Source organism: Narcine bancroftii, chromosome 4 (assembly GCF_036971445.1).
Source record: "Narcine bancroftii isolate sNarBan1 chromosome 4, sNarBan1.hap1, whole genome shotgun sequence".
Lineage (NCBI taxonomy): Eukaryota > Metazoa > Chordata > Chondrichthyes > Torpediniformes > Narcinidae > Narcine > Narcine bancroftii.
Window position 1 is genome coordinate 160670316 of NC_091472.1, and position 71829 is coordinate 160742144.

Sequence of the window (71829 nt, forward strand, 5' to 3'; positions counted from 1 at the left end):
AGGCGGGGAATCAGAGGCAGGGAATCAGACACGGGGAATCAGAGGTGGGGAATCAGAGATGGGGAATCAGAGGCGGGGAATCAGAGGCAGGGAATCAGAGGCGGGGAATAAGAGCTGGGGAATCAGAGGTGGGGAATCAGAGTCGGGGAATCAGAGGCAGGGAATCGGATGTGCGGAATCAGAAATGGGGAATCAGAGGTGGGGAATCAGAGGCGGTGAATCAGAGATGGGGAATCAGAGGCGGGGAATCTGAGGCAGGAAATCAGACACGGGGATTCAGAGGCTGGGAATCAGACGGGGGGAATCAAAGGCGGGGAATCATAGCTGGTGAATCAGAGGCAGGGAATCAGAGTTGGGGATTCAGAGGCGGGGAATCAGATATGGGGAAACAGAGGCGGGGAATCAGAGGCGGGCAAACAGAGGCGGGGAATTAGATATGGGGAATCAGAGGTGGGGAATCAGAGGTGGTGAGTCAGAAATGGGGAATCAGAGCTGGGGAATCAGAGGGCGGGGAATCAGAGTTGGGGCATCAGAGGTGGGGAATTAGATATGGGGAAACAGAGGCGGGGAATTAGAGGCCGGGAATCAGAGGCAGGGAATCAGATGCTGGGAATAAGAGGCCGGGAATCAGAGGTGGGGAATCAGAGTCCGGGAATCAGAGATGGGGATTCAGAGGCGGGGAATGAGATATGGAGAATCAGAGGCGGGGAATCAGAGGCGGGGAAACAGAGGTGGGGAATCAGATATGGGGAATCAGAGGTGGCGAATCAAAGGCGGTGAATCAGAGATGGGGAAACAGAGGCGGGGAATCAGAGGCGGGTAAACAGAGGTGGGGAATGACATATGGGGAATCAGAGGCAGGGAAACAGAGGCAGGGAATCCGATATGGGGAATCAGAGGCGAGGAATCAGAGGTGGGGAATCATAGGCAGGGAATCGGATGTGCGGAATCAGAGATGGTGAATCAGAGGCCGGGAATCATAGGTGGTGAATCAGAGATGGGGAATCAGAGGCGGTGAATCAGAGGTGCACAATCAGAGGTGGGGAATCAGATATGGGGAATCAGAGGCGGGGAATCAGAGGCGGGGAAACAGAGGCGGGGAATCAGATATGGGGAATCAGAGGTGGGGCATCAGAGGTTGTGAATCACAGATGGGGAATCAGAGGCGGGGAATCAGAGGCAGGGAATCAGACGCGGGGAATCAGAGCCGGGGATTCAGAGCTGGGGAATCAGAGGCGGGGAATCAGAGTTGGGGAATCAAAGGCGGGGAATCAGATATGGGGAATCAGAGGCAGGGAATCAGAGGCGGGAAAACAGAGGCGGGGAATCAGATATGGGGAATCAGAGGTGGGGAATCAGGGGCAGGGAATCAGTGGCAGGGAATTAGACGCGGGGAATCAGAGGCGGGGAATCATAGGCAGGGAATCAGACACGGGGAATCAGAGGCGGGGAATCAGAGCTGGGGAATCAGAGGCGGGGAATCAGAGGCAGGGAATCGGATGCCGGGAATCAGAGGCGGGAAATCAGAGCTGGGGAATCAGAGGCGGGGAATCAGAGTTGGGCAATCAGAGGCGGCGAAGCAGATATGGGGAAATAGAGGCAGGGAATCAGATATGGGGAATCAGAGGCAGGTAATCAGATATGGGGAATCAGAGGCTGGGAATCAGAGGGGGGGAAAGAGGCGGGGAATAAGAAATGGGGAATCAGAGGTGGGGAATCAGGGGCGGGGAATCAGTTGCAGGGAATCAGAGGCGGGGAATTAGAGGCGGGGAATCAGAGGCAGGGAATCAGACACGGGGAATCAGAGGTGGGGAATCAGAGATGTGGAATCAGAGGAGGGGAATCAGAGGCAGGGAATCAGACGCGGGGAATCAGAGGCGGGGAATAAGAGCTGGGGAATCATAGGTGGGGAATCAGAGTCGGGGAATCAGAGGCAGGGAATCGGATGTGCGGAATCAGAAATGGGGAGTCAGAGGTGGGGAATCAGAGGCGGTGAATCAGAGATGGGGAATCAGAGGCGGGGAATCAGAGGCAGGAAATCAGACACGGGGATTCAGAGGCTGGGAATCAGACGGGGGGAATCAAAGGCGGGGAATCGGAGCTGGTGAATCAGAGGCAGGGAATCAGAGTTGGGGATTCAGAGGTGGGGAATCAGATATGTGGAAACAGAGGAGGGGAATCAGAGGCGGGCAAACAGAGGCGGGGAATTAGATATGGGGAATCAGAGGTGGGGAATCTGAGGTGGTGAATAAGAGATGGGGAATCACAGGCGGGGAATCAGAGGCAGGGAATGGAACGCGGGGAATCAGAGGCAGGGAATCAGAGCTGGGGAATCAGAGGCGGGGAATCAGATATGGGGAAACAGAGGCGGGGAATCAGAGGCGGGGAAACAGAGGCGGGGAATCAGACATGGGGAATCGGATGCAGGGAATCAGAGGTGGGGAATCAGAGCTGGGGATTCAGAGGCGGGGAATCAGAGTTGGGGCATCAGAGGTGGGGAATTAGATATGGGGAAACAGAGGCGGTGAATCAGAGGCGGGGAAACAGATATGGGGAAACAGATATGGGGAATCAGAGGTGGGGAATCAGAGTTGGGGCATTAGATATGGGGAATCAGAGGTGGGGAATCAGAGGTGGTGAATCAGAGATGGGGAATCACAGGCGAGGAATCAGAGGCAGGGAATAGAACGCGGGGAATCAGAGGCAGGGAATCAGAGCTGGGGAATCAGAGGCGGGGAATCAGAGTTGGGGCATCAGAGGTGGGGAATTAGATATGGGGAAACAGAGGCGGGGAATTAGAGGCCGGGAATCAGAGGCCGGGAATCAGATGCTGGGAATAAGAGGCCGGGAATCAGAGGTGGGGAATCAGAGTCCGGGAATCAGAGATGGGGATTCAGAGGCGGGGAATGAGATATGGAGAATCAGAGGCGGGGAATCAGAGGCGGGGAAACAGAGGTGGGGAATCAGATATGGGGAATCAGAGGTGGCGAATCAAAGGCGGTGAATCAGAGATGGGGAAACAGAGGTGGGGAATCAGAGGCGGGTAAACAGAGGTGGGGAATCACATATGGGGAATCAGAGGCAGGGAAACAGAGGCAGGGAATCCGATATGGGGAATCAGAGGCGGGGAATCAGAGGTGGGGAATCATAGGCAGGGAATCGGATGTGCGGAATCAGAGATGGGGAATCAGAGGCCGGGAATCATAGGTGGTGAATCAGAGATGGGGAATCAGAGGCGGTGAATCAGAGGTGCACAATCAGAGGCGGGGAATCAGATATGGGGAATCAGAGGCGGGGAAACAGAGGCGGGGAATCAGATATGGGGAATCAGAGGTGGGGCATCAGAGGTTGTGAATCACAGATGGGGAATCAGAGGCGGGGAATCAGAGGCAGGGAATCAGACGCGGGGAATCAGAGCCGGGGATTCAGAGCTGGGGAATCAGAGGCGGGGAATCAGAGTTGGGGAATCAGAGGCGGGGAATCAGATATGGGGAATCAGAGGCAGGGAATCAGAGGCGGGAAAACAGAGGCGGGGAATCAGATATGGGGAATCAGAGGTGGGGAATCAGGGGCAGGGAATCAGTGGCAGGGAATCAGACGCGGGGAATCAGAGTCGGGGAATCATAGGCAGGGAATCAGACACGGGGAATCAGAGGCGGGGAATCAGAGATGGGGAATCAGAGGCGGGGAATCAGAGGCAGGGAATCGGATGCCGGGAATCAGAGGCGGGAAATCAGAGCTGGGGAATCAGAGGCGGGGAATCAGATATGGGGAATCAGAGGCAGGGAATCAGATATGGGGAATCAGAGTCTGGGAATCAGAGGGGGGGAAACAGAGGCGGGGAATAAGATATGGGGAATCAGAGGTGGGGAATCAGGGGCGGGGAATCAGTTGCAGGGAATCAGAGGCGGGGAATCAGAGGCGGTGAATCAGAGGCAGGGAATCAGACACGGGGAATCAGAGGTGGGGAATCAGAGATGGGGAATCAGAGGTGGGGAATCAGAGTCGGGGAATCAGAGGCAGGGAATCGGATGTGCGGAATCAGAAATGGGGAGTCAGAGGTGGGGAATCAGAGGCGGTGAATCAGAGATGGGGAATCAGAGGCGGGGAATCAGAGGCAGGAAATCAGACACGGGGATTCAGAGGCTGGGAATCAGACGGGGGGAATCAAAGGCGGGGAATCAGAGCTGGTGAATCAGAGGCAGGGAATCAGAGTTGGGGATTCAGAGGCGGGGAATCAGATATGTGGAAACAGAGGAGGGGACTCAGAGGCGGGCAAACAGAGGCGGGGAATTAGATATGGGGAATCAGAGGTGGGGAATCAGAGGTGGTGAATAAGAGATGGGGAATCACAGGCGGGGAATCAGAGGCAGGGAATGGAACGCGGGGAATCAGAGGCAGGGAATAAGAGCTGGGGAATCAGAGGCGGGGAATCAGATATGGGGAAACAGAGGCGGGGAATCAGAGGCGGGGAAACAGAGGCGGGGAATCAGATATGGGGAATCAGAGGTGGGGAATCAGAGATGGGGAATCAGAGGCGGGGAATCAGAGGCAGGGAATCGGATGCCGGGAATCAGAGGCGGGAAATCAGAGCTGGGGAATCAGAGGCGGGGAATCAGAGTTGGGCAATCAGAGGCGGCGAAGCAGATATGGGGAAATAGAGGCGGAGAATCAGATATGGGGAATCAGAGGCAGGTAATCAGATATGGGGAATCAGAGGCTGGGAATCAGAGGGGGGGAAACAGAGGCGGGGAATAAGAAATGGGGAATCAGAGGTGGGGAATCAGGGGCGGGGAATCAGTTGCAGGGAATCAGAGGCGGGGAATCAGAGGCGGGGAATCAGAGGCAGGGAATCAGACACGGGGAATCAGAGGTGGGGAATCAGAGATGGGGAATCAGAGGCGGGGAATCAGAGGCAGGGAATCAGACGCGGGGAATCAGAGGCGGGGAATAAGAGCTGGGGAATCAGAGGTGGGGAATCAGAGTCGGGGAATCAGAGGCAGGGAATCGGATGTGCGGAATCAGAAATGGGGAGTCAGAGGTGGGGAATCAGAGGCGGTGAATCAGAGATGGGGAATCAGAGGCGGGGAATCAGAGGCAGGAAATCAGACACGGGGATTCAGAGGCTGGGAATCAGACGGGGGGAATCAAAGGCGGGGAATCAGAGCTGGTGAATCAGAGGCAGGGAATCAGAGTTGGGGATTCAGAGGCGGGGAATCAGATATGTGGAAACAGAGGAGGGGACTCAGAGGCGGGCAAACAGAGGCGGGGAATTAGATATGGGGAATCAGAGGTGGGGAATCAGAGGTGGTGAATAAGAGATGGGGAATCACAGGCGGGGAATCAGAGGCAGGGAATGGAACGCGGGGAATCAGAGGCAGGGAATCAGAGCTGGGGAATCAGAGGCGGGGAATCAGATATGGGGAAACAGAGGCGGCGAATCAGAGGCGGGGAAACAGAGGCGGGGAATCAGACATGGGGAATCGGATGCAGGGAATCAGAGGTGGGGAATCAGAGCTGGGGAATCAGAGGCGGGGAATCAGAGTTGGGGCATCAGAGGTGGGGAATTAGATATGGGGAAACAGAGGCGGGGAATCAGAGGCGGGGAAACAGAGGCGGGGAATCAGATATGGGGAATCAGAGGTGGGGAATCAGAGGCAGGGAATCAGATGTGCGGAATCAGAGATGGGGAATCAGAGGCAGGGAATCAGAATCAGAAGCGGGGAATCAGAGGCCGGGAATCAGAGGCCGGGAATCAAATGCTGGGAATAAGAGGCCGGGAATCAGAGGTGGGGAATCAGAGTCCGGGAATCAGAGATGGGGATTCAGAGGCGGGGAATGAGATATGGAGAATCAGAGGCGGGGAATCAGAGGCGGGGAAACAGAGGTGGGGAATCAGATATGGGGAATCAGAGGTGGCGAATCAAAGGCGGTGAATCAGAGATGGGGAATCAGAGGCGGGGAATCAGAGGCAGGGAATCAGATGTGGGGAATCAGAGGCGGGGAATCAGAGCTGGCGAATCAGAGGCGGGGAATCAGAGGTGGGCAATCAGAGCCGGGGAATCAGATATGGGGAATCAGAGGCGGGGAATCAGAGGCGGGGAAACAGAGGCGGGGAATCAGATATGGGGAATCAGAGGTGGGGAATCAGAGGTTGTAAATCAGAGATGGGAATTCAAGGCGGGGAATCAGAGGCAGGGAATCAGACGCGGGGAATCAGAGGCGGGGATTCAGAGCTGGGGAATCAGAGGCGGGGAATCAGAGTTTGGGAATCAGAGGCAGGGAATCAGATATGGGGAATCAGAGGCGGGGAATCAGAGGCGGGGAAACAGAGGCGGGGAATCAGATATGGGGAATCAGAAGTGGGGAATCAGGGGCAGGGAATCAGTGGCAGGGAATCAGAGGCGGGGAATCAGAGGCGGGGAATCAGAGGCAGGGAATCAGACGCGGGGAATCAGAGGCAGGGAATCAGAGATGGGGAATCAGAGTTGGGGAATCAGAGGCGGGGAATCAGATATGTGGAAATAGAGGCGGGGAATCATATATGGGGAATGAGAGGTGTGGAATCAGAGGTTGGGAATCAGAGGCAGGGAATCAGAGGCGGGGAAACAGAGGCGGGGAATCAGATATGGGGAATCAGAGGTGGCGAATCAAAGGCGGTGAAACAGAGATGGGGAATCAGGGCAGGGAATCAGAGGCAGGGAATCAGAGCTGGGGAAACAGAGGCGGGGTATCAGATATGGGGAATCAGAGGTGGGGAATCAGGGGCGGGGAATCAGTGGCAGGGAATCAGAGCTGGGGAATCAGAGGTGGGGAATCAGAGCTGGGGAAACAGAGGCGGGGAATCAGATATGGGGAATCAGAGGTGGGGAATCAGGGGCAGGGAATCAGTGGCAGGGAATTAGACGCGGGGAATCAGAGGCGGGGAATCATAGGCAGGGAATCAGACACGGGGAATCAGAGGCGGGGAATCAGAGATGGGGAATCAGAGGCGGGGAATCATAGGCAGGGAATCGGATGCCGGGAATCAGAGGCGGGAAATCAGAGCTGGGGAATCAGAGGCGGGGAATCAGAGTTGGGCAATCAGAGGCGGCGAAGCAGATATGGGGAAATAGAGGCGGGGAATCAGATATGGGGAATCAGAGGCAGGTAATCAGATATGGGGAATCAGAGGCTGGGAATCAGAGGGGGGGAAACAGAGGCGGGGAATAAGAAATGGGGAATCAGAGGTGGGGAATCAGGGGCGGGGAATCAGTTGCAGGGAATCAGAGGCGGGGAATCAGAGGCGGGGAATCAGAGGCGGGGAATTAGATATGGGGAATCAGAGGTGGGGAATCAGAGGCGGGGAATCAGAGGCAGGGAATCAGACGCGGGGAATCAGAGGCGGGGAATAAGAGCTGGGGAATCAGAGGTGGGGAATCAGAGTCGGGGAATCAGAGGCAGGGAATCGGATGTGCGGAATCAGAAATGGGGAGTCAGAGGTGGGGAATCAGAGGCGGTGAATCAGAGATGGGGAATCAGAGGCGGGGAATCAGAGGCAGGAAATCAGACACGGGGATTCAGAGGCTGGGAATCAGACGGGGGGAATCAAAGGCGGGGAATCAGAGCTGGTGAATCAGAGGCAGGGAATCAGAGTTGGGGATTCAGAGGCGGGGAATCAGATATGTGGAAACAGAGGAGGGGACTCAGAGGCGGGCAAACAGAGGCGGGGAATTAGATATGGGGAATCAGAGGTGGGGAATCAGAGGTGGTGAATAAGAGATGGGGAATCACAGGCGGGGAATCAGAGGCAGGGAATGGAACGCGGGGAATCAGAGGCAGGGAATAAGAGCTGGGGAATCAGAGGCGGGGAATCAGATATGGGGAAACAGAGGCGGGGAATCAGAGGCGGGGAAACAGAGGCGGGGAATCAGATATGGGGAATCAGAGGTGGGGAATCAGAGATGGGGAATCAGAGGCGGGGAATCAGAGGCAGGGAATCGGATGCCGGGAATCAGAGGCGGGAAATCAGAGCTGGGGAATCAGAGGCGGGGAATCAGAGTTGGGCAATCAGAGGCGGCGAAGCAGATATGGGGAAATAGAGGCGGAGAATCAGATATGGGGAATCAGAGGCAGGTAATCAGATATGGGGAATCAGAGGCTGGGAATCAGAGGGGGGGAAACAGAGGCGGGGAATAAGAAATGGGGAATCAGAGGTGGGGAATCAGGGGCGGGGAATCAGTTGCAGGGAATCAGAGGCGGGGAATCAGAGGCGGGGAATCAGAGGCAGGGAATCAGAGATGGGGAATCAGAGTTGGGGAATCAGAGGCGGGGAATCAGATATGGGGAAATAGAGGCGGGGAATCATATATGGGGAATGAGAGGTGTGGAATCAGAGGTTGGGAATCAGAGGCAGGGAATCAGAGGCGGGGAAACAGAGGCGGGGAATCAGATATGGGGAATCAGAGGTGGCGAATCAAAGGCGGTGAAACAGAGATGGGGAATCAGGGCAGGGAATCAGAGGCAGGGAATCAGAGCTGGGGAAACAGAGGCGGGGTATCAGATATGGGGAATCAGAGGTGGGGAATCAGGGGCGGGGAATCAGTGGCAGGGAATCAGAGCTGGGGAATCAGAGGTGGGGAATCAGAGCTGGGGAAACAGAGGCGGGGAATCAGATATGGGGAATCAGAGGTGGGGAATCAGGGGCAGGGAATCAGTGGCAGGGAATTAGACGCGGGGAATCAGAGGCGGGGAATCATAGGCAGGGAATCAGACACGGGGAATCAGAGGCGGGGAATCAGAGATGGGGAATCAGAGGCGGGGAATCAGAGGCAGGGAATCGGATGCCGGGAATCAGAGGCGGGAAATCAGAGCTGGGGAATCAGAGGCGGGGAATCAGAGTTGGGCAATCAGAGGCGGCGAAGCAGATATGGGGAAATAGAGGCGGGGAATCAGATATGGGGAATCAGAGGCAGGTAATCAGATATGGGGAATCAGAGGCTGGGAATCAGAGGGGGGGAAACAGAGGCGGGGAATAAGAAATGGGGAATCAGAGGTGGGGAATCAGGGGCGGGGAATCAGTTGCAGGGAATCAGAGGCGGGGAATCAGAGGCGGGGAATCAGAGGCGGGGAATTAGATATGGGGAATCAGAGGTGGGGAATCAGAGGCGGGGAATCAGAGGCAGGGAATCAGACGCGGGGAATCAGAGGCGGGGAATAAGAGCTGGGGAATCAGAGGTGGGGAATCAGAGTCGGGGAATCAGAGGCAGGGAATCGGATGTGCGGAATCAGAAATGGGGAGTCAGAGGTGGGGAATCAGAGGCGGTGAATCAGAGATGGGGAATCAGAGGCGGGGAATCAGAGGCAGGAAATCAGACACGGGGATTCAGAGGCTGGGAATCAGACGGGGGGAATCAAAGGCGGGGAATCAGAGCTGGTGAATCAGAGGCAGGGAATCAGAGTTGGGGATTCAGAGGCGGGGAATCAGATATGTGGAAACAGAGGAGGGGACTCAGAGGCGGGCAAACAGAGGCGGGGAATTAGATATGGGGAATCAGAGGTGGGGAATCAGAGGTGGTGAATAAGAGATGGGGAATCACAGGCGGGGAATCAGAGGCAGGGAATGGAACGCGGGGAATCAGAGGCAGGGAATAAGAGCTGGGGAATCAGAGGCGGGGAATCAGATATGGGGAAACAGAGGCGGGGAATCAGAGGCGGGGAAACAGAGGCGGGGAATCAGATATGGGGAATCAGAGGTGGGGAATCAGAGATGGGGAATCAGAGGCGGGGAATCAGAGGCAGGGAATCGGATGCCGGGAATCAGAGGCGGGAAATCAGAGCTGGGGAATCAGAGGCGGGGAATCAGAGTTGGGCAATCAGAGGCGGCGAAGCAGATATGGGGAAATAGAGGCGGAGAATCAGATATGGGGAATCAGAGGCAGGTAATCAGATATGGGGAATCAGAGGCTGGGAATCAGAGGGGGGGAAACAGAGGCGGGGAATAAGAAATGGGGAATCAGAGGTGGGGAATCAGGGGCGGGGAATCAGTTGCAGGGAATCAGAGGCGGGGAATCAGAGGCGGGGAATCAGAGGCAGGGAATCAGAGATGGGGAATCAGAGTTGGGGAATCAGAGGCGGGGAATCAGATATGGGGAAATAGAGGCGGGGAATCATATATGGGGAATGAGAGGTGTGGAATCAGAGGTTGGGAATCAGAGGCAGGGAATCAGAGGCGGGGAAACAGAGGCGGGGAATCAGATATGGGGAATCAGAGGTGGCGAATCAAAGGCGGTGAAACAGAGATGGGGAATCAGGGCAGGGAATCAGAGGCAGGGAATCAGAGCTGGGGAAACAGAGGCGGGGTATCAGATATGGGGAATCAGAGGTGGGGAATCAGGGGCAGGGAATCAGTGGCAGGGAATCAGAGCTGGGGAATCAGAGGTGGGGAATCAGAGCTGGGGAAACAGAGGCGGGGAATCAGATATGGGGAATCAGAGGTGGGGAATCAGGGGCAGGGAATCAGTGGCAGGGAATTAGACGCGGGGAATCAGAGGCGGGGAATCATAGGCAGGGAATCAGACACGGGGAATCAGAGGCGGGGAATCAGAGATGGGGAATCAGAGGCGGGGAATCAGAGGCAGGGAATCGGATGCCGGGAATCAGAGGCGGGAAATCAGAGCTGGGGAATCAGAGGCGGGGAATCAGAGTTGGGCAATCAGAGGCGGGGAATCAGATATGGGGAATCAGAGGCAGGTAATCAGATATGGGGAATCAGAGGCTGGGAATCAGAGGGGGGGAAACAGAGGCGGGGAATAAGAAATGGGGAATCAGAGGTGGGGAATCAGGGGCGGGGAATCAGTTGCAGGGAATCAGAGGCGGGGAATCAGAGGCGGGGAATCAGAGGCGGGGAATTAGATATGGGGAATCAGAGGTGGGGAATCAGAGGTGGTGAATAAGAGATGGGGAATCACAGGCGGGGAATCACAGGCGGGGAATCAGAGGCAGGGAATGGAACGCGGGGAATCAGAGGCAGGGAATCAGAGCTGGGGAATCAGAGGCGGGGAATCAGATATGGGGAAACAGAGGCGGGGAATCAGAGGCGGGGAAACAGAGGCGGGGAATCAGACATGGGGAATCGGATGCAGGGAATCAGAGGTGGGGAATCAGAGCTGGGGATTCAGAGGCGGGGAATCAGAGTTGGGGAATCAGAGGCGGCGAAGCAGATATGGGGAAATAGAGGTGGGGAATCAGAGTTGGGGAATCAGAGGCGGCGAAGCAGATATGGGGAAATAGAGGCGGGGAATCAGATATGGGGAATCAGAGGCAGGGAATCAGATATGGGGAATCAGAGGTGGGGAATCAGAGTTGGGGAATCAGAGGCGGCGAAGCAGATATGGGGAAATAGAGGCGGGGAATCAGATATGGGGAATCAGAGGCAGGGAATCAGATATGGGGAATCAGAGGCTGGGAATCAGAGGGGGGGAAACAGAGGCGGGGAATAAGATATGGGGAATCAGAGGTGGGGAATCAGGGGCGGGGAATCAGTGGCAGGGAATCAGAGGTGGGGAATCAGAGGCGGGGAATCAGAGGCAGGGAATCAGACACGGGGAATCAGAGGTGGGGAATCAGAGATTGGGAATCAGAGGCGGGGAATCAGAGGCAGGGAATCAGAGGCAGGGAATCAGACGCGGGGAATCAGAGGCGGGGAATCAGAGCTGGGGAATCAGAGGTGGGGAATCAGAGTCGGGGAATCAGAGGCAGGGAATCGGATGTGCGGAATCAGAAATGGGGAATCAGAGGTGGGGAATCAGAGGCGGTGAATCAGAGATGGGGAATCAGAGGCGGGGAATCTGAGGCAGGAAATCAGACACGGGGATTCAGAGGCTGGGAATCAGACGGGGGGAATCAAAGGCGGGGAATCAGAGCTGGCGAATCAGAGGCAGGGAATCAGAGTTGGGGATTCAAAGGCGGGGAAACAGATATGGGGAAACAGAGGCGGGGAATCAGAGGCGGGCAAACAGAGGCGGGGCATTAGATATGGGGAATCAGAGGTGGGGAATCAGAGGTGGTGAATCAGAGATGGGGAATCACAGGCGAGGAATCAGAGGCAGGGAATAGAACGCGGGGAATCAGAGGCAGGGAATCAGAGCTGGGGAATCAGAGGCGGGGAATCAGAGTTGGGGCATCAGAGGTGGGGAATTAGATATGGGGAAACAGAGGCGGGGAATTAGAGGCCGGGAATCAGAGGCCGGGAATCAGATGCTGGGAATAAGAGGCCGGGAATCAGAGGTGGGGAATCAGAGTCCGGGAATCAGAGATGGGGATTCAGAGGCGGGGAATGAGATATGGGGAATCAGAGGTGGGGAATCAGAGTTGGGGCATCAGAGGTGGGGAATTAGATATGGGGAAACAGAGGCGGGGAATTAGAGGCCGGGAATCAGAGGCCGGGAATCAGAGCTGGGGAATCAGAGGCGGGGAATCAGAGTTGGGGCATCAGAGGTGGGGAATTAGATATGGGGAAACAGAGGCGGGGAATTAGAGGCCGGGAATCAGAGGCCGGGAATCAGATGCTGGGAATAAGAGGCCGGGAATCAGAGGTGGGGAATCAGAGTCCGGGAATCAGAGATGGGGATTCAGAGGCGGGGAATGAGATATGGAGAATCAGAGGCGGTGAATCAGAGGTGGGAAACAGAGGTGGGGAATCAGATATGGGGAATCAGAGGTGGCGAATCAAAGGCGGTGAATCAGAGATGGGGAAACAGAGGCGGGGAATCAGAGGCGGGTAAACAGAGGTGGGGAATGACATATGGGGAATCAGATGCAGGGAAACAGAGGCAGGGAATCCGATATGGGGAATCAGAGGCGGGGAATCAGAGGTGGGGAATCATAGGCAGGGAATCGGATGTGCGGAATCAGAGATGGGGAATCAGAGGCCGGGAATCATAGGTGGTGAATCAGAGATGGGGAATCAGAGGCGGTGAATCAGAGGTGCACAATCAGAGGCGGGGAATCAGATATGGGGAATCAGAGGCGGGGAATCAGAGGCGGGGAAACAGAGGCGGGGAATCAGATATGGGGAATCAGAGGTGGGGCATCAGAGGTTGTGAATCACAGATGGGGAATCAGAGGCGGGGAATCAGAGGCAGGGAATCAGACGCGGGGAATCAGAGCCGGGGATTCAGAGCTGGGGAATCAGAGGCGGGGAATTAGAGGCCGGGAATCAGAGGCCGGGAATCAGATGCTGGGAATAAGAGGCCGGGAATCAGAGGTGGGGAATCAGAGTCCGGGAATCAGAGATGGGGATTCAGAGGCGGGGAATGAGATATGGAGAATCAGAGGCGGTGAATCAGAGGTGGGAAACAGAGGTGGGGAATCAGATATGGGGAATCAGAGGTGGCGAATCAAAGGCGGTGAATCAGAGATGGGGAAACAGAGGCGGGGAATCAGAGGCGGGTAAACAGAGGTGGGGAATGACATATGGGGAATCAGATGCAGGGAAACAGAGGCAGGGAATCCGATATGGGGAATCAGAGGCGGGGAATCAGAGGTGGGGAATCATGGGCAGGGAATCGGATGTGCGGAATCAGAGATGGGGAATCAGAGGCCGGGAATCATAGGTGGTGAATCAGAGATGGGGAATCAGAGGCGGTGAATCAGAGGTGCACAATCAGAGGCGGGGAATCAGATATGGGGAATCAGAGGCGGGGAATCAGAGGCGGGGAAACAGAGGCGGGGAATCAGATATGGGGAATCAGAGGTGGGGCATCAGAGGTTGTGAATCACAGATGGGGAATCAGAGGCGGGGAATCAGAGGCAGGGAATCAGACGCGGGGAATCAGAGCCGGGGATTCAGAGCTGGGGAATCAGAGGCGGGGAATCAGAGTTGGGGAATCAGAGGCGGGGAATCAGATATGGGGAATCAGAGGCAGGGAATCAGAGGCGGCAAAACAGAGGCGGGGAATCAGATATGGGGAATCAGAGGTGGGGAATCAGGGGCAGGGAATCAGTGGCAGGGAATCAGACGCGGGGAATCAGAGGCGGGGAATCATAGGCAGGGAATCAGACACGGGGAATCAGAGGCGGGGAATCAGAGATGGGGAATCAGAGGCGGGGAATCAGAGGCAGGGAATCGGATGCCGGGAATCAGAGGCGGGAAATCAGAGCTGGGGAATCAGAGGCGGGGAATCAGAGTTGGGGAATCAGAGGCGGCGAAGCAGATATGGGGAAATAGAGGCGGTGAATCAGATATGGGGAATCAGAGGCAGGGAATCAGATATGGGGAATCAGAGGCTGGGAATCAGAGGGGGGGAAACAGAGGCGGGGAATAAGATATGGGGAATCAGAGGTGGGGAATCAGGGGCGGGGAATCAGTTGCAGGGAATCAGAGGCGGGGAATCAGAGGCGGGGAATCAGAGGCAGGGAATCAGACTCGGGGAATCAGAGGTGGGGAATCAGAGATGGGGAATCAGAGGCGGGGAATCAGAGGCAGGGAATCAGAGGCGGGGAATAAGAGCTGGGGAATCAGAGGTGGGGAATCAGAGTCGGGGAATCAGAGGCAGGGAATCGGATGTGCGGAATCAGAAATGGGGAATCAGAGGTGGGGAATCAGAGGCGGTGAATCAGAGATGGGGAATCAGAGGCGGGGAATCTGAGGCAGGAAATCAGACACGGGGATTCAGAGGCTGGGAATCAGACGGGGGGAATCAAAGGCGGGGAATCAGAGCTGGTGAATCAGAGGCAGGGAATCAGAGTTGGGGATTCAGAGGCGGGGAATCAGATATGGGGAATCAGAGGCGGGGAATCAGAGGTGGGGAATCATAGGCAGGGAATCGGATGTGCGGAATCAGAGATGGTGAATCAGAGGCCGGGAATCAGAGGCCGGGAATCAGATGCTGGGAATAAGAGGCCGGGAATCAGAGGTGGGGAATCAGAGTCCGGGAATCAGAGATGGGGATTCAGAGGCGGGGAATGAGATATGGAGAATCAGAGGCGGTGAATCAGAGGTGGGAAACAGAGGTGGGGAATCAGATATGGGGAATCAGAGGTGGCGAATCAAAGGCGGTGAATCAGAGATGGGGAAACAGAGGCGGGGAATCAGAGGCGGGTAAACAGAGGTGGGGAATGACATATGGGGAATCAGATGCAGGGAAACAGAGGCAGGGAATCCGATATGGGGAATCAGAGGCGGGGAATCAGAGGTGGGGAATCATAGGCAGGGAATCGGATGTGCGGAATCAGAGATGGGGAATCAGAGGCCGGGAATCATAGGTGGTGAATCAGAGATGGGGAATCAGAGGCGGTGAATCAGAGGTGCACAATCAGAGGCGGGGAATCAGATATGGGGAATCAGAGGCGGGGAATCAGAGGCGGGGAAACAGAGGCGGGGAATCAGATATGGGGAATCAGAGGTGGGGCATCAGAGGTTGTGAATCACAGATGGGGAATCAGAGGCGGGGAATCAGAGGCAGGGAATCAGACGCGGGGAATCAGAGCCGGGGATTCAGAGCTGGGGAATCAGAGGCGGGGAATCAGAGTTGGGGAATCAGAGGCGGGGAATCAGATATGGGGAATCAGAGGCAGGGAATCAGAGGCGGCAAAACAGAGGCGGGGAATCAGATATGGGGAATCAGAGGTGGGGAATCAGGGGCAGGGAATCAGTGGCAGGGAATCAGACGCGGGGAATCAGAGGCGGGGAATCATAGGCAGGGAATCAGACACGGGGAATCAGAGGCGGGGAATCAGAGATGGGGAATCAGAGGCGGGGAATCAGAGGCAGGGAATCGGATGCCGGGAATCAGAGGCGGGAAATCAGAGCTGGGGAATCAGAGGCGGGGAATCAGAGTTGGGGAATCAGAGGCGGCGAAGCAGATATGGGGAAATAGAGGCGGTGAATCAGATATGGGGAATCAGAGGCAGGGAATCAGATATGGGGAATCAGAGGCTGGGAATCAGAGGGGGGGAAACAGAGGCGGGGAATAAGATATGGGGAATCAGAGGTGGGGAATCAGGGGCGGGGAATCAGTTGCAGGGAATCAGAGGCGGGGAATCAGAGGCGGGGAATCAGAGGCAGGGAATCAGACTCGGGGAATCAGAGGTGGGGAATCAGAGATGGGGAATCAGAGGCGGGGAATCAGAGGCAGGGAATCAGAGGCGGGGAATAAGAGCTGGGGAATCAGAGGTGGGGAATCAGAGTCGGGGAATCAGAGGCAGGGAATCGGATGTGCGGAATCAGAAATGGGGAATCAGAGGTGGGGAATCAGAGGCGGTGAATCAGAGATGGGGAATCAGAGGCGGGGAATCTGAGGCAGGAAATCAGACACGGGGATTCAGAGGCTGGGAATCAGACGGGGGGAATCAAAGGCGGGGAATCAGAGCTGGTGAATCAGAGGCAGGGAATCAGAGTTGGGGATTCAGAGGCGGGGAATCAGATATGGGGAAACAGAGGCGGGGAATCAGAGGCGGGCAAACAGAGGCGGGGAATAGAACGCGGGGAATCAGAGGCAGGGAATCAGAGCTGGGGAATCAGAGGCGGGGAATCAGAGTTGGGGCATCAGAGGTGGGGAATTAGATATGGGGAAACAGAGGCGGGGAATTAGAGGCCGGGAATCAGAGGCCGGGAATCAGATGCTGGGAATAAGAGGCCGGGAATCAGAGGTGGGGAATCAGAGTCCGGGAATCAGAGATGGGGATTCAGAGGCGGGGAATGAGATATGGAGAATCAGAGGCGGGGAATCAGAGGCGGGGAAACAGAGGTGGGGAATCAGATATGGGGAATCAGAGGTGGCGAATCAAAGGCGGTGAATCAGAGATGGGGAAACAGAGGCGGGGAATCAGAGGCGGGTAAACAGAGGTGGGGAATGACATATGGGGAATCAGAGGCAGGGAAACAGAGGCAGGGAATCCGATATGGGGAATCAGAGGCGGGGAATCAGAGGTGGGGAATCATAGGCAGGGAATCGGATGTGCGGAATCAGAGATGGTGAATCAGAGGCCGGGAATCATAGGTGGTGAATCAGAGATGGGGAATCAGAGGCGGTGAATCAGAGGTGCACAATCAGAGGTGGGGAATCAGATATGGGGAATCAGAGGCGGGGAATCAGAGGCGGGGAAACAGAGGCGGGGAAACAGATATGGGGAATCAGAGGTGGGGCATCAGAGGTTGTGAATCACAGATGGGGAATCAGAGGCGGGGAATCAGAGGCAGGGAATCAGACGCGGGGAATCAGAGCCGGGGAAACAGAGGCGGGGAAACAGATATGGGGAATCAGAGGTGGGGCATCAGAGGTTGTGAATCACAGATGGGGAATCAGAGGCGGGGAATCAGAGGCAGGGAATCAGACGCGGGGAATCAGAGCCGGGGATTCAGAGCTGGGGAATCAGAGGCGGGGAATCAGAGTTGGGGAATCAGAGGCGGGGAATCAGATATGGGGAATCAGAGGCAGGGAATCGGAGGCGGGAAAACAGAGGCGGGGAATCAGATATGGGGAATCATAGGTGGGGAATCAGGGGCAGGGAATCAGTGGCAGGGAATCAGACGCCGGGAATCAGAGGCGGGGAATCATAGGCAGGGAATCAGACACGGGGAATCAGAGGCGGGGAATCAGAGATGGGGAATCAGAGGCGGGGAATCAGAGGCAGGGAATCGGATGCCGGGAATCAGAGGCGGGAAATCAGAGCTGGGGAATCAGAGGCGGGGAATCAGAGTTGGGGAATCAGAGGCGGCGAAGCAGATATGGGGAAATAGAGGCGGTGAATCAGATATGGGGAATCAGAGGCAGGGAATCAGATATGGGGAATCAGAGGCTGGGAATCAGAGGGGGGGAAACAGAGGCGGGGAATAAGATATGGGGAATCAGAGGTGGGGAATCAGCGGCGGGGAATCAGTTGCAGGGAATCAGAGGCGGGGAATCAGAGGCGGGGAATCAGAGGCAGGGAATCAGACACGGGGAATCAGAGGTGGGGAATCAGAGATGGGGAATCAGAGGCGGGGAATCAGAGGCAGGGAATCAGAGGCGGGGAATAAGAGCTGGGGAATCAGAGGTGGGGAATCAGAGTCGGGGAATCAGAGGCAGGGAATCGGATGTGCGGAATCAGAAATGGGGAATCAGAGGTGGGGAATCAGAGGCGGTGAATCAGAGATGGGGAATCAGAGGCGGGGAATCTGAGGCAGGAAATCAGACACGGGGATTCAGAGGCGGGGAATCAGAGGCGGGCAAACAGAGGCGGGGAATTAGATATGGGGAATCAGAGGTGGGGAATCAGAGGTGGTGAGTCATAGATGGGGAATCACAGGCGGGGAATCAGAGGCAGGGAATAGAACGCGGGGAATCAGAGGCAGGGAATCAGAGCTGGGGAATCAGAGGCGGGGAATCAGAGTTGGGGCATCAGAGGTGGGGAATTAGATATGGGGAAACAGAGGCGGGGAATTAGAGGCCGGGAATCAGAGGCCGGGAATCAGATGCTGGGAATAAGAGGCCGGGAATCAGATGCTGGGAATAAGAGGCCGGGAATCAGAGGTGGGGAATCAGAGTCCGGGAATCAGAGATGGGGATTCAGAGGCGGGGAATGAGATATGGAGAATCAGAGGCGGGGAATCAGAGGCGGGGAAACAGAGGTGGGGAATCAGATATGGGGAATCAGAGGTGGCGAATCAAAGGCGGTGAATCAGAGATGGGGAAACAGTGGCGGGGAATCAGAGGCGGGTAAACAGAGGTGGGGAATGACATATGGGGAATCAGAGGCAGGGAAACAGAGGCAGGGAATCCGATATGGGGAATCAGAGGCGGGGAATCAGAGGTGGGGAATCATAGGCAGGGAATCGGATGTGCGGAATCAGAGATGGTGAATCAGAGGCCGGGAATCATAGGTGGTGAATCAGAGATGGGGAATCAGAGGCGGTGAATCAGAGGTGCACAATCAGAGGTGGGGAATCAGATATGGGGAATCAGAGGGGGGGAATCAGAGGCGGGGAAACAGAGGCGGGGAATCAGATATGGGGAATCAGAGGTGGGGAATCAGAGGTTGTGAATCACAGATGGGGAATCAGAGGCGGGGAATCAGAGGCAGGGAATCAGACGCGGGGAATCAGAGCCGGGGATTCAGAGCTGGGGAATCAGAGGCGGGGAATCAGAGTTGGGGAATCAGAGGCGGGGAATCAGATATGGGGAATCAGAGGCAGGGAATCCGAGGCGGGAAAACAGAGGCGGGGAATCAGATATGGGGAATCAGAGGTGGGGAATCAGGGGCAGGGAATCAGTGGCAGGGAATCAGACGCGGGGAATCAGAGGCGGGGAATCATAGGCAGGGAATCAGACACGGGGAATCAGAGGTGGGGAATCAGAGATGGGGAATCAGAGGCGGGGAATCAGAGGCAGGGAATCGGATGCCGGGAATCAGAGGCGGGAAATCAGAGCTGGGGAATCAGAGGCGGGGAATCAGAGTTGGGCAATCAGAGGCGGCGAAGCAGATATGGGGAAATAGAGGCGGGGAATCAGATATGGGGAATCAGAGGCAGGTAATCAGATATGGGGAATCAGAGGCTGGGAATCAGAGGGGGGGAAACAGAGGCGGGGAATAAGAAATGGGGAATCAGAGGTGGGGAATCAGGGGCGGGGAATCAGTTGCAGGGAATCAGAGGCGGGGAATCAGAGGCGGGGAATCAGAGGCAGGGAATCAGACACGGGGAATCAGATATGGGGAATCAGAGGTGGCGAATCAAAGGCGGTGAATCAGAGATGCGGAAACAGAGGCGGGGAATCAGAGGCGGGTAAACAGAGGTGGGGAATGATATATGGGGAATCAGAGGCAGGGAAACAGAGGCAGGGAATCCGATATGGGGAATCAGAGGCGGGGAATCAGAGGTGGGGAATCATAGGCAGGGAATCGGATGTGCGGAATCAGAGATGGTGAATCAGAGGCCGGGAATCATAGGTGGTGAATCAGAGATGGGGAATCAGAGGCGGTGAATCAGAGGTGCACAATCAGAGGTGGGGAATCAGATATGGGGAATCAGAGGCGGGGAATCAGAGGCGGGGAAACAGAGGCGGGGAAACAGATATGGGGAATCAGAGGTGGGGCATCAGAGGTTGTGAATCACAGATGGGGAATCAGAGGCGGGGAATCAGAGGCAGGGAATCAGACGCGGGGAATCAGAGCCGGGGATTCAGAGCTGGGGAATCAGAGGCGGGGAATCAGAGTTGGGGAATCAGAGGCGGGGAATCAGATATGGGGAATCAGAGGCAGGGAATCGGAGGCGGGAAAACAGAGGCGGGGAATCAGATATGGGGAATCAGAGGTGGGGAATCAGGGGCAGGGAATCAGTGGCAGGGAATCAGACGCGGGGAATCAGAGGCGGGGAATCATAGGCAGGGAATCAGACACGGGGAATCAGAGGCGGGGAATCAGAGATGGGGAATCAGAGGCGGGGAATCAGAGGCAGGGAATCGGATGCCGGGAATCAGAGGCGGGAAATCAGAGCTGGGGAATCAGAGGCGGGGAATCAGAGTTGGGGAATCAGAGGCGGCGAAGCAGATATGGGGAAATACAGGCGGTGAATCAGATATGGGGAATCAGAGGCAGGGAATCAGATATGGGGAATCAGAGGCTGGGAATCAGAGGGGGGGAAACAGAGGCGGGGAATAAGATATGGGGAATCAGAGGTGGGGAATCAGGGGCGGGGAATCAGTTGCAGGGAATCAGAGGCGGGGAATCAGAGGCGGGGAATCAGAGGCAGGGAATCAGACACGGGGAATCAGAGGTGGGGAATCAGAGATGGGGAATCAGAGGCGGGGAATCAGAGGCAGGGAATCAGAGGCGGGGAATAAGAGCTGGGGAATCAGAGGTGGGGAATCAGAGTCGGGGAATCAGAGGCAGGGAATCGGATGTGCGGAATCAGAAATGGGGAATCAGATGTGGGGAATCAGAGGCGGTGAATCAGAGATGGGGAATCAGAGGCGGGGAATCTAAGGCAGGAAATCAGACACGGGGATTCAGAGGCGGGGAATCAGATATGGGGAAACAGAGGCGGGGAATCAGAGGCGGGCAAACAGAGGCGGGGAATTAGATATGGGGAATCAGAGGTGGGGAATCAGAGGTGGTGAGTCATAGATGGGGAATCACAGGCGGGGAATCAGAGGCAGGGAATAGAACGCAGGGAATCAGAGGCAGGGAATCAGAGCTGGGGAATCAGAGGCGGGGAATCAGAGTTGGGGCATCAGAGGTGGGGAATTAGATATGGGGAAACAGAGGCGGGGAATTAGAGGCCGGGAATCAGAGGCCGGGAATCAGATGCTGGGAATAAGAGGCCGGGAATCAGAGGTGGGGAATCAGAGTCCGGGAATCAGAGATGGGGATTCAGAGGCGGGGAATGAGATATGGAGAATCAGAGGCGGGGAATCAGAGGCGGGGAAACAGAGGTGGGGAATCAGATATGGGGAATCAGAGGTGGCGAATCAAAGGCGGTGAATCAGAGATGGGGAAACAGAGGCGGGGAATCAGAGGCGGTAAACAGAGGTGGGGAATGACATATGGGGAATCAGAGGCAGGGAAACAGAGGCAGGGAATCCGATATGGGGAATCAGAGGCGGGGAATCAGAGGTGGGGAATCATAGGCAGGGAATCGGATGTGCGGAATCAGAGATGGTGAATCAGAGGCCGGGAATCATAGGTGGTGAATCAGAGATGGGGAATCAGAGGCGGTGAATCAGAGGTGCACAATCAGAGGTGGGGAATCAGATATGGGGAATCAGAGGCGGGGAATCAGAGGCGGGGAAACAGAGGCGGGGAATCAGATATGGGGAATCAGAGGTGGGGAATCAGAGGTTGTGAATCACAGATGGGGAATCAGAGGCGGGGAATCAGAGGCAGGGAATCAGACGCGGGGAATCAGAGCCGGGGATTCAGAGCTGGGGAATCAGAGGCGGGGAATCAGAGTTGGGGAATCAGAGGCGGGGAATCAGATATGGGGAATCAGAGGCAGGGAATCAGAGGCGGGAAAACAGAGGCGGGGAATCAGATATGGGGAATCAGAGGTGGGGAATCAGGGGCAGGGAATCAGTGGCAGGGAATCAGACGCGGGGAATCAGAGGCGGGGAATCATAGGCAGGGAATCAGACACGGGGAATCAGAGGCGGGGAATCAGAGATGGGGAATCAGAGGCGGGGAATCAGAGGCAGGGAATCGGATGCCGGGAATCAGAGGCGGGAAATCAGAGCTGGGGAATCAGAGGCGGGGAATCAGAGTTGGGCAATCAGAGGCGGCGAAGCAGATATGGGGAAATAGAGGCGGGGAATCAGATATGGGGAATCAGAGGCAGGTAATCAGATATGGGGAATCAGAGGCTGGGAATCAGAGGGGGGGAAACAGAGGCGGGGAATAAGAAATGGGGAATCAGAGGTGGGGAATCAGGGGCGGGGAATCAGTTGCAGGGAATCAGAGGCGGGGAATCAGAGGCGGGGAATCAGAGGCAGGGAATCAGACACGGGGAATCAGAGGTGGGGAATCAGAGATGGGGAATCAGAGGCGGGGAATCAGAGGCAGGGAATCAGATGCGGGGAATCAGAGGCGGGGAATAAGAGCTGGGGAATCAGAGGTGGGGAATCAGAGTCGGGGAATCAGAGGCAGGGAATCGGATGTGCGGAATCAGAAATGGGGAGTCAGAGGTGGGGAATCAGAGGCGGTGAATCAGAGATGGGGAATCAGAGGCGGGGAATCAGAGGCAGGAAATCAGACACGGGGATTCAGAGGCTGGGAATCAGAAGGGGGGAATCAAAGGCGGGGAATCAGAGCTGGTGAATCAGAGGCAGGGAATCAGAGTTGGGGATTCAGAGGCGGGGAATCAGATATGTGGAAACAGAGGAGGGGACTCAGAGGCGGGCAAACAGAGGCGGGGAATTAGATATGGGGAATCAGAGGTGGGGAATCAGAGGTGGTGAATAAGAGATGGGGAATCACAGGCGGGGAATCAGAGGCAGGGAATGGAACGTGGGGAATCAGAGGCAGGGAATCAGAGCTGGGGAATCAGAGGCGGGGAATCAGATATGGGGAAACAGAGGCGGGGAATCAGAGGCGGGGAAACAGAGGCGGGGAATCAGACATGGGGAATCGGATGCAGGGAATCAGAGGTGGGGAATCAGAGCTGGGGAATCAGAGGCGGGGAATCAGAGTTGGGGCATCAGAGGTGGGGAATTAGATATGGGGAAACAGAGGCGGGGAATCAGAGGCGGGGAAACAGAGGCGGGGAATCAGATATGGGGAATCAGAGGTGGGGAATCAGAGGCAGGGAATCAGATGTGCGGAATCAGAGATGGGGAATCAGAGGCAGGGAATCAGAATCAGAAGCGGGGAATCAGAGGCCGGGAATCAGAGGCCGGGAATCAAATGCTGGGAATAAGAGGCCGGGAATCAGAGGTGGGGAATCAGAGTCCGGGAATCAGAGATGGGGATTCAGAGGCGGGGAATGAGATATGGAGAATCAGAGGCGGGGAATCAGAGGCGGGGAAACAGAGGTGGGGAATCAGATATGGGGAATCAGAGGTGGCGAATCAAAGGCGGTGAATCAGAGATGGGGAATCAGAGGCGGGGAATCAGAGGCAGGGAATCAGATGCGGGGATTCAGAGGCGGGGAATCAGAGCTGGCGAATCAGAGGCGGGGAATCAGAGGTGGGCAATCAGAGCCGGGGAATAAGATATGGGGAATCAGAGGCGGGGAATCAGAGGCGGGGAAACAGAGGCTGGGAATCAGATATGGGGAATCAGAGGTGGGGAATCAGAGGTTGTAAATCAGAGATGGGGATTCAAGGCGGGGAATCAGAGGCAGGGAATCAGACGCGGGGAATCAGAGGCGGGGATTCAGAGCTGGGGAATCAGAGGCGGGGAATCAGAGTTGGGGAATCAGAGGCAGGGAATCAGATATGGGGAATCAGAGGCGGGGAATCAGAGGCGGGGAAACAGAGGCGGGGAATCAGATATGGGGAATCAGAAGTGGGGAATCAGGGGCAGGGAATCAGTGGCAGGGAATCAGAGGCGGGGAATCAGAGGCGGGGAATCAGAGGCAGGGCATCAGACGCGGGGAATCAGAGGCGGGGAATCAGAGATGGGGAATCAGAGGCGGGGAATCAGAGGCAGGGAATCGGACGCCGGGAATCAGAGGCGGGGAATCAGAGCTGGGGAATCAGAGGCCGGGAATCAAAGGCAGGGAAACAGAGGCGGGGAATCAGATATGGGGAATCAGAGGTGGGGATTTAGAGGTTGCGAATCAGAGGCAGGGAATCAGAGGCGGGGAATCAGAGGCGGGGAATCAGAGGCAGGGAATCGGATGTGCGGAATCAGAGATGGGGAATCAGAGGTGGGGATTCAGAGGTGGTGAATCAGAGAAGGGGAATCAGAGGCAGGGAATCAGACGCAGGGAATCAGAGGCGGGGAATCATAGCTGGCGAATTAGAGGAGGGGAATCAAAGTTGGGGAATCAGAGGCGGGGAATCAGATATGGGTAAACAGAGGCGGGGAATCAGAGGCGGGGAAACAGAGGCGGGGAATCATAGGCGGGGAATCAGAGATGGGGAATCAGAGGCGGGGAATCAGAGGCAGGGAATCGGATGCCGGAAATCAGAGGCGGGAAATCAGTGCTGGGGAATCAGAGGCGGGGAATCAGAGTTGGGGAATCAGAGGCGGCGAAGCAGATATGGGGAAAATGAGGCGGGGAATCAGATATGGGGAATCAGAGGCGGGGAATCAGATATGGGGAATCAGAGGCTGGGAATCAGAGCGGGGGAAGCAGAGGCGGGGAATAAGATATGGGGAATCAGAGGTGGGGAATCAGTGGTGGGGAATCAGTGGCAGGGAATCAGAGGTGGGGAATCAGAGGCGGGGATTCAGAGGCAGGGAATCAGACACGGGGAATCAGAGGTGGGGAATCAGAGATGGGGAATCAGAGGCGGGGAATCAGAGGCAGGGAATCAGACGCGGGGAATCAGAGGCGGGGAATCAGAGCTGGGGAATCAGAGGTGGGGAATCAGAGGCGGGGAATCAGAGGCAGGGAATCAGACACGGGGAATCAGAGGTGGGGAATCAGAGATGGGGAATCAGAGGCGGGGAATCAGAGGCAGGGAATCAGACGCGGGGAATCAGAGGCGGGGAATAAGAGCTGGGGAATCAGAGGTGGGGAATCAGAGTCGGGGAATCAGAGGCAGGGAATCGGATGTGCGGAATCAGAAATGGGGAGTCAGAGGTGGGGAATCAGAGGCGGTGAATCAGAGATGGGGAATCAGAGGCAGGGAATCGGATGTGCGGAATCAGAGATGGGGAATCAGAGCTGGGGAATCAGAGGCGGGGAATCAGAGTAGGGGAATCAGAGGCGGCGAAGCAGATATGGGGAAATAGAGGCGGGGAATCAGATATGGGGAATCAGAGGCAGGGAATCAGATATGGGGAATCAGAGGCTGGGAATCAGAGGGGGGGAAACAGAGGCGGGGAATAAGATATGGGGAATTAGAGGTGGGGAATCAGGGGCGGGGAATCAGTTGCAGGGAATCAGAGGCGGGGAATCAGAGGCGGGGAATCAGAGGCAGGGAATCAGACGGGGAATCAGAGGTGGGGAATCAGAGATGGGGAATCAGAGGCGGGGAATCAGAGGCAGGGAATCAGACGCGGGGAATCAGAGGCGGGGAATAAGAGCTGGGGAATCAGAGGTGGGCAATCAGTGTCGGGGAATCAGAGGCAGGGAATCGGATGTGCGGAATCAGAAATGGGGAGTCAGAGGTGGGGAATCAGAGGCGGTGAATCAGAGATGGGGAATCAGAGGCGGGGAATCAGAGGCAGGAAATCAGACACGGGGATTCAGAGGCTGGGAATCAGACGGGGGGAATCAAAGGCGGGGAATCAGAGCTGGTGAATCAGAGGTGGGGAATCAGAGTTGGGGATTCAGAGGCGGGGAATCAGATATGTGGAAACAGAGGAGGGGAATCAGAGGCGGGCAAACAGAGGCGGGGAATTTGATATGGGGAATCAGAGGTGGGGAATCAGAGGTGGTGAATAAGAGATGGGGAATCACAGGCGGGGAATCAGAGGCAGGGAATGGAACGCGTGGAATCAAAGGCAGAAAATCAGAGCTGGGGAATCAGAGGCGGGGAATCAGATATGGGGAAACAGAGGCGGGGAATCAGAGGCGGGGAAACAGAGGCGGGGAATCAGACATGGGGAATCGGATGAAGGGAATCAGAGGTGGGGAATCAGAGCTGGGGAATCAGAGGCGGGGAATCAGAGTTGGGGCATCAGAGGTGGGGAATTAGATATGGGGAAACAGAGGCGGGGAATCAGAGGCGGGGAAACAGAGGCGGGGAATCAGATATGGGGAATCAGAGGTGGGGAATCAGAGGCAGGGAATCAGATGTGCGGAATCAGAGATGGGGAATCAGAGGCAGGGAATCAGAATCAGAAGCGGGGAATCAGAGGCCGGGAATCAGAGGCCGGGAATCAGAGGTGGGGAATCAGAGTCCGGGAATCAGAGATGGGGATTCAGAGGCGGGGAATGAGATATGGAGAATCAGAAGCGGGGAATCAGAGGCGGGGAAACAGAGGTGGGGAATCAGATATGGGGAATCAGAGGTGGCGAATCAAAGGCGGTGAATCAGAGATGGGGAATCAGAGGCGGGGAATCAGAGGCAGGGAATCGGACGCCGGGAATCAGAGGCAGGGAATCAGAGTTGGGGAATCAGAGGCGGGGAATCAGAGTTGGGGAAAATGAGGCGGGGAATCAGATATGGGGAATCAGAGGCGGGGAATCAGATATGGGGAATCAGAGGCTGCGAATCAGAGGCAGGGAATCAGAGGCGGGGAATCAGAGGCGGGGAATCAGAGGCAGGGAATCGGATGTGCGGAATCAGAGATGGGGAATCAGAGGTGGGGATTCAGAGGTGGTGAATCAGAGAAGGGGAATCAGAGGCAGGGAATCAGACGGAGGGAATCAGAGGCGGGGAATCATAGCTGGCGAATTAGAGGAGGGGAATCAAAGTTGGGGAATCAGAGGCGGGGAATCAGATATGGGGAAACAGAGGCGGGGAATCAGAGGCGGGGAAACAGATGCGGGGAATCATAGGCGGGGAATCAGAGATGGGGAATCAGAGGCGGGGAATCAGAGGCAGGGAATCGGATGCCGGAAATCAGAGGCGGGAAATCAGTGCTGGGGAATCAGAGGCGGGGAATCAGAGTTGGGGAATCAGAGGCGGCGAAGCAGATATGGGGAAAATGAGGCGGGGAATCAGATATGGGGAATCAGAGGCGGGGAATCAGATATGGGGAATCAGAGGCTGGGAATCAGAGCGGGGGAAACAGAGGCGGGGAATAAGATATGGGGAATCAGAGGTGGGGAATCAGTGGTGGGGAATCAGTGGCAGGGAATCAGAGGCGGGGAATCAGAGGCGGGGATTCAGAGGCAGGCAATCAGACACGGGGAATCAGAGGTGGGGAATCAGAGATGGGGAATCAGAGGCGGGGAATCAGAGGCAGGGAATCAGACACGGGGAATCAGAGGCGGGGAATCAGAGCTGGGGAATCAGAGGTGGGGAATCAGAGGCGGGGAATCAGAGGCAGGGAATCAGACACGGGGAATCAGAGGTGGGGAATCAGAGATGGGGAATCAGAGGCGGGGAATCAGAGGCAGGGAATCAGACGCGGGGAATCAGAGGCGGGGAATAAGAGCTGGGGAATCAGAGGTGGGGAATCAGAGTCGGGGAATCAGAGGCAGGGAATCGGATGTGCGGAATCAGAAATGGGGAATCAGAGGTGGCGAATCAAAGGCGGTGAATCAGAGATGGGGAATCAGAGGCGGGGAATCAGAGGCAGGGAATCAGATGCGGGGAATCAGAGGCGGGGAATCAGAGCTGGCGAATCAGAGGCGGGGAATCAGAGGTGGGCAATCAGAGCCGGGGAATCAGATATGGGGAATCAGAGGCGGGGAATCAGAGGCGGGGAAACAGAGGCTGGGAATCAGATATGGGGAATCAGAGGTGGGGAATCAGAGGTTGTAAATCAGAGATGGGGAATCAAGGCGGGGAATCAGAGGCAGGGAATCAGACGCTTGGAATCAGAGGCGGGGATTCAGAGCTGGGGAATCAGAGGCGGGGAATCAGAGTTGGGGAATCAGAGGCAGGGAATCAGATATGGGGAATCAGAGGCGGGGAATCAGAGGCGGGGAAACAGAGGCGGGGAATCAGAGGCGGGGAAACAGAGGCGGGGAATCAGATATGGGGAATCAGAAGTGGGGAATCAGGGGCAGGGAATCAGTGGCAGGGAATCAGAGGCGGGGAATCAGAGGCGGGGAATCAGAGGCAGGGAATCAGACGCGGGGAATCAGAGGCGGGGAATCAGAGATGGGGAATCAGAGGCGGGGAATCAGAGGCAGGGAATCGGACGCCGGGAATCAGAGGCGGGGAATCAGAGCTGGGGAATCAGAGGCGGGGAATCAGAGTTGGGGAATCAGAGGCGGGGAATCAGATATGGGGAAATCGAGGCGGGGAATCATATATGGGGAATGAGAGGTGTGGAATCAGAGGTTGGGAATCAGAGGCTGGGAATCAGAGGCGGGGAAACAGAGGCGGGGAATCAGATATGGGGAATCAGAGGTGGCGAATCAAAGGCGGTGAAACAGAGATGGGGAATCAGGGCAGGGAATCAGAGGCAGGGAATCAGAGCTGGGGAAACAGAGGCGGGGAATCAGATATGGGGAATCAGAGGTGGGGAATCAGGGGCGGGGAATCAGTGGCAGGGAATCAGAGCTGGGGAATCAGAGGTGGGGAATCAGAGCTGGGGAAACAGAGGCGGGGAATCAGATATGGGGAATCAGAGGTGGGGAATCAGGGGCGGGGAATCAGTGGCAGGGAATCAGAGGCCGGGAATAAAAGGCGGGGAATCAGAGCTGGGGAATCAGAGGCCGGGAATCAGAGGCAGGGAAACAGAGGCGGGGAATCAGATATGGGGAATCAGAGGCCGGGAATCAGAGGCAGGGAAACAGAGGCGGGGAATCAGATATGGGGAATCAGAGATGGGGAATCAGAGGTGGGGATTCAGAGGTGGTGAATCAGAGAAGGGGAATCAGAGGCAGGGAATCAGACGCAGGGAATCAGAGGCGGGGAATCATAGCTGGCGAATTAGAGGTGGGGAATCAAAGTTGAGGAATCAGAGGCGGGGAATCAGATATGGGGTAACAGAGGCGGGGAATCAGAGGCGGGGAAACAGAGGCGGGGAATCATAGGCGGGGAATCAGAGATGGGGAATCAGAGGCGGGGAATCAGAGGCAGGGAATCGGATGCCGGAAATCAGAGGCGGGAAATCAGAGCTGGGGAATCAGAGGCGGGGAATCAGAGTTGGGGAATCAGAGGCGGCGAAGCAGATATGGGGAAAATGAGGCGGGGAATCTGATATGGGGAATCAGAGGCGGGGAATCAGATATGGGGAATCATAGGCTGGGAATCAGAGCGGGGGAAACAGAGGCGGGGAATAAGATATGGGGAATCAGAGGTGGGGAATCAGTGGTGGGGAATCAGTGGCAGGGAATCAGAGGCGGGGAATCAGAGGCGGAGATTCAGAGGCAGGGCATCAGACACGGGGAATCAGAGGTGGGGAATCAGAGATGGGGAATCAGAGGCGGGGAATCAGAGGCAGGGAATCAGACGCGGGGAATCAGAGGCGGGGAATCAGAGCTGGGGAATCAGAGGTGGGGAATCAGAGGCGGGGAATCAGAGGCAGGGAATCAGACACGGGGAATCAGAGGTGGGGAATCAGAGATGGGGAATCAGAGGCGGGGAATCAGAGGCAGGGAATCAGACGCGGGGAATCAGAGGCGGGGAATAAGAGCTGGGGAATCAGAGGTGGGGAATCAGAGTCGGGGAATCAGAGGCAGGGAATCGGATGTGCGGAATCAGAAATGGGGAGTCAGAGGTTGGGAATCAGATGCGGTGAATCAGAGATGGGGAATCAGAGGCGGGGAATCAGAGGCAGGGAATCGGATGTGCGGAATCAGAGATGGGGAATCAGAGCTGGGGAATCAGAGGCGGGGAATCAGAGTTGGGGAATCAGAGGTGGCGAAGCAGATATGGGGAAATAGAGCCAGGGAATCAGATATGGGGAATCAGAGGCAGGGAATCAGATATGGGGAATCAGAGGCTGGGAATCAGAGGGGGGGAAACAGAGGCGGGGAATAAGATATGGGGAATCAGAGGTGGGGAATCAGGGGCGGGGAATCAGTTGCAGGGAATCAGAGGCGGGGAATCAGAGGCAGGGAATCAGAGGCAGGGAATCAGACGGGGAATCAGAGGTGGGGAATCAGAGATGGGGAATCAGAGGCGGGGAATCAGAGGCAGGGAATCAGACGCGGGGAATCAGAGGCTGGGAATAAGAGCTGGGGAATCAGAGGTGGGGAATCAGATTCGCGAATCAGAGGCAGGGAATCGGATGTGCGGAATCAGAAATGGGGAGTCAGAGGTGGGGAATCAGAGGCGGTGAATCAGAGATGGGGAATCAGAGGCGGGGAATCAGAGGCAGGAAATCAAACACGGGGATTCAGAGGCTGGGAATCAGACGGGGGGAATCAAAGGCGGGGAATCAGAGCTGGTGAATCAGAGGCGGGGAATCAGAGTTGAGGATTCAGAGGCGGGGAATCAGATATGTGGAAACAGAGGAGGGGAATCAGAGGCGGGCAAACAGAGGCGGGGAATTAGATATGGGGAATCAGAGGTTGGGAATCAGAGGTGGTGAATAAGAGATGGGGAATCACAGGCGGGGAATCAGAGGCAGGGAATGGAACGCGGGGAATCAGAGGCAGGGAATCAGAGCTGGGGAATCAGAGGCGGGGAATCAGATATGGGGAAACAGAGGCTGGGAATCAGAGGCGGGGAAACAGAGGCGGGGAATCAGACATGGGGAATCGGATGCAGGGAATCAGAGGTGGGGAATCAGAGCTTGGGAATCAGAGGCGGGGAATCAGAGTTGGGGCATCAGAGGTGGGGAATTAGATATGGGGAAACAGAGGCGTGGAATCAGAGGCGGGGAAACAGAGGCGGGGAATCAGATATGTGAATCAGAGGTGGGGAATCAGAGGCAGGGAATCAGATGTGCGGAATCAGAGATGGGGAATCAGAGGCAGGGAATCGGAATCAGAAGCGGGGAATCAGAGGCCGGGAATCAGAGGCAGGGAATCAAATGCTGGGAATAAGAGTCCGGGAATCAGAGATGGGGATTCAGAGGCGGGGAATGAGATATGGAGAATCAGAGGCGGGGAATCAGAGGCGGGGAAACAGAGGTGGGGAATCAGATATGGGGAATCAGAGGTGGCGAATCAAAGGCGGTGAATCAGAGATGGGGAATCAGAGGCGGGGAATCAGAGGCAGGGAATCAGATGCGGGGAATCAGAGGCGGGGAATCAGAGCTGGCGAATCAGAAGCGGGGAATCAGAGGTGGGCAATCAGAGCCGGGGAATCAGATATGGGGAATCAGAGGCGGGGAATCAGAGGCGGGGAAACAGAGGCTGGGAATCAGATATGGGTAATCAGAGGTGGGGAATCAGAGGTTGTAAATCAGAGATGGGGAATCAAGGCGGGGAATCAGAGGCAGGGAATCAGAGGCAGGGAATCAGAGGCGGGGAATCAGAGGCGGGGAAACAGAGGCGGGGAATCAGATATGGGGAATCAGAAGTGGGGAATCAGGGGCAGGGAATCAGTGGCAGGGAATCAGAGGCGGGGAATCAGAGGCGGGGAATCAGAGGCAGGGAATAAGACACGGAGAATCAGAGGCGGGGAATCAGAGATGGGGAATCAGAGGCGGGGAATCAGAGGCAGGGAATCGGACGCCGGGAATCAGAGGCGGGGAATCAGAGCTGGGGAATCAGAGGCGGGGAATCAGAGTTGGGGAATCAGAGGCGGGGAATCAGATATGAGGAAATAGAGGCGGGGAATCATATATGGGGAATGAGAGGTGTGGAATCAGAGGTTGGGAATCAGAGGCAGGGAATCAGAGGCGGGGAAACAGAGGCGGGGAATCAGATATGGGGAATCAGAGGTGGCGAATCAAAGGCGGTGAAACAGAGATGGGGAATCAGGGCAGGGAATCAGAGGCAGGGAATCAGAGGCGGGGAAACAGAGGCGGGGAATCAGATATGGGGAATCAGAGGTGGCGAATCAAAGGCGGTGAAACAGAGATGGGGAATCAGGGCAGGGAATCAGAGGCAGGGAATCAGAGCTGGGGAAACAGAGGCGGGGAATCAGATATGGGGAATCAGAGGTGGGGAATCAGGGGCGGTGAATCAGTGGCAGGGAATCAGAGCTGGGGAATCAGAGGTGGGGAATCAGAGCTGGGGAAACAGAGGCGGGGAATCAGATATGGGGAATCAGAGGTGGGGAATCAGCGGCGGGGAATCAGTGGAAGGGAATCAGAGGCCGGGAATAAAAGGCGGGGAATCAGAGCTGGGGAATCAGAGGCCGGGAATCAGAGGCAGGGAAACAGAGGCGGGGAATCAGATACGGGGAATCAGAGGTGGGGAATTAGAGGTTGCGAATCAGAGGCAGGGAATCAGAGGCGGGGAATCAGAGGCGGGGAATCAGAGGCAGGGAATCGGATGTGCGGAATCAGAGATGGGGAATCAGAGGTGGGGATTCAGAGGTGGTGAATCAGAGAAGGGGAATCAGAGGCAGGGAATCAGACGCAGGGAATCAGAGGCGGGGAATCATAGCTGGCGAATTAGAGGAGGGGAATCAAAGTTTGGGAATCAGAGGCGGGGAATCAGATATGGGGAAACAGAGGCGGGGAATCAGAGGCGGGGAAACAGAGGCGGGGAATCATAGGCGGGGAATCAGAGATGGGGAATCAGAGGCGGGGAATCAGAGGCAGGGAATCGGATGCCGGAAATCAGAGGCGGGAAATCAGAGCTGGGGAATCAGAGGCGGGGAATCAGAGTTGGGGAATCAGAGGCGGCGAAGCAGATATGGGGAAAATGAGGCGGGGAATCAGATATGGGGAATCAGAGGCGGGGAATCAGATATGGGGAATCAGAGGCTGGGAATCAGAGCGGGGGAAACAGAGGCGGGGAATAAGATATGGGGAATCAGAGGTGGGGAATCAGTGGTGGGGAATCAGTGGCAGGGAATCAGAGGCGGGGAATCAGAGGCGGGGATTCAGAGGCAGGGAATCAGACACGGGGAATCAGAGGTGGGGAATCAGAGATGGGGAATCAGAGGCGGGGAATCAGAGGCAGGGAATCAGACGCGGGGAATCAGAGGCGGGGAATCAGAGCTGGGGAATCAGAGGTGGGGAATCAGAGTCGGGGAATCAGAGGCAGGGAATCGGATGTGCGGAATCAGAGATGGGGAATCAGAGGTGGGGAATCAGAGGTGGTGAATCAGAGATGGGGAATCAGAGGCGGGGAATCAGAGGCAGGAAATCAGACACGGGGATTCAGAGGCTGGGAATCAGATATGGGGAAACAGAGGCGGGGAATCAGAGGCGGGCAAACAGATGCGGGGAATTAGATATGGGGAATCACGGTGGGGAATCAGAGGTGGTGAATCAGAGATGGGGAATCACAGGCGGGGAATCAGAGGCAGGGAATAGAATGCGGGGAATCAGAGGCAGGGAATCAGAGCTGGGGAATCAGAGGCGGGGAATCAGATATGGGGAAACAGAGGCGGGGAATCAGAGGCGGGGAAACAGAGGCAGGGAATCAGACATGGGGAATCGGATGCGGGGAATCAGAGGTGGGGAATCAGAGCTGGGGAATCAGAGGCGGGGAATCAGAGTTGGGGCATCAGAGGTGGGGAATTAGATATGGGGAAACAGAGGCGGGGAATCAGAGGCGGGGAAACAGAGGCGGGGAATCAGATATGGGGAATCAGATGTGGGGAATCAGAGGCAGGGAATCAGATGTGCGGAATCAGAGATGGGGATTCAGAGGCAGGGAATCAGAATCAGAAGCGGGGAATTAGAGGCCGGGAATCAGAGGCCGGGAATCAGATGCTGGGAATAAGAGGCCGGGAATCAGAGGTGGGGAATCAGAGTTCGGGAATCAGAGATGGGGATTCAGAGGCGGGGAATGAGATATGGAGAATCAGAGGCGGGGAATCAGAGGCGGGGAAACAGAGGTGGGGAATCAGATATGGGGAATCAGAGGTGGCGAATCAAAGGCGGTGAATCACAGATGGGGAAACAGAGGCGGGGAATCAGAGGCGTGGAAACGGAGGTGGGGAATCACATATGGGGAATCAGAGGCGGGGAAACAGAGGCAGGGAATCAGATATGGGGAATCAGAGGCGGGGAATCAGAGGTGGGGAATCATAGGCAGGGAATCGGATGTGTGGAATCAGAGATGGGGAATCAGAGGCCGGGAATCAGAGGTGGTGAACCAGAGATGGGGAATCAGAGGCGGTGAATCAGAGGCAGGGAATCAGACGCGTGGAATCAGAGGTGGGCAATCAGAGGCGGGGAATCAGATATGGGGAATCAGAGGCGGGGAATCAGAGGCGGGGAAACAGAGGCGGGGAATCAGATATGGGGAATCAGAGGTGTGGCATCAGAGGTTGTGAATCACAGATGGGGAATCAGAGGCGGGGAATCAGAGGCAGGGAATCAGACGCGAGGAGTCAGAGGCTGGGATTCAGAGCTGGGGAATCAGAGGCGGGGAATCAGAGTTGGGGAATCAGAGGCGGGGAATCAGATATGGGGAATCAGAGGCAGGGAATCAGAGGCAGGAAAACAGAGGCGGGGAATCAGATATGGGGAATCAGAGGTGGGGAATCAGGGGCAGGGAATCAGTGGCAGGGAATCAGACGCGGGGAATCAGAGTCGGGGAATCAGAGGCAGGGAATCAGACACGGGGAATCAGAGGCGGGGAATCAGAGATTGGGAATAAGAGGTGGGGAATCAGAGGCAGGGAATCGGATGCCGGGAATCAGAGGCGGGAAATCAGAGCTGGGGAATCAGAGGCGGGGAATCAGAGTTGGGGAATCAGAGGCGGCGAAGCAGATATGGGGAAATAGAGGCGGGGAATCAGATATGGGGAATCAGAGGCAGGGAATCAGATATGGGGAATCAGAGGCTGGGAATCAGAGGGGGGGAAACAGAGGCGGGGAATAAGATATGGGGAATCAGAGGTGGGGAATCAGGGGCGGGGAATCAGTGGCAGGGAATCAGAGGCGGGGAATCAGAGGCGGGGAATCAGAGGCAGGGATTCAGACACGGGGAATCAGAGGTGGGGAATCAGAGATGGGGAATCAGAGGCGGGGAATCAGAGGCAGGGAATCAGACGCGGGGAATCAGAGGCGGGGAATCAGAGCTGGGGAATCAGAGGCGGGGAATCAGAGGCAGGGAATCAGACGCGGGGAATCAGAGATGGGGAATCAGAGGCGGGGAATCAGAGGCAGGGAATCAGACGCGGGGAATCAGAGGCGGGGAATCAGAGCTGGGGAATCAGAGGCGGGGAATCAGAGGCAGGGAATCAGACGCGGGGAATCAGAGGCGGGGAATCAGAGCTGGGGAATCAGAGGTGGGGAATCAGAGTCGGGGAATCAGAGGCAGGGAATCGGATGTGCGGAATCAGAAATGGGGAATCAGAGGTGGGGAATCAGAGGCGGTGAATCAGAGATGGGGAATCAGAGGCGGGGAATCTGAGGCAGGAAATCAGACACGGGGAATCAGAGGCAGGGAATCGGATGTGCGGAATCAGAAATGGGGAATCATAGGTGGGGAATCAGAGGTGGTGAATAAGAGATGGGGAATCACAGCCGGGGAATCAGAGGCAGGGAATGGAATGCGGGGAATCAGAGGCAGGGAATCAGAGCTGGGGAATCAGAGGCGGGGAATCAGATATGGGATAACAGAGGCGGGGAATCAGAGGCGGGGAAACAGAGGCGGGGAATCAGACATGGGGAATCGGATGCAGGGAATCAGAGGTGGGGAATCAGAGCTGGGGAATCAGAGGCGGGGAATCAGAGTTGGGGCATCAGAGGTGGGGAATTAGATATGGGGAAACAGAGGTGGGGAATCAGAGGCGGGGAAACAGAGGCGGGGAATCAGATATGGGGAATCAGAGGTGGGGAATCAGAGGCAGGGAATCAGATGTGCGGAATCAGAGATGGGGAATCAGAGGCAGGGAATCAGAATCAGAAGCGGGGAATCAGAGGCCGGGAATCAGAGGCCGGGAATCAAATGCTGGGAATAAGAGGCCGGGAATCAGAGGTGGGGAATCAGAGTCCGGGAATCAGAGATGGGGATTCAGAGGCGGGGAATGAGATATGGAGAATCAGAGGCGGGGAATCAGAGGCGGGGAAACAGAGGTGGGGAATCAGATATGGGGAATCAGAGGTGGCGAATCAAAGGCGGTGAATCAGAGATGGGGAATCAGACACGGGGAATCAGAGGCGTGGAATCAGAGCTGGGGAATCAGAGGTGGGGAATCAGAGGCGGGGAATCAGAGGCAGGGAATCAGACACGGGGAATCAGAGGTGGGGAATCAGAGATGGGGAATCAGAGGCGGGGAATCATAGCTGGCGAATTAGAGGAGGGGAATCAAAGTTTGGGAATCAGAGGCGGGGAATCAGATATGGGGAAACAGAGGCGGGGAATCAGAGGCGGGGAAACAGAGGCGGGGAATCATAGGCGGGGAATCAGAGATGGGGAATCAGAGGCGGGGAATCAGAGGCAGGGAATCGGATGCCGGAAATCAGAGGCGGGAAATCAGAGCTGGGGAATCAGAGGCGGGGAATCAGAGTTGGGGAATCAGAGGCGGCGAAGCAGATATGGGGAAAATGAGGCGGGGAATCAGATATGGGGAATCAGAGGCGGGGAATCAGATATGGGGAATCAGAGGCTGGGAATCAGAGCGGGGGAAACAGAGGCGGGGAATAAGATATGGGGAATCAGAGGTGGGGAATCAGTGGTGGGGAATCAGTGGCAGGGAATCAGAGGCGGGGAATCAGAGGCGGGGATTCAGAGGCAGGGAATCAGACACGGGGAATCAGAGGTGGGGAATCAGAGATGGGGAATCAGAGGCGGGGAATCAGAGGCAGGGAATCAGACGCGGGGAATCAGAGGCGGGGAATCAGAGCTGGGGAATCAGAGGTGGGGAATCAGAGTCGGGGAATCAGAGGCAGGGAATCGGATGTGCGGAATCAGAGATGGGGAATCAGAGGTGGGGAATCAGAGATGGTGAATCAGAGATGGGGAATCAGAGGCGGGGAATCAGAGGCAGGAAATCAGACACGGGGATTCAGAGGCTGGGAATCAGATATGGGGAAACAGAGGCGGGGAATCAGAGGCGGGCAAACAGATGCGGGGAATTAGATATGGGGAATCACGGTGGGGAATAAGAGGTGGTGAATCAGAGATGGGGAATCACAGGCGGGGAATCAGAGGCAGGGAATAGAATGCGGGGAATCAGAGGCAGGGAATCAGAGCTGGGGAATCAGAGGCGGGGAATCAGATATGGGGAAACAGAGGCGGGGAATCAGAGGCGGGGAAACAGAGGCAGGGAATCAGACATGGGGAATCGGATGCGGGGAATCAGAGGTGGGGAATCAGAGCTGGGGAATCAGAGGCGGGGAATCAGAGTTGGGGCATCAGAGGTGGGGAATTAGATATGGGGAAACAGAGGCGGGGAATCAGAGGCGGGGAAACAGAGGCGGGGAATCAGATATGGGGAATCAGATGTGGGGAATCAGAGGCAGGGAATCAGATGTGCGGAATCAGAGATGGGGATTCAGAGGCAGGGAATCAGAATCAGAAGCGGGGAATTAGAGGCCGAGAATCAGAGGCCGGGAATCAGATGCTGGGAATAAGAGGCCGGGAATCAGAGGTGGGGAATCAGAGTTCGGGAATCAGAGATGGGGATTCAGAGGCGGGGAATGAGATATGGAGAATCAGAGGCGGGGAATCAGAGGCGGGGAAACAGAGGTGGGGAATCAGATATGGGGAATCAGAGGTGGCGAATCAAAGGCGGTGAATCACAGATGGGGTAACAGAGGCGGGGAATCAGAGGCGTGGAAACGGAGGTGGGGAATCACATATGGGGAATCAGAGGCGGGGAAACAGAGGCAGGGAATCAGATATGGGGAATCAGAGGCGGGGAATCAGAGGTGGGGAATCATAGGCAGGGAATCGGATGTGTGGAATCAGAGATGGGGAATCAGAGGCCGGGAATCAGAGGTGGTGAACCAGAGATGGGGAATCAGAGGCGGTGAATCAGAGGCAGGGAATCAGACGCGTGGAATCAGAGGTGGGCAATCAGAGGCGGGGAATCAGATATGGGGAATCAGAGGCGGGGAATCAGAGGCGGGGAAACAGAGGCGGGGAATCAGATATGGGGAATCAGAGGTGGGGCATCAGAGGTTGTGAATCACAGATGGGGAATCAGAGGCGGGGAATCAAAGGCAGGGAATCAGACGCGAGGAGTCAGAGGCTGGGATTCAGAGCTGGGGAATCAGAGGCGGGGAATCAGAGTTGGGGAATCAGAGGCGGGGAATCAGATATGGGGAATCAGAGGCAGGGAATCAGAGGCAGGAAAACAGAGGCGGGGAATCAGATATGGGGAATCAGAGGTGGGGAATCAGGGGCAGGGAATCAGTGGCAGGGAATCAGACGCGGGGAATCAGAGTCGGGGAATCAGAGGCAGGGAATCAGACACGGGGAATCAGAGGCGGGGAATCAGAGATGGGGAATAAGAGGTGGGGAATCAGAGGCAGGGAATCGGATGCCGGGAATCAGAGGCGGGAAATCAGAGCTGGGGAATCAGAGGCGGGGAATCAGAGTTGGGGAATCAGAGGCGGCGAAGCAGATATGGGGAAATAGAGGCGGGGAATCAGATATGGGGAATCAGAGGCAGGGAATCAGATATGGGGAATCAGAGGCTGGGAATCAGAGGGGGGGAAACAGAGGCGGGGAATAAGATATGGGGAATCAGAGGTGGGGAATCAGGGGCGGGGAATCAGAGCTGGGGAATCAGAGGCGGGGAATCAGAGTTGAGGATTCAGAGGCGGGGAATCAGATATGTGGAAACAGAGGAGGGGAATCAGAGGCGGGCAAACAGAGGCGGGGAATTAGATATGGGGAATCAGAGGTTGGGAATCAGAGGTGGTGAATAAGAGATGGGGAATCACAGGCGGGGAATCAGAGGCAGGGAATGGAACGCGGGGAATCAGAGGCAGGGAATCAGAGCTGGGGAATCAGAGGCGGGGAATCAGATATGGGGAAACAGAGGCGGGGAATCAGAGGCGGGGAAACAGAGGCGGGGAATCAGACATGGGGAATCGGATGCAGGGAATCAGAGGTGGGGAATCAGAGCTGGGGAATCAGAGGCGGGGAATCAGAGTTGGGGCATCAGAGGTGGGGAATTAGATATGGGGAAACAGAGGCGTGGAATCAGATGCGGGGAAACAGAGGCGGGGAATCAGATATGTGAATCAGAGGTGGGGAATCAGAGGCAGGGAATCAGATGTGCGGAATCAGAGATGGGGAATCAGAGGCAGGGAATCAGAATCAGAAGCGGGGATCAGAGGCCGGGAATCAGAGGCCGGGAATCAAATGCTGGGAATAAGAGGCCGGGAATCAGAGGTGGGGAATCAGAGTCCGGGAATCAGAGATGGGGATTCAGAGGCGGGGAATGAGATATGGAGAATCAGAGGCGGGGAATCAGAGGCGGGGAAACAGAGGTGGGGAATCAGATATGGGGAATCAGAGGTGGCGAATCAAAGGCGGTGAATCAGAGATGGGGAATCAGAGGCGGGGAATCAGAGGCAGGGAATCAGATGCGGGGAATCAGAGGCGGGGAATCAGAGCTGGCGAATCAGAAGCGGGGAATCAGAGGTGGGCAATCAGAGCCGGGGAATCAGATATGGGGAATCAGAGGCGGGGAATCAGAGGCGGGGAAACAGAGGCTGGGAATCAGATATGGGTAATCAGAGGTGGGGAATCAGAGGTTGTAAATCAGAGATGGGGAATCAAGGCGGGGAATCAGAGGCAGGGAATCAGAGGAAGGGAATCAGAGGCGGGGAATCAGAGGCGGGGAAACAGAGGCGGGGAATCAGATATGGGGAATCAGAAGTGGGGAATCAGGGGCAGGGAATCAGTGGCAGGGAATCAGAGGCGGGGAATCAGAGGCGGGGAATCAGAGGCAGGGAATAAGACACGGAGAATCAGAGGCGGGGAATCAGAGATGGGGAATCAGAGGCGGGGTATCAGAGGCAGGGAATCGGACGCCGGGAATCAGAGGCGGGGAATCAGAGCTGGGGAATCAGAGGCGGGGAATCAGAGTTGGGGAATCAGAGGCGGGGAATCAGATATGAGGAAATAGAGGCGGGGAATCATATATGGGGAATGAGAGGTGTGGAATCAGAGGTTGGGAATCAGAGGCAGGGAATCAGAGGCGGGGAAACAGAGGCGGGGAATCAGATATGGGGAATCAGAGGTGGCGAATCAAAGGCGGTGAAACAGAGATGGGGAATCAGGGCAGGGAATCAGAGGCAGGGAATCAGAGCTGGGGAAACAGAGGCGGGGAATCAGATATGGGGAATCAGAGGTGGGGAATCAGGGGCGGTGAATCAGTGGCAGGGAATCAGAGCTGGGGAATCAGAGGTGGGGAATCAGAGCTGGGGAAACAGAGGCGGGGAATCAGATATGGGGAATCAGAGGTGGGGAATCAGCGGCGGGGAATCAGTGGAAGGGAATCAGAGGCCGGGAATAAAAGGCGGGGAATCAGAGCTGGGGAATCAGAGGCCGGGAATCAGAGGCAGGGAAACAGAGGCGGGGAATCAGATACGGGGAATCAGAGGTGGGGAATTAGAGGTTGCGAATCAGAGGCAGGGAATCAGAGGCGGGGAATCAGAGGCGGGGAATCAGAGGCAGGGAATCGGATGTGCGGAATCAGAGATGGGGAATCAGAGGTGGGGATTCAGAGGTGGTGAATCAGAGAAGGGGAATCAGAGGCAGGGAATCAGACGCAGGGAATCAGAGGCGGGGAATCATAGCTGGCGAATTAGAGGAGGGGAATCAAAGTTTGGGAATCAGAGGCGGGGAATCAGATATGGGGAAACAGAGGCGGGGAATCAGAGGCGGGGAAACAGAGGCGGGGAATCATAGGCGGGGAATCAGAGATGGGGAATCAGAGGCGGGGAATCAGAGGCAGGGAATTGGATGCCGGAAATCAGAGGCGGGAAATCAGAGCTGGGGAATCAGAGGCGGGGAATCAGAGTTGGGGAATCAGAGGCGGCGAAGCAGATATGGTGAAAATGAGGCGGGGAATCAGATATGGGGAATCAGAGGCGGGGAATCAGATATGGGGAATCAGAGGCTGGGAATCAGAGCGGGGGAAACAGAGGCGGGGAATAAGATATGGGGAATCAGAGGTGGGGAATCAGTGGTGGGGAATCAGTGGCAGGGAATCAGAGGCGGGGAATCAGAGGCGGGGATTCAGAGGCAGGGAATCAGACACGGGGAATCAGAGGTGGGGAATCAGAGATGGGGAATCAGAGGCGGGGAATCAGAGGCAGGGAATCAGACGCGGGGAATCAGAGGCGGGGAATCAGAGCTGGGGAATCAGAGGTGGGGAATCAGAGTCGGGGAATCAGAGGCAGGGAATCGGATGTGCAGAATCAGAGATGGGGAATCAGAGGTGGGGAATCAGAGGTGGTGAATCAGAGATGGGGAATCAGAGGCGGGGAATCAGAGGCAGGAAATCAGACACGGGGATTCAGAGGCTGGGAATCAGATATGGGGAAACAGAGGCGGGGAATCAGAGGCGGGCAAACAGATGCGGGGAATTAGATATGGGGAATCACGGTGGGGAATCAGAGGTGGTGAATCAGAGATGGGGAATCACAGGCGGGGAATCAGAGGCAGGGAATAGAATGCGGGGAATCAGAGGCAGGGAATTAGAGCTGGGGAATCAGAGGCGGGGAATCAGATATGGGGAAACAGAGGCGGGGAATCAGAGGCGGGGAAACAGAGGCAGGGAATCAGACATGGGGAATCGGATGCGGGGAATCAGAGGTGGGGAATCAGAGCTGGGGAATCAGAGGCGGGGAATCAGAGTTGGGGCATCAGAGGTGGGGAATTAGATATGGGGAAACAGAGGCGGGGAATCAGAGGCGGGGAAACAGAGGCGGGGAATCAGATATGGGGAATCAGATGTGGGGAATCAGAGGCAGGGAATCAGATGTGCGGAATCAGAGATGGGGATTCAGAGGCAGGGAATCAGAATCAGAAGCGGGGAATTAGAGGCCGGGAATCAGAGGCCGGGAATCAGATGCCGGGAATCAGAGGTGGCGAATCAGAGTTCGGGAATCAGAGATGGGGATTCAGAGGCGGGGAATGAGATATGGAGAATCAGAGGCGGGGAATCAGAGGCGGGGAAACAGAGGTGGGGAATCAGATATGGGGAATCAGAGGTGGCGAATCAAAGGCGGTGAATCACAGATGGGGAAACAGAGGCGGGGAATCAGAGGCGTGGAAACGGAGGTGGGGAATCACATATGGGGAATCAGAGGCGGGGAAACAGAGGCAGGGAATCAGATATGGGGAATCAGAGGCGGGGAATCAGAGGTGGGGAATCATAGGCAGGGAATCGGATGTGTGGAATCAGAGATGGGGAATCAGAGGCCGGGAATCAGAGGTGGTGAACCAGAGATGGGGAATCAGAGGCGGTGAATCAGAGGCAGGGAATCAGACACGTGGAATCAGAGGTGGGCAATCAGAGGCGGGGAATCAGATATGGGGAATCAGAGGCGGGGAATCAGAGGCGGGGAAACAGAGGCGGGGAATCAGATATGGGGAATCAGAGGTGGGGCATCAGAGGTTGTGAATCACAGATGGGGAATCAGAGGCGGGGAATCAGAGGCAGGGAATCAGAGGCGAGGAGTCAGAGGCTGGGATTCAGAGCTGGGGAATCAGAGGCGGGGAATCAGAGTTGGGGAATCAGAGGCGGGGAATCAGATATGGGGAATCAGAGGCAGGGAATCAGAGGCAGGAAAACAGAGGCGGGGAATCAGATATGGGGAATCAGAGGTGGGGAATCAGGGGCAGGGAATCAGTGGCAGGGAATCAGACGCGGGGAATCAGAGTCGGGGAATCAGAGGCAGGGAATCAGACACGGGGAATCAGAGGCGGGGAATCAGAGATGGGGAATAAGAGGTGGGGAATCAGAGGCAGGGAATCGGATGCCGGGAATCAGAGGCGGGAAATCAGAGCTGGGGAATCAGAGGCGGGGAATCAGAGTTGGGGAATCAGAGGCGGCGAAGCAGATATGGGGAAATAGAGGCGGGGAATCAGATATGGGGAATCAGAGGCAGGGAATCAGATATGGGGAATCAGAGGCTGGGAATCAGAGGGGGGGAAACAGAGGCGGGGAATAAGATATGGGGAATCAGAGGTGGGGAATCAGGGGCGGGGAATCAGTGGCAGGGAATCAGAGGCGGGGAATCAGAGGCGGGGAATCAGAGGCAGGGAATCAGACACGGGGAATCAGAGGTGGGGAATCAGAGATGGGGAATCAGAGGCGGGGAATCAGAGGCAGGGAATCAGACGCGGGGAATCAGAGGCGGGGAATCAGAGCTGGGGAATCAGAGGCGGGGAATCAGAGGCAGGGAATCAGACGCGGGGAATCAGAGATGGGGAATCAGAGGCGGGGAATCAGAGGCAGGGAATCAGAAGCGGGGAATCAGAGGCGGGGAATCAGAGCTGGGGAATCAGAGGCGGGGAATCAGAGGCAGGGAATCAGACGCGGGGAATCAGAGGCGGGGAATCAGAGCTGGGGAATCAGAGGTGGGGAATCAGAGTCGGGGAATCAGAGGCAGGGAATCGGATGCCGGAAATCAGAGGCGGGAAATCAGAGCTGGGGAATCAGAGGCGGGGAATCAGAGTTGGGGAATCAGAGGCGGCGAAGCAGATATGGGGAAAATGAGGCGGGGAATCAGATATGGGGAATCAGAGGCGGGGAATCAGATATGGGGAATCATAGACTGGGAATCAGAGCGGGGGAAACAGAGGCGGGGAATAAGATATGGGGAATCAGAGGTGGGGAATCAGTGGTGGGGAATCAGTGGCAGGGAATCAGAGGCGGGGAATCAGAGGCGGAGATTCAGAGGCAGGGAATCAGACACGGGGAATCAGAGGTGGGGAATCAGAGATGGGGAATCAGAGGCGGGGAATCTGAGGCAGGAAATCGGACACGGGGAATCAGAGGCAGGGAATCGGATGTGCGGAATCAGAAATGGGGAATCAGAGGTGGGGAATCAGAGGTGGTGAATAAGAGATGGGGAATCACAGCCGGGGAATCAGAGGCAGGGAATGGAATGCGGGGAATCAGAGGCAGGGAATCAGAGCTGGGGAATCAGAGGCGGGGAATCAGATATGGGATAACAGAGGCGGGGAATCAGAGGCGGGGAAACAGAGGCGGGGAATCAGACATGGGGAATCGGATGCAGGGAATCAGAGGTGGGGAATCAGAGCTGGGGAATCAGAGGCGGGGAATCAGAGTTGGGGCATCAGAGGTGGGGAATTAGATATGGGGAAACAGAGGTGGGGAATCAGAGGCGGGGAAACAGAGGCGGGGAATCAGATATGGGGAATCAGAGGTGGGGAATCAGAGGCAGGGAATCAGATGTGCGGAATCAGAGATGGGGAATCAGAGGCAGGGAATCAGAATCAGAAGCGGGGAATCAGAGGCTGGGAATCAGAGGCCGGGAATCAAATGCTGGGAATAAGAGGCCGGGAATCAGAGGTGGGGAATCAGAGTCCGGGAATCAGAGATGGGGATTCAGAGGCGGGGAATGAGATATGGAGAATCAGAGGCGGGGAATCAGAGGCGGGGAAACAGAGGTGGGGAATCAGATATGGGGAATCAGAGGTGGCGAATCAAAGGCGGTGAATCAGAGATGGGGAATCAGACACGGGGAATCAGAGGCGTGGAATCAGAGCTGGGGAATCAGAGGTGGGGAATCAGAGGCGGGGAATCAGAGGCAGGGAATCAGACACGGGGAATCAGAGGTGAGGAATCAGAGATGGGGAATCAGAGGCGGGGAATCAGAGGCAGGGAATCAGACGCGGGGAATCAGAGGCGGGGAATAAGAGCTGGGGAATCAGAGGTGGGGAATCAGAGTCGGGGAATCAGAGGCAGGGAATCGGATGTGCGGAATCAGAAATGGGGAATCAGAGGTGGCGAATCAAAGGCGGTGAATCAGAGATGGGGAATCAGAGGAGGGGAATCAGAGGCAGGGAATCAGATGCGGGGAATCAGAGGCGGGGAATCAGAGCTGGCGAATCAGAGGCGGGGAATCAGAGGTGGGCAATCAGAGCCGGGGAATCAGATATGGGGAATCAGAGGCGGGGAATCAGAGGCGGGGAAACAGAGGCTGGGAATCAGATATGGGGAATCAGAGGTGGGGAATCAGAGGTTGTAAATCAGAGATGGGGAATCAAGGCGGGGAATCAGAGGCAGGGAATCAGACGCTTGGAATCAGAGGCGGGGATTCAGAGCAGGGGAATCAGAGGCGGGGAATCAGAGTTGGGGAATCAGAGGCAGGGAATCAGATATGGGGAATCAGAGGCGGGGAATCAGAGGCGGGGAAACAGAGGCGGGGAATCAGAGGCGGGGAAACAGAGGCGGGGAATCAGATATGGGGAATCAGAAGTGGGGAATCAGGGGCAGGGAATCAGTGGCAGGGAATCAGAGGCGGGGAATCAGAGGCGGGGAATCAGAGGCAGGGAATCAGACGCGGGGAATCAGAGGCGGGGAATCAGAGATGGGGAATCAGAGGCGGGGAATCAGAGGCAGGGAATCGGACGCTGGGAATCAGAGGCGGGGAATCAGAGCTGGGGAATCAGAGGCGGGGAATCAGAGTTGGGGAATCAGAGGCGGGGAATCAGATATGGGGAAATAGAGGCGGGGAATCATATATGGGGAATGAGAGGTGTGGAATCAGAGGTTGGGAATCAGAGGCAGGGAATCAGAGGCGGGGAAACAGAGGCGGGGAATCAGATATGGGGAATCAGAGGTGGCGAATCAAAGGCGGTGAAACAGAGATGGGGAATCAGGGCAGGGAATCAGAGGCAGGGAATCAGAGCTGGGGAAACAGAGGCGGGGAATCAGATATGGGGAATCAGAGGTGGGGAATCAGGGGCGGGGAATCAGTGGCAGGAAATCAGAGCTGGGGAATCAGAGGTGGGGAATCAGAGCTGGGGAAACAGAGGCGGGGAATCAGATATGGGGAATCAGAGGTGGGGAATCAGGGGCGGGGAATCAGTGGCAGGGAATCAGAGGCCGGGAATAAAAGGCGGGGAATCAGAGCTGGGGAATCAGAGGCCGGGAATCAGAGGCAGGGAAACAGAGGCGGGGAATCAGATATGGGGAATCAGAGGTGGGGAATTAGAGGTTGCGAATCAGAGGCAGGGAATCAGAGGCGGGGAATCAGATGCGGGGAATCAGAGGCAGGGAATCGGATGTGCGGAATCAGAGATGGGGAATCAGAGGTGGGGATTCAGAGGTGGTGAATCAGAGAAGGGGAATCAGAGGCAGGGAATCAGACGCAGGGAATCAGAGGCGGGGAATCATAGCTGGCGAATTAGAGGAGGGGAATCAAAGTTGAGGAATCAGAGGCGGGGAATCAGATATGGGGAAACAGAGGCGGGGAATCAGAGGCGGGGAAACAGAGGCGGGGAATCATAGGCGGGGAATCAGAGATGGGGAATCAGAGGCGGGGAATCAGAGGCAGGGAATCGGATGCCGGAAATCAGAGGCGGGAAATCAGAGCTGGGGAATCAGAGGCGGGGAATCTGAGTTGGGGAATCAGAGGCGGCGAAGCAGATATGGGGAAAATGAGGCGGGGAATCAGATATGGGGAATCAGAGGCGGGGAATCAGATATGGGGAATCATAGGCTGGGAATCAGAGCGGGGGAAACAGAGGCGGGGAATAAGATATGGGGAATCAGAGGTGGGGAATCAGTGGTGGGGAATCAGTGGCAGGGAATCAGAGGCGGGGAATCAGAGGCGGAGATTCAGAGGCAGGGAATCAGACACGGGGAATCAGAGGTGGGGAATCAGAGATGGGGAATCAGAGGCGGGGAATCAGAGGCAGGGAATCGGACGCGGGGAATCAGAGGCGGGGAATCAGAGCTGGGGAATCAGAGGTGGGGAATCAGAGGCGGGGAATCAGAGGCAGGGAATCAGACACGGGGAATCAGAGGTGGGGAATCAGAGATGGGGAATCAGAGGCGGGGAATCAGAGGCAGGGAATCAGACGCGGGGAATCAGAGGCGGGGAATAAGAGCTGGGGAATCAGAGGTGGGGAATCAGAGTCGGGGAATCAGAGGCAGGGAATCGGATGTGCGGAATCAGAAATGGGGAGTCAGAGGTTGGGAATCAGAGGCGGTGAATCAGAGATGGGGAATCAGAGGCGGGGAATCAGAGGCAGGGAATCGGATGTGCGGAATCAGAGATGGGGAATCAGAGCTGGGGAATCAGAGGCGGGGAATCAGAGTTGGGGAATCAGAGGTGGCGAAGCAGATATGGGGAAATAGAGGCGGGGAATCAGATATGGGGAATCAGAGGCAGGGAATCAGATATGGGGAATCAGAGGCTGGGAATCAGAGGCGGGGAAACAGAGGCGGGGAATAAGATATGGGGAATCAGAGGTGGGGAATCAGGGGCGGGGAATCAGTTGCAGGGAATCAGAGGCGGGGAATCAGAGGCAGGGAATCAGAGGCAGGGAATCAGACGGGGAATCAGAGGAGGGGAATCAGAGATGGGGAATCTGAGGCGGGGAATCAGAGGCAGGGAATCAGACGCGGGGAATCAGAGGCGGGGAATAAGAGCTGGGGAATCAGAGGTGGGGAATCAGATTCGGGGAATCAGAGGCAGGGAATCGGATGTGCGGAATCAGAAATGGGGAGTCAGAGGTGGGGAATCAGAGGCGGTGAATCAGAGATGGGGAATCAGAGGCGGGGAATCAGAGGCAGGAAATCAGACACGGGGATTCAGAGGCTGGGAATCAGACGGGGGGAATCAAAGGCGGGGAATCAGAGCTGGTGAATCAGAGGCGGGGAATCAGAGTTGAGGATTCAGAGGCGGGGAATCAGATATGTGGAAACAGAGGAGGGGAATCAGAGGCGGGCAAACAGAGGCGGGGAATTAGATATGGGGAATCAGAGGTTGGGAATCAGAGGTGGTGAATAAGAGATGGGGAATCACAGGCGGGGAATCAGAGGCAGGGAATGGAACGCGGGGAATCAGAGGCAGGGAATCAGAGGTGGGGAATCAGAGGCGGGGAATCAGATATGGGGAAACAGAGGCGGGGAATCAGAGGCGGGGAAACAGAGGCGGGGAATCAGACATGGGGAATTAGATATGGGGAATCAGAGGTTGGGATTCAGAGGTGGTGAATAAGAGATGGGGAATCACAGGCGGGGAATCAGAGGCAGGGAATGGAACGCGGGGAATCAGAGGCAGGGAATCAGAGCTGGGGAATCAGAGGCGGGGAATCAGATATGGGGAAACAGAGGCGGGGAATCAGAGGCGGGGAAACAGAGGCGGGGAATCAGACATGGGGAATCGGATGCAGGGAATCAGAGGTGGGGAATCAGAGCTGGGGAATCAGAGGCGGGGAATCAGAGTTGGGGCATCAGAGGTGGGGAATTAGATATGGGGAAACAGAGGCGTGGAATCAGAGGCGGGGAAACAGAGGCGGGGAATCAGATATGTGAATCAGAGGTGGGGAATCAGAGGCAGGGAATCAGATGTGCGGAATCAGAGATGGGGAATCAGAGGCAGGGAATCAGAATCAGAAGCGGGGAATCAGAGGCCGGGAATCAGAGGCCGGGAATCAAATGCTGGGAATAAGAGGCCGGGAATCAGAGGTGGGGAATCAGAGTCCGGGAATCAGAGATGGGGATTCAGAGGCGGGGAATGAGATATGGAGAATCAGAGGCGGGGAATCAGAGGCAGGGAATCAGACACGGAGAATCAGAGGCGGGGAATCAGAGATGGGGAATCAGAGGCGGGGAATCAGAGGCAGGGAATCGGACGCCGGGAATCAGAGGCGGGGAATCAGAGCTGGGGAATCAGAGGCGGGGAATCAGAGTTGGGGAATCAGAGGCGGGGAATCAGATATGGGGAATCAGAGGTGGCGAATCAAAGGCGGTGAAACAGAGATGGGGAATCAGGGCAGGGAATCAGAGGCAGGGAATCAGAGCTGGGGAAACAGAGGCGGGGAATCAGATATGGGGAATCAGAGGTGGGGAATCAGGGGCGGGGAATCAGTGGCAGGGAATCAGAGCTGGGGAATCAGAGGTGGGGAATCAGAGCTGGGGAAACAGAGGCGGGGAATCAGATATGGGGAATCAGAGGTGGGGAATCAGAGGCGGGCAAACAGATGCGGGGAATTAGATATGGGGAATCACGGTGGGGAATCAGAGGTGGTGAATCAGAGATGGGGAATCACAGGCGGGGAATCAGAGGCAGGGAATAGAATGCGGGGAATCAGAGGCAGGGAATCAGAGCTGGGGAATCAGAGGCGGGGAATCAGATATGGGGAAACAGAGGCGGGGAATCAGAGGCGGGGAAACAGAGGCAGGGAATCAGACATGGGGAATCGGATGCGGGGAATCAGAGGTGGGGAATCAGAGCTGGGGAATCAGAGGCGGGGAATCAGAGTTGGGGCATCAGAGGTGGGGAATTAGATATGGGGAAACAGAGGCGGGGAATCAGAGGCGGGGAAACAGAGGCGGGGAATCAGATATGGGGAATCAGATGTGGGGAATCAGAGGCAGGGAATCAGATGTGCGGAATCAGAGATGGGGATTCAGAGGCAGGGAATCAGAATCAGAAGCGGGGAATTAGAGGCCGGGAATCAGAGGCCGGGAATCAGATGCTGGGAATAAGAGGCCGGGAATCAGAGGTGGGGAATCAGAGTTCGGGAATCAGAGATGGGGATTCAGAGGCGGGGAATGAGATATGGAGAATCAGAGGCGGGGAATCAGAGGCGGGGAAACAGTGGTGGGGAATCAGATATGGGGAATCAGAGGTGGCGAATCAAAGGCGGTGAATCACAGATGGGGAAACAGAGGCGGGGAATCAGAGGCGTGGAAACAGAGGTGGGGAATCACATATGGGGAATCAGAGGCGGGGAAACAGAGGCAGGGAATCAGATATGGGGAATCAGAGGCGGGGAATCAGAGGTGGGGAATCATAGGCAGGGAATCGGATGTGTGGAATCAGAGATGGGGAATCAGAGGCCGGGAATCAGAGGTGGTGAACCAGAGATGGGGAATCAGAGGCGGTGAATCAGAGGCAGGGAATCAGACGCGTGGAATCAGAGGTGGGCAATCAGAGGCGGGGAATCAGATATGGGGAATCAGAGGCGGGGAATCAGAGGCGGGGAAACAGAGGCGGGGAATCAGATATGGGGAATCAGAGGTGGGGCATCAGAGGTTGTGAATCACAGATGGGGAATCGGAGGCGGGGAATCAGAGGCAGGGAATCAGACGCGAGGAGTCAGAGGCTGGGATTCAGAGCTGGGGAATCAGAGGCGGGGAATCAGAGTTGGGGAATCAGAGGCGGGGAATCAGATATGGGGAATCAGAGGCAGGGAATCAGAGGCAGGAAAACAGAGGCGGGGAATCAGATATGGGGAATCAGAGGTGGGGAATCAGGGGCAGGGAATCAGTGGCAGGGAATCAGACGCGGGGAATCAGAGTCGGGGAATCAGAGGCAGGGAATCAGACACGGGGAATCAGAGGCGGGGAATCAGAGATGGGGAATCAGAGGTGGGGAATCAGAGGCAGGGAATCGGATGCCGGGAATCAGAGGCGGGAAATCAGAGCTGGGGAATCAGAGGCGGGGAATCAGATATGGGGAAACAGAGGCGGGGAATCAGAGGCGGGGAAACAGAGGCAGGGAATCAGACATGGGGAATCGGATGCGGGGAATCAGAGGTGGGGAATCAGAGCTGGGGAATCAGAGGCGGGGAATCAGAGTTGGGGCATCAGAGGTGGGGAATTAGATATGGGGAAACAGAGGCGGGGAATCAGAGGCGGGGAAACAGAGGCGGGGAATCAGATATGGGGAATCAGATGTGGGGAATCAGAGGCAGGGAATCAGATGTGCGGAATCAGAGATGGGGATTCAGAGGCAGGGAATCAGAATCAGAAGCGGGGAATTAGAGGCCGGGAATCAGAGGCCGGGAATCAGATGCTGGGAATAAGAGGCCGGGAATCAGAGGTGGGGAATCAGAGTTCGGGAATCAGAGATGGGGATTCAGAGGCGGGGAATGAGATATGGAGAATCAGAGGCGGGGAATCAGAGGCGGGGAAACAGTGGTGGGGAATCAGATATGGGGAATCAGAGGTGGCGAATCAAAGGCGGTGAATCACAGATGGGGAAACAGAGGCGGGGAATCAGAGGCGTGGAAACAGAGGTGGGGAATCACATATGGGGAATCAGAGGCGGGGAAACAGAGGCAGGGAATCAGATATGGGGAATCAGAGGCGGGGAATCAGAGGTGGGGAATCATAGGCAGGGAATCGGATGTGTGGAATCAGAGATGGGGAATCAGAGGCCGGGAATCAGAGGTGGTGAACCAGAGATGGGGAATCAGAGGCGGTGAATCAGAGGCAGGGAATCAGACGCGTGGAATCAGAGGTGGGCAATCAGAGGCGGGGAATCAGATATGGGGAATCAGAGGCGGGGAATCAGAGGCGGGGAAACAGAGGCGGGGAATCAGATATGGGGAATCAGAGGTGGGGCATCAGAGGTTGTGAATCACAGATGGGGAATCGGAGGCGGGGAATCAGAGGCAGGGAATCAGACGCGAGGAGTCAGAGGCTGGGATTCAGAGCTGGGGAATCAGAGGCGGGGAATCAGAGTTGGGGAATCAGAGGCGGGGAATCAGATATGGGGAATCAGAGGCAGGGAATCAGAGGCAGGAAAACAGAGGCGGGGAATCAGATATGGGGAATCAGAGGTGGGGAATCAGGGGCAGGGAATCAGTGGCAGGGAATCAGACGCGGGGAATCAGAGTCGGGGAATCAGAGGCAGGGAATCAGACACGGGGAATCAGAGGCGGGGAATCAGAGATGGGGAATCAGAGGTGGGGAATCAGAGGCAGGGAATCGGATGCCGGGAATCAGAGGCGGGAAATCAGAGCTGGGGAATCAGAGGCGGGGAATCAGAGTTGGGGAATCAGAGGCGGCGAAGCAGATATGGGGAAATAGAGGCGGGGAATCAGATATGGGGAATCAGAGGCAGGGAATCAGATATGGGGAATCAGAGGCTGGGAATCAGAGGGGGGGAAACAGAGGCGGGGAATAAGATATGGGGAATCAGAGGTGGGGAATCAGGGGCGGGGAATCAGTGGCAGGGAATCAGAGGCAGGGAATCAGAGGCGGGGAATCAGAGGCAGGGAATCAGACACGGGGAATCAGAGGTGGGGAATCAGAGATGGGGAATCAGAGGCGGGGAATCAGAGGCAGGGAATCAGACGCGGGGAATCAGAGGCGGGGAATCAGAGCTGGGGAATCAGAGGCGGGGAATCAGAGGCAGGGAATCAGACGCGGGGAATCAGAGATGGGGAATCAGAGGCGGGGAATCAGAGGCAGGGAATCAGACGCGGGGAATCAGAGGCGGGGAATCAGAGCTGGGGAATCAGAGGCGGGGAATCAGAGGCAGGGAATCAGACGCGGGGAATCAGAGGCGGGGAATCAGAGCTGGGGAATCAGAGGTGGGGAATCAGAGTCGGGGAATCAGAGGCAGGGAATCGGATGTGCGGAATCAGAAATGGGGAATCAGAGGTGGGGAATCAGAGGCGGTGAATCAGAGATGGGGAATCAGAGGCGGGGAATCTGAGGCAGGAAATCAGACACGGGGAATCAGAGGCAGGGAATCGGATGTGCGGAATCAGAAATGGGGAATCAGAGGTGGGGAATCAGAGGTGGTGAATAAGAGATGGGGAATCACAGCCGGGGAATCAGAGGCAGGGAATCAGAGCTGGGGAATCAGAGGCGGGGAATCAGATATGGGATAACCGAGGTGGGGAATCAGAGGCGGGGAAACAGAGGCGGGGAATCAGACATGGGGAATCGGATGCAGGGAATCAGAGGTGGGGAATCAGAGCTGGGGAATCAGAGGCGGGGAATCAGAGTTGGGGCATCAGAGGTGGGGAATTAGATATGGGGAAACAGAGGCGGGGAATCAGAGGCGGGGAAACAGAGGCGGGGAATCAGATATGGGGAATCAGAGGTGGGGAATCAGAGGCAGGGAATCAGATGTGCGGAATCAGAGATGGGGAATCAGAGGCAGGGAATCAGAATCAGAAGCGGGGAATCAGAGGCCGGGAATCAGAGGCCGGGAATCAAATGCTGGGAATAAGAGGCCGGGAATCAGAGGTGGGGAATCAGAGTCCGGGAATCAGAGATGGGGATTCAGAGGCGGGGAATGAGATATGGAGAATCAGAGGCGGGGAATCAGAGGCGGGGAAACAGAGGTGGGGAATCAGATATGGGGAATCAGAGGTGGCGAATCAAAGGCGGTGAATCAGAGATGGGGAATCAGAGGCGGGGAATCAGAGGCAGGGAATCAGATGCGGGGAATCAGAGGCGGGGAATCAGAGCTGGCGAATCAGAGGCGGGGAATCAGAGGTGGGCAATCAGAGCCGGGGAATCAGATATGGGGAATCAGAGGCGGGGAATCAGAGGCGGGGAAACAGAGGCTGGGAATCAGATATGGGGAATCAGAGGTGGGGAATCAGAGGTTGTAAATCAGAGCTGGGGAATCAGAGGCGGGGAATCAGAGTTGGGGAATCAGAGGCAGGGAATCAGATATGGGGAATCAGAGGCGGGGAATCAGAGGCGGTTGAACAGAGGCGGGGAATCAGATATGGGGAATCAGAAGTGGGGAATCAGGGGCAGGGAATCAGTGGCAGGGAATCAGTGGCAGGGAATCAGAGGCGGGGACTCAGAGGCAGGGAATCAGACTCGGGGAATCAGAGGCGGGGAATCAGAGATGGGGAATCAGAGGCGGGGAATCAGAGGCAGGGAATCGGACGCCGGGAATCAGAGGCGGGGAATCTGAGCTGGGGAATCAGAGGCGGGGAATCAGAGTTGGGGAATCAGAGGCGGGGAATCAGATATGGGTAAATAGAGGCGGGGAATCATATATGGGGAATGAGAGGTGTGGAATCAGAGGTTGGGAATCAGAGGCAGGGAATCAGAGGCGGGGAAACAGAGGCGGGGAATCAGATATGGGGAATCAGAGGTGGCGAATCAAAGGCGGTGAAACAGAGATGGGGAATCAGGGCAGGGAATCAGAGGCAGGGAATCAGAGCTGGGGAAACAGAGGCGGGGAATCAGATATGGGGAATCAGAGGTGGGGAATCAGGGGCGGGGAATCAGTGGCAGGGAATCAGAGCTGGGGAATCAGAGGTGGGGAATCAGAGCTGGGGAAACAGAGGCGGGGAATCAGATATGGGGAATCAGAGGTGGGGAATCAGGGGCGGGGAATCAGTGGCAGGGAATCAGAGGCCGGGAATAAAAGGCGGGGAATCAGAGCTGGGGAATCAGAGGCCGGGAATCAGAGGCAGGGAAACAGAGGCGGGGAATCAGATATGGGGAATCAGAGGTGGGGAATTAGATATGGGGAAACAGAGGCGTGGAATCAGAGGCGGGGAAACAGAGGCGGGGAATCAGATATGTGAATCAGAGGTGGGGAATCAGAGGCAGGGAATCAGATGTGCGGAATCAGAGATGGGGAATCAGAGGCAGGGAATCAGAATCAGAAGCGGGGAATCAGAGGCCGGGAATCAGAGGCCGGGAATCAAATGCTGGGAATAAGAGGCCGGGAATCAGAGGTGGGGAATCAGAGTCCGGGAATCAGAGATGGGGATTCAGAGGCGGGGAATGAGATATGGAGAATCAGAGGCGGGGAATCAGAGGCAGGGAATCAGACACGGAGAATCAGAGGCGGGGAATCAGAGATGGGGAATCAGAGGCGGGGAATCAGAGGCAGGGAATCGGACGCCGGGAATCAGAGGCGGGGAATCAGAGCTGGGGAATCAGAGGCGGGGAATCAGAGTTGGGGAATCAGAGGCGGGGAATCAGATATGAGGAAATAGAGGCGGGGAATCATATATGGGGAATGAGAGGTGTGGAATCAGAGGTTGGGAATCAGAGGCAGGGAATCAGAGGCGGGGAAACAGAGGCGGGGAATCAGATATGGGGAATCAGAGGTGGCGAATCAAAGGCGGTGAAACAGAGATGGGGAATCAGGGCAGGGAATCAGAGGCAGGGAATCAGAGCTGGGGAAACAGAGGCGGGGAATCAGATATGGGGAATCAGAGGTGGGGAATCAGGGGCGGGGAATCAGTGGCAGGGAATCAGAGCTGGGGAATCAGAGGTGGGGAATCAGAGCTGGGGAAACAGAGGCGGGGAATCAGATATGGGGAATCAGAGGTGGGGAATCAGAGGCGGGCAAACAGATGCGGGGAATTAGATATGGGGAATCACGGTGGGGAATCAGAGGTGGTGAATCAGAGATGGGGAATCACAGGCGGGGAATCAGAGGCAGGGAATAGAATGCGGGGAATCAGAGGCAGGGAATCAGAGCTGGGGAATCAGAGGCGGGGAATCAGATATGGGGAAACAGAGGCGGGGAATCAGAGGCGGGGAAACAGAGGCAGGGAATCAGACATGGGGAATCGGATGCGGGGAATCAGAGGTGGGGAATCAGAGCTGGGGAATCAGAGGCGGGGAATCAGAGTTGGGGCATCAGAGGTGGGGAATTAGATATGGGGAAACAGAGGCGGGGAATCAGAGGCGGGGAAACAGAGGCGGGGAATCAGATATGGGGAATCAGATGTGGGGAATCAGAGGCAGGGAATCAGATGTGCGGAATCAGAGATGGGGATTCAGAGGCAGGGAATCAGAATCAGAAGCGGGGAATTAGAGGCCGGGAATCAGAGGCCGGGAATCAGATGCTGGGAATAAGAGGCCGGGAATCAGAGGTGGGGAATCAGAGTTCGGGAATCAGAGATGGGGATTCAGAGGCGGGGAATGAGATATGGAGAATCAGAGGCGGGGAATCAGAGGCGGGGAAACAGAGGTGGGGAATCAGATATGGGGAATCAGAGGTGGCGAATCAAAGGCGGTGAATCACAGATGGGGAAACAGAGGCGGGGAATCAGAGGCGTGGAAACAGAGGTGGGGAATCACATATGGGGAATCAGAGGCGGGGAAACAGAGGCAGGGAATCAGATATGGGGAATCAGAGGCGGGGAATCAGAGGTGGGGAATCATAGGCAGGGAATCGGATGTGTGGAATCAGAGATGGGGAATCAGAGGCCGGGAATCAGAGGTGGTGAACCAGAGATGGGGAATCAGAGGCGGTGAATCAGAGGCAGGGAATCAGACGCGTGGAATCAGAGGTGGGCAATCAGAGGCGGGGAATCAGATATGGGGAATCAGAGGCGGGGAATCAGAGGCGGGGAAACAGAGGCGGGGAATCAGATATGGGGAATCAGAGGTGGGGCATCAGAGGTTGTGAATCACAGATGGGGAATCGGAGGCGGGGAATCAGAGGCAGGGAATCAGACGCGAGGAGTCAGAGGCTGGGATTCAGAGCTGGGGAATCAGAGGCGGGGAATCAGAGTTGGGGAATCAGAGGCGGGGAATCAGATATGGGGAATCAGAGGCAGGGAATCAGAGGCAGGAAAACAGAGGCGGGGAATCAGATATGGGGAATCAGAGGTGGGGAATCAGGGGCAGGGAATCAGTGGCAGGGAATCAGACGCGGGGAATCAGAGTCGGGGAATCAGAGGCAGGGAATCAGACACGGGGAATCAGAGGCGGGGAATCAGAGATGGGGAATCAGAGGTGGGGAATCAGAGGCAGGGAATCGGATGCCGGGAATCAGAGGCGGGAAATCAGAGCTGGGGAATCAGAGGCGGGGAATCAGAGTTGGGGAATCAGAGGCGGCGAAGCAGATATGGGGAAATAGAGGCGGGGAATCAGATATGGGGAATCAGAGGCAGGGAATCAGATATGGGGAATCAGAGGCTGGGAATCAGAGGGGGGGAAACAGAGGCGGGGAATAAGATATGGGGAATCAGAGGTGGGGAATCAGGGGCGGGGAATCAGTGGCAGGGAATCAGAGGCGGGGAATCAGAGGCGGGGAATCAGAGGCAGGGAATCAGACACGGGGAATCAGAGGTGGGGAATCAGAGATGGGGAATCAGAGGCGGGGAATCAGAGGCAGGGAATCAGACGAGGGGAATCAGAGGCGGGGAATCAGAGCTGGGGAATCAGAGGCGGGGAATCAGAGGCAGGGAATCAGACGCGGGGAATCAGAGATGGGGAATCAGAGGCGGGGAATCAGAGGCAGGGAATCAGACGCGGGGAATCAGAGGCGGGGAATCAGAGCTGGGGAATCAGAGGCGGGGAATCAGAGGCAGGGAATCAGACGCGGGGAATCAGAGGCGGGGAATCAGAGCTGGGGAATCAGAGGTGGGGAATCAGAGTCGGGGAATCAGAGGCAGGGAATCGGATGTGCGGAATCAGAAATGGGGAATCAGAGGTGGGGAATCAGAGGTGGGGAATCAGAGGCGGTGAATCAGAGATGGGGAATCACAGCCGGGGAATCAGAGGCAGGGAATCAGAGCTGGGGAATCAGAGGCGGGGAATCAGATATGGGATAACAGAGGTGGGGAATCAGAGGCGGGGAAACAGAGGCGGGGAATCAGACATGGGGAATCGGATGCAGGGAATCAGAGGTGGGGAATCAGAGCTGGGGAATCAGAGGCGGGGAATCAGAGTTGGGGCATCAGAGGTGGGGAATTAGATATGGGGAAACAGAGGCGGGGAATCAGAGGCGGGGAAACAGAGGCGGGGAATCAGATATGGGGAATCAGAGGTGGGGAATCAGAGGCAGGGAATCAGATGTGCGGAATCAGAGATGGGGAATCAGAGGCAGGGAATCAGAATCAGAAGCGGGGAATCAGAGGCCGGGAATCAGAGGCCGGGAATCAAATGCTGGGAATAAGAGGCCGGGAATCAGAGGTGGGGAATCAGAGTCCGGGAATCAGAGATGGGGATTCAGAGGCGGGGAATGAGATATGGAGAATCAGAGGCGGGGAATCAGAGGCGGGGAAACAGAGGTGGGGAATCAGATATGGGGAATCAGAGGTGGCGAATCAAAGGCGGTGAATCAGAGATGGGGAATCAGAGGCGGGGAATCAGAGGCAGGGAATCAGATGCGGGGAATCAGAGGCGGGGAATCAGAGCTGGCGAATCAGAGGCGGGGAATCAGAGGTGGGCAATCAGAGCCGGGGAATCAGATATGGGGAATCAGAGGCGGGGAATCAGAGGCGGGGAAACAGAGGCTGGGAATCAGATATGGGGAATCAGAGGTGGGGAATCAGAGGTTGTAAATCAGAGCTGGGGAATCAGAGGCGGGGAATCAGAGTTGGGGAATCAGAGGCAGGGAATCAGATATGGGGAATCAGAGGCGGGGAATCAGAGGCGGGGAAACAGAGGCGGGGAATCAGATATGGGGAATCAGAAGTGGGGAATCAGGGGCAGGGAATCAGTGGCAGGGAATCAGAGGCAGGGAATCAGAGGCGGGGACTCAGAGGCAGGGAATCAGATGCGGGGAATCAGAGGCGGGGAATCAGAGATGGGGAATCAGAGGCGGGGAATCAGAGGCAGGGAATCGGACGCCGGGAATCAGAGGCGGGGAATCAGAGCTGGGGAATCAGAGGCGGGGAATCAGAGTTGGGGAATCAGAGGCGGGGAATCAGATATGGGTAAATAGAGGCGGGGAATCATATATGGGGAATGAGAGGTGTGGAATCAGAGGTTGGGAATCAGAGGCAGGGAATCAGAGGCGGGGAAACAGAGGCGGGGAATCAGATATGGGGAATCAGAGGTGGCGAATCAAAGGCGGTGAAACAGAGATGGGGAATCAGGGCAGGGAATCAGAGGCAGGGAATCAGAGCTGGGGAAACAGAGGCGGGGAATCAGATATGGGGAATCAGAGGTGGGGAATCAGGGGCGGGGAATCAGTGGCAGGGAATCAGAGCTGGGGAATCAGAGGTGGGGAATCAGAGCTGGGGAAACAGAGGCGGGGAATCAGATATGGGGAATCAGAGGTGGGGAATCAGGGGCGGGGAATCAGTGGCAGGGAATCAGAGGCCGGGAATAAAAGGCGGGGAATCAGAGCTGGGGAATCAGAGGCCGGGAATCAGAGGCAGGGAAACAGAGGCGGGGAATCAGATATGGGGAATCAGAGGTGGGGAATTAGAGGTTGCGAATCAGAGGTAGGGAATCAGAGGCGGGGAATCAGAGGCGGGGAATCAGAGGCAGGGAATCGGATGTGCGGAATCAGAGATGGGGAATCAGAGGTGGGGATTCAGAGGTGGTGAATCAGAGAAGGGGAATCAGAGGCAGGGAATCAGACGCAGGGAATCAGAGGCGGGGAATCATAGCTGGCGAATTAGAGGAGGGGAATCAAAGTTGGGGAATCAGAGGCGGGGAATCAGATATGGGGAAACAGAGGCGGGGAATCAGAGGCGGGGAAACAGATGCGGGGAATCATAGGCGGGGAATCAGAGATGGGGAATCAGAGGCGGGGAATCAGAGGCAGGGAATCGGATGCCGGAAATCAGAGGCGGGAAATCAGTGCTGGGGAATCAGAGGCGGGGAATCAGAGTTGGGGAATCAGAGGCGGCGAAGCAGATATGGGGAAAATGAGGCGGGGAATCAGATATGGGGAATCAGAGGCGGGGAATCAGATATGGGGAATCAGAGGCTGGGAATCAGAGCGGGGGAAACAGAGGCGGGGAATAAGATATGGGGAATCAGAGGTGGGGAATCAGTGGTGGGGAATCAGTGGCAGGGAATCAGAGGCGGGGAATCAGAGGCGGGGATTCAGAGGCAGGGAATCAGACACGGGGAATCAGAGGTGGGGAATCAGAGATGGGGAATCAGAGGCGGGGAATCAGAGGCAGGGAATCAGACACGGGGAATCAGAGGCGGGGAATCAGAGCTGGGGAATCAGAGGTGGGGAATCAGAGGCGGGGAATCAGAGGCAGGGAATCAGACACGGGGAATCAGAGATGGGGAATCACAGCCGGGGAATCAGAGGCAGGGAATCAGAGCTGGGGAATCAGAGGCGGGGAATCAGATATGGGATAACAGAGGCGGGGAATCAGAGGCGGGGAAACAGAGGCGGGGAATCAGACATGGGGAATCGGATGCAGGGAATCAGAGGTGGGGAATCAGAGCTGGGGAATCAGAGGCGGGGAATCAGAGTTGGGGCATCAGAGGTGGGGAATTAGATATGGGGAAACAGAGGCGGGGAATCAGAGGCGGGGAAACAGAGGCGGGGAATCAGATATGGGGAATCAGAGGTGGGGAATCAGAGGCAGGGAATCAGATGTGCGGAATCAGAGATGGGGAATCAGAGGCAGGGAATCAGAATCAGAAGCGGGGAATCAGAGGCCGGGAATCAGAGGCCGGGAATCAAATGCTGGGAATAAGAGGCCGGGAATCAGAGGTGGGGAATCAGAGTCCGGGAATCAGAGATGGGGATTCAGAGGCGGGGAATGAGATATGGGGAATCAGAGGCGGGGAATCAGAGGCGGGGAAACAGAGGTGGGGAATCAGATATGGGGAATCAGAGGTGGCGAATCAAAGGCGGTGAATCAGAGATGGGGAATCAGAGGCGGGGAATCAGAGGCAGGGAATCAGATGCGGGGAATCAGAGGCGGGGAATCAGAGCTGGCGAATCAGAGGCGGGGAATCAGAGGTGGGCAATCAGAGCCGGGGAATCAGATATGGGGAATCAGAGGCGGGGAATCAGAGGCGGGGAAACAGAGGCTGGGAATCAGATATGGGGAATCAGAGGTGGGGAATCAGAGGTTGTAAATCAGAGCTGGGGAATCAGAGGCGGGGAATCAGAGTTGGGGAATCAGAGGCAGGGAATCAGATATGGGGAATCAGAGGCGGGGAATCAGAGGCGGGGAAACAGAGGCGGGGAATCAGATATGGGGAATCAGAAGTGGGGAATCAGGGGCAGGGAATCAGTGGCAGGGAATCAGAGGCAGGGAATCAGAGGCGGGGACTCAGAGGCAGGGAATCAGACGCGGGGAATCAGAGGCGGGGAATCAGAGATGGGGAATCAGAGGCGGGGAATCAGAGGCAGGGAATCGGACGCCGGGAATCAGAGGCGGGGAACCAGAGCTGGGGAATCAGAGGCGGGGAATCAGAGTTGGGGAATCAGAGGCGGGGAATCAGATATGGGTAAATAGAGGCGGGGAATCATATATGGGGAATGAGAGGTGTGGAATCAGAGGTTGGGAATCAGAGGCAGGGAATCAGAGGCGGGGAAACAGAGGCGGGGAATCAGATATGGGGAATCAGAGGTGGCGAATCAAAGGCGGTGAAACAGAGATGGGGAATCAGGGCAGGGAATCAGAGGCAGGGAATCAGAGCTGGGGAAACAGAGGCGGGGAATCAGATATGGGGAATCAGAGGTGGGGAATCAGGGGCGGGGAATCAGTGGCAGGGAATCAGAGCTGGGGAATCAGAGGTGGGGAATCAGAGCTGGGGAAACAGAGGCGGGGAATCAGATATGGGGAATCAGAGGTGGGGAATCAGGGGCGGGGAATCAGTGGCAGGGAATCAGAGGCCGGGAATAAAAGGCGGGGAATCAGAGCTGGGGAATCAGAGGCCGGGAATCAGAGGCAGGGAAACAGAGGCGGGGAATCAGATATGGGGAATCAGAGGTGGGGAATTAGAGGTTGCGAATCAGAGGTAGGGAATCAGAGGCAGGGAATCAGAGGCGGGGAATCAGAGGCAGGGAATCGGATGTGCGGAATCAGAGATGGGGAATCAGAGGTGGGGATTCAGAGGTGGTGAATCAGAGAAGGGGAATCAGAGGCAGGGAATCAGACGCAGGGAATCAGAGGCGGGGAATCATAGCTGGCGAATTAGAGGAGGGGAATCAAAGTTGGGGAATCAGAGGCGGGGAATCAGATATGGGGAAACAGAGGCGGGGAATCAGAGGCGGGGAAACAGATGCGGGGAATCATAGGCGGGGAATCAGAGATGGGGAATCAGAGGCGGGGAATCAGAGGCAGGGAATCGGATGCCGGAAATCAGAGGCGGGAAATCAGTGCTGGGGAATCAGAGGCGGGGAATCAGAGTTGGGGAATCAGAGGCGGCGAAGCAGATATGGGGAAAATGAGGCGGGGAATCAGATATGGGGAATCAGAGGCGGGGAATCAGATATGGGGAATCAGAGGCTGGGAATCAGAGCGGGGGAAACAGAGGCGGGGAATAAGATATGGGGAATCAGAGGTGGGGAATCAGTGGTGGGGAATCAGTGGCAGGGAATCAGAGGCGGGGAATCAGAGGCGGGGATTCAGAGGCAGGGAATCAGACACGGGGAATCAGAGGTGGGGAATCAGAGATGGGGAATCAGAGGCGGGGAATCAGAGGCAGGGAATCAGACACGGGGAATCAGAGGCGGGGAATCAGAGCTGGGGAATCAGAGGTGGGGAATCAGAGGCGGGGAATCAGAGGCAGGGAATCAGACACGGGGAATCAGAGGTGGGGAATCAGAGATGGGGAATCAGAGGCGGGGAATCAGAGGCAGGGAATCAGACGCGGGGAATCAGAGGCGGGGAATAAGAGCTGGGGAATCAGAGGTGGGGAATCAGAGTCGGGGAATCAGAGGCAGGGAATCGGATGTGCGGAATCAGAAATGGGGAGTCAGAGGTGGGGAATCAGAGGCGGTGAATCAGAGATGGGGAATCAGAGGCGGGGAATCAGAGGCAGGGAATCGGATGCCGGGAATCAGAGTGGGGGAATCTGAGCTGGGGAATCAGAGGCGGGGAATCAGAGTTGGGGAATCAGAGGCGGGGAATCAGAGGCAGGGAATCGGATGTGCGGAATCAGAGATGGGGAATCAGAGCTGGGGAATCAGAGGCGGGGAATCAGATTTGGGGAATCAGAGGCGGCGAAGCAGATATGGGGAAATAGAGGCGGGGAATTAGATATGGGGAATCAGAGGCAGGGAATCAGATATGGGGAATCAGATGCTGGGAATCAGAGGGGGGGAAACAGAGGCGGGGAATAAGATATGGGGAATCAGAGGTGGGGAATCAGGGGTGGGGAATCAGTTGCAGGGAATCAGAGGCGGGGAATCAGAGGCGGGGAATCAGAGGCAGGGAATCAGACGGGGAATCAGAGGTGGGGAATCAGAGATGGGGAATCAGAAGCGGGGAATCAGAGGCAGGGAATCAGACGCGGGGAATCAGAGGCGGGGAATAAGAGCTGGGGAATCAGAGGTGGGGAATCAGAGTCGGGGAATCAGAGGCAGGGAATCGGATGTGCGGAATCAGAAATGGGGAGTCAGAGGTGGGGAATCAGAGGCGGTGAATCAGAGATGGGGAATCAGAGGCGGGGAATCAGAGGCAGGAAATCAGACACGGGGATTCAGATGCTGGGAATCGGACGGGGGGAATCAAAGGCGGGGAATCAGAGCTGGTGAATCAGAGGCGGGGAATCAGAGTTGGGGATTCAGAGGCGGGGAATCAGATATGTGGAAATAGAGGAGGGGAATCAGAGGCGGGCAAACAGAGGGGGGGAATTAGATATGGGGAATCAGAGGTGGGGAATCAGAGGTGGTGAATAAGAGATGGGGAATCACAGGCGGGGAATCAGAGGCAGGGAATGGAACGCGGGGAATCAGAGGCAGGGAATCAGAGCTGGGGAATCAGAGGCGGGGAATCAGATATGGGGAAACAGAGGCGGGGAATCAGAGGCGGGGAAACAGAGGCGGGGAATCTGACATGGGGAATCGGATGAAGGGAATCAGAGGTGGGGAATCAGAGCTGGGGAATCAGAGGCGGGGAATCAGAGTTGGGGCATCAGAGGTGGGGAATTAGATATGGGGAAACAGAGGCGGGGAATCAGAGGCGGGGAAACAGAGGCGGGGAATCAGATATGGGGAATCAGAGGTGGGGAATCAGAGGCAGGGAATCAGATGTGCGGAATCAGAGATGGGGAATCAGAGGCAGGGAATCAGAATCAGAAACGGGGAATCAGAGGCCGGGAATCAGAGGCCGGGAATCAAATGCTGGGAATAAGAGGCCGGGAATCAGAGGTGGGGAATCAGAGTCCGGGAATCAGAGATGGGGATTCAGAGGCGGGGAATGAGATATGGAGAATCATAAGCGGGGAATCAGAGGCGGGGAAACAGAGGTGGGGAATCAGATATGGGGAATCAGAGTTGGCGAATCAAAGGCGGTGAATCAGAGATGGGGAATCAGAGGCGGGGAATCAGAGGCAGGGAATCAGATGCGGGGAATCAGAGGCGGGGAATCAGAGCTGGCGAATCAGAGGCGGGGAATCAGAGGTGGGCAATCAGAGCCGGGGAATCAGATATGGGGAATCAGAGGCGGGGAATCAGAGGCGGGGAAACAGAGGCTGGGAATCAGATATGGGGAATCAGAGGTGGGGAATCAGAGGTTGTAAATCAGAGATGGGGAATCAAGGCGGGGAATCAGAGGCAGGGAATCAGACGCGGGGAATCAGAGGCGGGGATTCAGAGCTGGGGAATCAGAGGCGGGGAATCAGAGTTGGGGAATCAGAGGCAGGGAATCAGATATGGGGAATCAGAGGCGGGGAATCAGAGGCGGGGAAACAGAGGCGGGGAATCAGATATGGGGAATCAGAAGTGGGGAATCAGGGACAGGTAATCAGTGGCAGGGAATCAGAGGCGGGGAATCAGAGGCGGGGAATCAGAGGCAGGGAATCAGACACGGGGAATCAGAGGCGGGGAATCAGAGATGGGGAATCAGAGGCGGGGAATCAGAGGCAGGGAATCGGACGCCGGGAATCAGAGGCGGGGAATCAGAGCTGGGGAATCAGAGGCGGGGAATCAGAGTTGGGGAATCAGAGGCGGGGAATCAGATATGGGGAAATAGAGGCGGGGAATCATATATGGGGAATGAGAGGTGTGGAATCAGAGGTTGGGAATCAGAGGTAGGGAATCAGAGGCGGGGAAACAGAGGCGGGGAATCAGATATGGGGAATCAGAGGTGGCGAATCAAAGGCGGTGAAACAGAGATGGGGAATCAGGGCAGGGAATCAGAGGCAGGGAATCAGAGCTGGGGAAACAGAGGCGGGGAATCATATATGGGGAATCAGAGGTGGGGAATCAGGGGCGGGGAATCAGTGGCAGGGAATCAGAGCTGGGGAATCAGAGGTGGGGAATCAGAGCTGGGGAAACAGAGGCGGGGAATCAGATATGGGGAATCAGAGGTTGAGAATCAGCGGCGGGGAATCAGTGGAAGGGAATCAGAGGCCGGGAATAAAAGGCGGGGAATCAGAGCTGGGGAATCAGAGGCTGGGAATCAGAGGCAGGGAAACAGAGGCGGGGAGTCAGATATGGGGAATCAGAGGTGGGGAATTAGAGGTTGCGAATCAGAGGCAGGGAATCAGAGGCGGGGAATCAGAGGCGGGGAATCAGAGGCAGGGAATCGGATGTGCGGAATCAGAGATGGGGAATCAGAGGTGGGGATTCAGAGGTGGTGAATCAGAGAAGGGGAATCAGAGGCAGGGAATCAGACGCAGGGAATCAGAGGCGGGGAATCATAGCTGGCGAATTAGAGGAGGGGAATCAAAGTTGGGGAATCAGAGGCGGGGAATCAGATATGGGGAAACAGAGGCGGGGAATCAGAGGCGGGGAAACAGAGGCGGGGAATCATAGGCGGGGAATCAGAGATGGGGAATCAGAGGCGGGGAATCAGAGGCAGGGAATCGGATGCCGGAAATCAGAGGCGGGAAATCAGAGCTGGGGAATCAGAGGCGGTGAATCAGAGATGGGGAATCAGAGGTGGGGAATCTGAGGCAGGAAATCAGACACGGGGATTCAGAGGCTGGGAATCAGACGGGGGGAATCAAAGGCGGGGAATCAGAGCCGGTGAATCAGAGGCAGGGAATCAGAGTTGGGGATTCAGAGGCGGGGAATCAGATATGGGGAAACAGAGGCGGGGAATCAGAGGCGGGCAAACAGAGGCGGGGAATTAGATATGGGGAATCAGAGGTGGGGAATCAGGGGCGGGGAATCAGTGGCAGGGAATCAGAGCTGGGGAATCAGAGGTGGGGAATCAGAGCTGGGGAAACAGAGGCGGGGAATCAGATATGGGGAATCAGAGGTGGGGAATCAGGGGCGGGGAATCAGTGGCAGGGAATCAGAGGCCGGGAATAAAAGGCGGGGAATCAGAGCTGGGGAATCAGAGGCCGGGAATCAGAGGCAGGGAAACAGAGGCAGGGAATCAGATATGGGGAATCAGAGGTGGGGAATTAGAGGTTGCGAATCAGAGGCAGGGAATCAGAGGCGGGGAATCAGAGGCGGGGAATCAGAGGCAGGGAATCGGATGTGCGGAATCAGAGATGGGGAATCAAAGGTGGGGATTCAGAGGTGGTGAATCAGAGAAGGGGAATCAGAGGCAGTGAATCAGACGCAGGGAATCAGAGGCGGGGAATCATAGCTGGCGAATTAGAGGAGGGGAATCAAAGTTGGGGAATCAGAGGCGGGGAATCAGATATGGGGAAACAGAGGCGGGGAATCAGAGGCGGGAAACAGATGCGGGGAATCATAGGCGGGGAATCAGAGATGGGGAATCAGAGGCGGGGAATCAGAGGCAGGGAATCGGATGCCGGAAATCAGAGGCGGGAAATCAGTGCTGGGGAATCAGAGGCGGGGAATCAGAGTTGGGGAATCAGAGGTGGCGAAGCAGATATGGGGAAAATGAGGCGGGGAATCAGATATGGGGAATCAGAGGCGGGGAATCAGATATGGGGAATCAGAGGCTGGGAATCAGAGCGGGGGAAACAGAGGCGGGGAATAAGATATGGGGAATCAGAGGTGGGGAATCAGTGGTGGGGAATCACTGGCAGGGAATCAGAGGCGGGGAATCAGAGGCGGGGATTCAGAGGCAGGGAATCAGACACGGGGAATCAGAGGTGGGGAATCAGAGATGGGGAATCAGAGGCGGGGAATCAGAGGCAGGGAATCAGACACGGGGAATCAGAGGCGGGGAATCAGAGCTGGGGAATCAGAGGTGGGGAATCAGAGGCGGGGAATCAGAGGCAGGGAATCAGACACGGGGAATCAGAGGTGGGGAATCAGAGATGGGGAATCAGAGGCGGGGAATCAGAGGCAGGGAATCAGACACGGGGAATCAGAGGCGGGGAATAAGAGCTGGGGAATCAGAAGTGGGGAATCAGAGTCGGGGAATCAGAGGCAGGGAATCGGATGTGCGGAATCAGAAATGGGGAGTCAGAGGTGGGGAATCAGAGGCGGTGAATCAGAGATGGGGAATCAGAGGCGGGGAATCAGAGGCAGAGAATCGGATGTGCGGAATCAGAGATGGGGAATCAGAGCTGGGGAATCAGAGGCGGGGAATCAGATTTGGGGAATCAGAGGCGGCGAAGCAGATATGGGGAAATAGAGGCGGGGAATTAGATATGGGGAATCAGAGGCAGGGAATCAGATATGGGGAATCAGAGGCTGGGAATCAGAGGGGGGGAAACAGAGGCGGGGAATAAGATATGGGGAATCAGAGGTGGGGAATCAGGGGTGGGGAATCAGTTGCAGGGAATCAGAGGCGGGGAATCAGAGGCGGGGAATCAGAGGCAGGGAATCAGACGGGGAATCAGAGGTGGGGAATCAGAGATGGGGAATCAGAAGCGGGGAATCAGAGGCAGGGAATCAGACGCGGGGAATCAGAGGCGGGGAATAAGAGCTGGGGAATCAGAGGTGGGGAATCAGAGTCGGGGAATCAGAGGCAGGGAATCGGATGTGCGGAATCAGAAATGGGGAGTCAGAGGTGGGGAATCAGAGGCGGTGAATCAGAGATGGGGAATCAGAGGCGGGGAATCAGAGGCAGGAAATCAGACACGGGGATTCAGAGGCTGGGAATCGGACGGGGGGAATCAAAGGCGGGGAATCAGAGCTGGTGAATCAGAGGCGGGGAATCAGAGTTGGGGATTCAGAGGCGGGGAATCAGATATGTGGAAATAGAGGAGGGGAATCAGAGGCGGGCAAACAGAGGGGGGGAATTAGATATGGGGAATCAGAGGTGGGGAATCAGAGGTGGTGAATAAGAGATGGGGAATCACAGGCGGGGAATCAGAGGCAGGGAATGGAACGCGGGGAATCAGAGGCAGGGAATCAGAGCTGGGGAATCAGAGGCGGGGAATCAGATATGGGGAAACAGAGGCGGGGAATCAGAGGCGGGGAAACAGAGGCGGGGAATCTGACATGGGGAATCGGATGAAGGGAATCAGAGGTGGGGAATCAGAGCTGGGGAATCAGAGGCGGGGAATCAGAGTTGGGGCATCAGAGGTGGGGAATTAGATATGGGGAAACAGAGGCGGGGAATCAGAGGCGGGGAAACAGAGGCGGGGAATCAGATATGGGGAATCAGAGGTGGGGAATCAGAGGCAGGGAATCAGATGTGCGGAATCAGAGATGGGGAATCAGAGGCAGGGAATCAGAATCAGAAACGGGGAATCAGAGGCCGGGAATCAGAGGCCGGGAATCAAATGCTGGGAATAAGAGGCCGGGAATCAGAGGTGGGGAATCAGAGTCCGGGAATCAGAGATGGGGATTCAGAGGCGGGGAATGAGATATGGAGAATCATAAGCGGGGAATCAGAGGCGGGGAAACAGAGGTGGGGAATCAGATATGGGGAATCAGAGTTGGCGAATCAAAGGCTGTGAATCAGAGATGGGGAATCAGAGGCGGGGAATCAGAGGCAGGGAATCAGATGCGGGGAATCAGAGGCGGGGAATCAGAGCTGGCGAATCAGAGGCGGGGAATCAGAGGTGGGCAATCAGAGCCGGGGAATCAGATATGGGGAATCAGAGGCGGGGAATCAGAGGCGGGGAAACAGAGGCTGGGAATCAGATATGGGGAATCAGAGGTGGGGAATCAGAGGTTGTAAATCAGAGATGGGGAATCAAGGCGGGGAATCAGAGGCAGGGAATCAGACGCGGGGAATCAGAGGCGGGGATTCAGAGCTGGGGAATCAGAGGCGGGGAATCAGAGTTGGGGAATCAGAGGCAGGGAATCAGATATGGGGAATCAGAGGCGGGGAATCAGAGGCGGGGAAACAGAGGCGGGGAATCAGATATGGGGAATCAGAAGTGGGGAATCAGGGACAGGTAATCAGTGGCAGGGAATCAGAGGCGGGGAATCAGAGGCGGGGAATCAGAGGCAGGGAATCAGACACGGGGAATCAGAGGCGGGGAATCAGAGATGGGGAATCAGAGGTGGGGAATCAGAGGCAGGGAATCGGACGCCGGGAATCAGAGGCGGGGAATCAGAGCTGGGGAATCAGAGGCGGGGAATCAGAGTTGGGGAATCAGAGGCGGGGAATCAGATATGGGGAAATAGAGGCGGGGAATCATATATGGGGAATGAGAGGTGTGGAATCAGAGGTTGGGAATCAGAGGTAGGGAATCAGAGGCGGGGAAACAGAGGCGGGGAATCAGATATGGGGAATCAGAGGTGGCGAATCAAAGGCGGTGAAACAGAGATGGGGAATCAGGGCAGGGAATCAGAGGCAGGGAATCAGAGCTGGGGAAACAGAGGCGGGGAATCATATATGGGGAATCAGAGGTGGGGAATCAGGGGCGGGGAATCAGTGGCAGGGAATCAGAGCTGGGGAATCAGAGGTGGGGAATCAGAGCTGGGGAAACAGAGGCGGGGAATCAGATATGGGGAATCAGAGGTGGAGAATCAGCGGCGGGGAATCAGTGGAAGGGAATCAGAGGCCGGGAATAAAAGGCGGGGAATCAGAGCTGGGGAATCAGAGGCTGGGAATCAGAGGCAGGGAAACAGAGGCGGGGAGTCAGATATGGGGAATCAGAGGTGGGGAATTAGAGGTTGCGAATCAGAGGCAGGGAATCAGAGGCGGGGAATCAGAGGCGGGGAATCAGAGGCAGGGAATCGGATGTGCGGAATCAGAGATGGGGAATCAGAGGTGGGGATTCAGAGGTGGTGAATCAGAGAAGGGGAATCAGAGGCAGGGAATCAGACGCAGGGAATCAGAGGCGGGGAATCATAGCTGGCGAATTAGAGGAGGGGAATCAAAGTTGGGGAATCAGAGGCGGGGAATCAGATATGGGGAAACAGAGGCGGGGAATCAGAGGCGGGGAAACAGAGGCGGGGAATCATAGGCGGGGAATCAGAGATGGGGAATCAGAGGCGGGGAATCAGAGGCAGGGAATCGGATGCCGGAAATCAGAGGCGGGAAATCAGAGCTGGGGAATCAGAGGCGGTGAATCAGAGATGGGGAATCAGAGGTGGGGAATCTGAGGCAGGAAATCAGACACGGGGATTCAGAGGCTGGGAATCAGACGGGGGGAATCAAAGGCGGGGAATCAGAGCCGGTGAATCAGAGGCAGGGAATCAGAGTTGGGGATTCAGAGGCGGGGAATCAGATATGGGGAAACAGAGGCGGGGAATCAGAGGCGGGCAAACAGAGGCGGGGAATTAGATATGGGGAATCAGAGGTGGGGAATCAGGGGCGGGGAATCAGTGGCAGGGAATCAGAGCTGGGGAATCAGAGGTGGGGAATCAGAGCTGGGGAAACAGAGGCGGGGAATCAGATATGGGGAATCAGAGGTGGGGAATCAGGGGCGGGGAATCAGTGGCAGGGAATCAGAGGCCGGGAATAAAAGGCGGGGAATCAGAGCTGGGGAATCAGAGGCCGGGAATCAGAGGCAGGGAAACAGAGGCAGGGAATCAGATATGGGGAATCAGAGGTGGGGAATTAGAGGTTGCGAATCAGAGGCAGGGAATCAGAGGCGGGGAATCAGAGGCGGGGAATCAGAGGCAGGGAATCGGATGTGCGGAATCAGAGATGGGGAATCAAAGGTGGGGATTCAGAGGTGGTGAATCAGAGAAGGGGAATCAGAGGCAGTGAATCAGACGCAGGGAATCAGAGGCGGGGAATCATAGCTGGCGAATTAGAGGAGGGGAATCAAAGTTGGGGAATCAGAGGCGGGGAATCAGATATGGGGAAACAGAGGCGGGGAATCAGAGGCGGGAAACAGATGCGGGGAATCATAGGCGGGGAATCAGAGATGGGGAATCAGAGGCGGGGAATCAGAGGCAGGGAATCGGATGCCGGAAATCAGAGGCGGGAAATCAGTGCTGGGGAATCAGAGGCGGGGAATCAGAGTTGGGGAATCAGAGGCGGCGAAGCAGATATGGGGAAAATGAGGCGGGGAATCAGATATGGGGAATCAGAGGCGGGGAATCAGATATGGGGAATCAGAGGCTGGGAATCAGAGCGGGGGAAACAGAGGCGGGGAATAAGATATGGGGAATCAGAGGTGGGGAATCAGTGGTGGGGAATCACTGGCAGGGAATCAGAGGCGGGGAATCAGAGGCGGGGATTCAGAGGCAGGGAATCAGACACGGGGAATCAGAGGTGGGGAATCAGAGATGGGGAATCAGAGGCGGGGAATCAGAGGCAGGGAATCAGACACGGGGAATCAGAGGCGGGGAATCAGAGCTGGGGAATCAGAGGTGGGGAATCAGAGGCGGGGAATCAGAGGCAGGGAATCAGACACGGGGAATCAGAGGTGGGGAATCAGAGATGGGGAATCAGAGGCGGGGAATCAGAGGCAGGGAATCAGACACGGGGAATCAGAGGCGGGGAATAAGAGCTGGGGAATCAGAAGTGGGGAATCAGAGTCGGGGAATCAGAGGCAGGGAATCGGATGTGCGGAATCAGAAATGGGGAGTCAGAGGTGGGGAA